The sequence below is a fragment of the Gossypium hirsutum genome, chromosome A09, assembly GCF_007990345.1.
Source record: "Gossypium hirsutum isolate 1008001.06 chromosome A09, Gossypium_hirsutum_v2.1, whole genome shotgun sequence".
NCBI lineage: Eukaryota > Viridiplantae > Streptophyta > Magnoliopsida > Malvales > Malvaceae > Gossypium > Gossypium hirsutum.
The window spans coordinates 80627354-80699442 of record NC_053432.1 but is presented as its reverse complement, the minus strand read 5'-3'; the positions used below and the strand labels follow the sequence as shown (position 1 = coordinate 80699442).

At 32.5% G+C, this 72089-nt stretch overlaps 4 protein-coding genes, 1 long non-coding RNA gene and 1 pseudogene across 9 annotated transcripts; 1 reads left to right on the top strand and 5 right to left on the bottom strand.

Moving 5' to 3' along the window:
- Positions 1–8707: 8707 nt before the first annotated feature.
- On the bottom strand, positions 8708–16359 carry LOC107944215 (probable serine incorporator; annotated as a pseudogene).
- A 1260-nt stretch (positions 16360–17619) lies between these two features.
- LOC107944216 (chaperonin CPN60-2, mitochondrial) lies at positions 17620–22706 on the bottom strand. 4 transcript variants are annotated; one of them, XM_041077092.1, is made up of 19 exons: positions 22430–22664; positions 22295–22319; positions 22057–22188; positions 21714–21873; positions 21431–21606; positions 21202–21297; positions 20933–21037; positions 20748–20834; positions 20490–20579; positions 20306–20386; positions 20123–20191; positions 19877–19954; positions 19680–19775; positions 19474–19573; positions 19269–19372; positions 19002–19107; positions 18828–18906; positions 18612–18745; positions 17620–17854 (listed from the first exon to the last, which is right to left on the bottom strand). In XM_041077092.1, the coding sequence occupies exons 1-18, from the start codon at positions 22465–22467 to the stop codon at positions 18640–18642; spliced, it is 1728 nt and encodes a 575-aa protein (XP_040933026.1). In that variant the 5' UTR covers positions 22468–22664; the 3' UTR covers positions 17620–17854; positions 18612–18639. The 4 variants fall into 4 exon arrangements, with proteins under 4 accessions (XP_040933026.1, XP_040933027.1, XP_040933028.1 ...); XM_041077093.1 differs by lacking the exon at positions 17620–17854 and adding an exon at positions 17885–18211; XM_041077094.1 differs by lacking the exon at positions 17620–17854 and adding an exon at positions 17885–18143.
- Positions 22707–25307: 2601 nt separating this feature from the next.
- LOC107890591 (chaperonin CPN60-2, mitochondrial) lies at positions 25308–30192 on the bottom strand. Its single transcript, XM_016815101.2, has 19 exons — positions 29961–30192; positions 29826–29850; positions 29588–29719; positions 29245–29404; positions 28962–29137; positions 28734–28829; positions 28465–28569; positions 28280–28366; positions 28022–28111; positions 27838–27918; positions 27655–27723; positions 27411–27488; positions 27213–27308; positions 26991–27090; positions 26807–26910; positions 26535–26640; positions 26361–26439; positions 26170–26276; positions 25308–25521 (listed from the first exon to the last, which is right to left on the bottom strand). The coding sequence occupies exons 1-18, from the start codon at positions 29996–29998 to the stop codon at positions 26171–26173; spliced, it is 1728 nt and encodes a 575-aa protein (XP_016670590.2). The 5' UTR covers positions 29999–30192; the 3' UTR covers positions 25308–25521; position 26170.
- Positions 30193–35468: 5276 nt separating this feature from the next.
- LOC107935193 (uncharacterized) lies at positions 35469–38118 on the bottom strand. The gene is made up of 2 exons (XR_001694160.2): positions 37829–38118; positions 35469–35734 (listed from the first exon to the last, which is right to left on the bottom strand). It is a non-coding gene; the product is annotated as an uncharacterized lncRNA (long non-coding RNA).
- A 1862-nt stretch (positions 38119–39980) lies between these two features.
- Positions 39981–44657, top strand: LOC107935210 (uncharacterized). Its single transcript, XM_041077091.1, has 10 exons — positions 39981–40142; positions 40189–40399; positions 40744–41106; positions 41203–41343; positions 41429–41532; positions 41619–41840; positions 41947–42441; positions 43084–43514; positions 43886–43979; positions 44078–44657. The coding sequence occupies exons 2-10, from the start codon at positions 40229–40231 to the stop codon at positions 44241–44243; spliced, it is 2187 nt and encodes a 728-aa protein (XP_040933025.1). The 5' UTR covers positions 39981–40142; positions 40189–40228; the 3' UTR covers positions 44244–44657.
- Positions 44658–45837: 1180 nt separating this feature from the next.
- LOC107935205 (protoheme IX farnesyltransferase, mitochondrial) lies at positions 45838–50784 on the bottom strand. 2 transcript variants are annotated; one of them, XM_041077090.1, is made up of 10 exons: positions 50248–50748; positions 50018–50147; positions 49009–49146; positions 48744–48877; positions 47970–48095; positions 47514–47617; positions 46964–47246; positions 46433–46576; positions 46131–46290; positions 45838–46045 (listed from the first exon to the last, which is right to left on the bottom strand). In XM_041077090.1, exons 1-8 carry the CDS (start codon positions 50580–50582, stop codon positions 46561–46563), a joined length of 1266 nt encoding a protein of 421 aa, XP_040933024.1. In that variant the 5' UTR covers positions 50583–50748; the 3' UTR covers positions 45838–46045; positions 46131–46290; positions 46433–46560. The 2 variants fall into 2 exon arrangements, with proteins under 2 accessions (XP_040933024.1, XP_016723258.1); XM_016867769.2 differs by lacking the exons at positions 45838–46045; positions 46131–46290; positions 46433–46576 and having other exon boundaries at positions 46604–47246; positions 50248–50784.
- Positions 50785–72089: the final 21305 nt, after the last annotated feature.

The window sequence follows — 72089 nt, the reverse complement described above, 5'->3', positions numbered from 1 at the left end:
TAGTTATGCAGGTAATTTACATTCAGATCAAATTTTAAAAATTATTTTTATACAAGTTATAAAAATTATATTATAACCATGAACATGTATCCAATTACACTTTTCAATTCTTAGAGGAAGAGTGAGAATTGGAGTAATTACACAAATAATTATACCAAAATTCAATTTTAAAAATTACTTTTATACAAGTTATAAAAATTATATTATAACCATGAACATACGTGAGTTTTTGAGATAATAATAGCAAAAAAAAATTATATTATAAAAATAATTGGTGTATTTTATAAAGTTATAACAAAAAATTATATTATTTAAATCTTAAAAAATACCAAAGTTATGGGCAAATTATTTATTATAAAAAAACAAGTTACATCTTATAAAAGTGTTATAATATATTTATTTATAAAATTTTATGATCAAGAAGTATGGACATGATTTATTTATGTGTTTATACTATATATTATAAAAAATAATCAATTTGTTTATAAAAAAAATGTTAATAGTTTTTTTATCATAACTTGGTTAAAAAAAATTACTTTGTAAAATTACGAAAAAAATTATATTATTTATAAATTTTATATATTATAAATTTTATATTATTTTTTACTTAAATATTATAAAAAATTGATATAACCTAACATAAGTGTTTCTCTAAATTAAGTTTATATAAGTTTTTATATAAAGTTACAGACTATTTGAATTGTAAACCCAACTATTACAAGGTTGATTCTAATTATATAAATATAAAAAGTTTTCTTGCATCATATCGTGGGGAATAGTGTCAGATACAAACACCGTAGATAGCTTGCAAACTCTTTAATTCAATATATTGAAAGCTTCAAAATATAATTTAAAAAAAATTGTTGTTTTAAAAAATATTTTCTATATTTTATAACTTCGATCATAAGTGAAATTGAGATAATCTATATTTCAAATAGTAGATGGAAGAAAGAGATCAATAACCAACAGTTGATGACAAGAAACATATGTTAAATATTAAAAAATAAATAACACGATAAATATGCATTAGAACAATTAAACAAAATTACATATGATGTTTATTTTTATTATTAACGTATTATCAACTATTTTTTTAAGTTAACATAATATATATATGATGATGATTTGATTTGATTTTAAATTATTTATTTAAAAATATTTTTATTATACTAATAATTTTTTATAAAAACCATTCTTAAAAAAATATAAATTATATAATAATGTAATTAAACCCAGAGAGAAATTTAAAGTGTTGCCTTTTTTTGGTTTAGAGATAAAATGATACTCATCGAGCAGATGACGGGGCTAGGAAGTAAGTGGAAAAGACGCAGACAAAAGGGACCTACCAATCTCAGGATTTGGACCCACAAAATGGGTGACATCAGCAGCTTTCAGCTGATTTATCATTATCTTTATTTTTGTTGGTTTTTTTTTTTTGATTTTCTTAAAATTAATCATGCAATTTGGAAAGGTGAATTTGTTAGGCTTAGACTAGACTTCAATTTTTCACTTGTGTATCTTAATTTTTCAATATTTTCATCACGGTAATCATATAAATATAATATTTCTAAGAAGAAGCAATTACAATAAAATATATATATAATAACAAAAAATAATTTTGATTGAAATTGTGAAGTTAAAAAATTAAAAATCATAAATTTTTCAGTCTGTATTTTTTAAAAATTTTATATGAAAAGATAAAATTATTCTCAAAATAACATCTATTACTTGTTAAAAATGATGAATTTTTTATAAATTTATTATTGAATTAATAACCTAATTAAAGATGACATCAACCTAAACACTTAAACATAATAATAGTTAATAGATAATAATTATATGAAATCTCGTGAATAGTTTGAGTCTCTAAGGAAGCAAATGAAAAGCTATATTTACGCAACTCCTTGTTGCACATGATGTGGGTATGTCCTATGTGTATGAATACTAACCAACTAGTTGTTTAAACTATATCAAAATAAACTTATATAAAATCACATGTTATTTAAATTAAATTTTTTAATTACGATTTATGGTTTATTTATATTTTTAATTACAGGGTCGGCTCATCCCCACTATAGAATTCTCTATCAAATCTTATCTTTAGTAGGTAATATTTGACCTTTATTTACATTTTGTGCTTATAAGGAGGAAAAAATCCTAATTCCCAAATGCAAATTTCAAGATTTGTTGGGCAGATTCGGCTTTCATTCTCGAGATTGATTTACAATGGTTTCCCCTAAAACTTTATAAAAGATTGCTTGCTTTCTTAAGAAACTTTATGTTGAGATTCACCACAAATTAAAAACTAGCAAACAATTCTCAAAACATCGGGCTGTTGACTAGGGTCATGACTCAGGTCTAAAATAAAGCAGTTTTAAAGTTCTTCCATATTATTTTATTTACCAAATTTCTATCATATTAAATTCGGATTTATGTAGACTAATCACTCGTCTAAAGGTAAATAACTTGTATTAATTTCAAATCAGACTATCTAGCTGATCGGATTAGTAACAAATTGGGGTATTAGTTCGGAGATAAATGTTAAAGAGGTTGTGCTGTAAAGCACTCAAAAATAGTTGAACTGATTTTTGTTATTTTTATTTTAATGTTTATGATTTTCTAATAATTTATTTGATTAAATCAGGCAAATCAATCGGATTGATTGAATAAAAAATCGATAAGTTAATCAGTTTAAATAACGATCTTATTTTTAAAAACTTTGATTGAGATCAACTCTAAAGTTTAATATCAGATAATCTCTCATCCTTAGTTTATAATTTATATGTAATATATATTTTACATATATCACTAAGATACTTTATACAAAATATCTCGAATATGAAAATTTTACGTTAATATAAATAAATTCATTCTAATATATAAAATTACAATTTTGAAAAACTTTAAGAATGAAAAATAAGTATGGCTATTCACTATATCTACTTTCAATTGTAAATACTTTTTATTATTAAGAAGATTATTCAATTCTAAGTAAAATTTTAATTTCGTTAAATAAATTTTTCATGCTAAATAATGTCATGAAAGTAGGTAAATTTATATTGAATTTTTAAGGTAAAAATATTATAAAAATTCTTGTATTAAGTATTAGATTGTAATTTGTTCTCTCTATTAAAAATAGACAAATTAGTCCATGTACATTAAATTAAATAACAAATTGATTATTATGTTAAAAATATATTATAGGTTGAGAACAACACTAACCTGTTGAGGGGGTTTGACAGCTTCAACTAGATTACACTCTCTAATTTAATCATTTTTAGCTTGTATACTTTTAAAATTTTAATTTTGGCTTTAACGATAGTAATTAGATTAATTAGTTACAATGATTTTTTTTTAGTATTAGTGAAAATAAAAAGTTAACATAACATTACACGCGTGATAATATATTTATCATATAAGATTTTAGAAACAGCTAAATTAAATATAACGAATTTAACAATTATCATCTGAATTGGGTTTAAATTTTCAAAATTTGAAAAGTAAAAAAATTAAAATTAATCAAAATAAAATATAAGAAGTAAATACACTGCTTATATACTGTAGAGTTACTAATAGCAAAATTCTGACCAAAACTGTTTTTTTTTTGGTGGGTCAAAAAAAACTTGTTATTTTAGTAGTAAAAGAAGAAAACTTGTTTAGAACTTGCTTGGATTGGATCTATGGAGTTTTGACCAATAGTCAACACGCTCAAATTTCTTTAATCTTAGCAACGTTTTTCTTTAATCACCGAATCTCTAAATTCGAGTTGGCACATAGACCTTTGTGTAACGTATCAAAATTCAACTTGAAATTTATTATACCAACAGTTGCAGTAAAGTATAATAGGTATACTAATTTACTTGTAAAAATTTAAATTTAAATTTGAATTATTAAAGTATATTTTTAATACAATTTTTATTTTTACTCATATTTTTTCTCAACTTCTAAATTAGAGAAAAATAAGTATTTAAGTGCAATTGAATATTGGTTCAACTTATAGATATATTAATTTTAATTCTTTTATTTTGAAACTATAAAAAAATATAAAAAGACTATCAAAATAATAATGCCATTTAATAACATGATATATTAATCATTTTCTAATTGAATTGGTATTTGTAACTGGTGAGATCAACTCAGTTAAGAATTTTATTAATAATATAGATTATAAAAAATATTATGTGAAGTGATATATCTCGTAATAAAATAAAAATAATTAAAAATATATGATGTGATGAGAAATAAAATGAGCATGAAGCAAATATACAAATATGTCAAAATTTATATAAAATAAATTATTAATATGTAAAATTTATAAAATTTTATATTACTTTTAATAAGTAGCGAATTAAATCATTGCGGTAAATAACGTGATATGAGATGAATTTAAATATTATGAACAAACACACGCCTGAATTCTATGTAAAATTTTTTAAGAGTATTTGATATTTGGTAATCACATTAAACTTCGATTAAATTTGATATAAAACTGAATAGAATGCTTAAATTAATCAAGCTCTTTTAGTTTATTTTTTTTATTTAAAAGACTCAAATTTTAAACTTATTTAAAAAAACCAACTTTTCATTGATGAATCAAATAATCCTAGACAAATTTCAAAAAAAAAAATTAAAGACTTGACTTGTAGGTAAGCCTTTTTTTTTCTTCTTTTTTCTTTTTTTTTTTCAATTTTGTCCTTAATCTCCGAATAATTCAATTTCAGTTCTTAATCTTTTAAACTAATCCGTGATGATTATTTAATTTATATTTATATTTACAATATAAAAAAGAATGACCCAAAATGTCAATTGTCAACCAAATCTTCATGTGCATGTCACGTAACCTTTAATGCTAACAAGTAAATCAATTTTGTAAAATAATAATTTGATCAGAGCATCAAAGGGGACTCTTTTTTAAAAACTTGGAGAATATAGCATGTGCCTACTTTGTGTAAATTAAAAATTCAACAGAAGTACTGATTATATTTATTTATTTTGTGATATAATGTTTAAAATTATTTATAGATTATTTTTAATTAATAAATAGGAGGATAATATGTTTCAGCACACTCGAATTCACATCCTCCTGCATTAATAATAATACTCGTGCTAATCGAGCTAAAACTCAATCCTTTTCTTCAAACCATCTTAAATATTTTACCACCTTGTATATCATCTTATCTATTTAACTTTTTGTTTTTTTCTTAACAAGAAAATAAATGAAGTAACTATGTATTAATGTTAATTTAATTAAATAAATTAATACAATAACTACAACCCTATTAAAAAAAACATCATAATCAATTTTAAGCTTTAATTAAAAAGACGTAAGATTGAAAACTAACCTCAATTTTCGGATAACAGGAAATAATGGCTAAAACTATAGTTTTAAAGGGTTTGGACTAATTAAATATTGTTTGGTACCATGGTATAATCTATTTGTGTAGGATACATTAATAATTTTTTAATATACATTTTGACATAGTACTCGGTGTTTAGGTTATGTACTATTTTTTTTATAAATTTCAAAATTATAAATTTTAATTTTATAAAATTTTATATATAATATTTTAATTTGATTCAACTTTTATAAATTATAACCATTATCGATATAATACAATTTTACATCTACATATTGCATAGATAAATAAATATTATACTTATTAAATATATAATAATTTAATGTATTTATTTATTTTTTATGTGTACAATTAAATTAAAATTAAATTTTTATGTATACATTTGAACTATAATTAAAGTTTCAAGTATATAATTACACAAAATAAAAATTCATGTATCAAATTATACATTGCATAAAAAATAATGTATAGTTTTGTTATTTCTCCCTATTTTTTATTATATTTAATTATGTTTCTTATTTTATGTTACACTTGTATTTTTATGCCATGTATTTGTTTCTATCTCATATTTTAAATTTTTTATGTGAAAAAACATTATACAAAATTACTTAAACATTTAACGAGGGTTTAGATAAATTGGTAAATATAGGATTTACGGATTTTATCCAATGTTGTAAGAAATAGATTGGTTAGTTCAATAATTAAAAAATAATTTTTTTAAAAAAGATTGATAATAATAATTAAAAAAAGAGAATAAAATGAATAAACACAAATAAATTATAATAATAATAACAATAATAAACATAAACATTCCTCCTATAAATTATAGCGATATTGTTATTTTCAATAAAAAATATAATTTAATTTTTTTAATAAGATAGGTTTATAATTTTATAATTTTTAATAATTTTTAAATATTAAAAGAGCTTAATTGATTTTTTTAATTTGTTATTAAAGTTTTTTTTGACCCTTTAGTCTTATTATTTAAAAAGATTATAATTTATTTCCAAAATTAGTAGTGGTCAAATTGAATAAATTTATAAAAATTGAGGGCTAAGTTTATTATTATACCTTATATATAAATACCAAAATAAATATTTAACTATGCAATTTTAATAGAAAAACTGTTTTACTCACTTATCTAACTTACAATGACTAATTTACCTATTTTTAAAATAGAAAAATTAAATTACAATTCAAAATATAATACAAGAGATTTTGTGATACTTTTACTCAAATTTATAATAAAGCTACACGTGTTACCCGTGCAAAAAGAAAACTTGACATTTATCTTGACGAAGTTAATAGATGAAGCTCGACGTGTCAAACATGCCAAAATGAAATTCATGGTACCAGCGAGATACCGGTCCAAGGCGAGCTAATAATGCTTGGTGCGGCGAAGCTTCACTAGGCAAAGCTAAGAGATATATGCACATATAACAAATCATACATGTAATTGTATGTGAGATTGAAGTTGTTTTTCTATCCACAAGCATGATATTGAAAACAAATAAATGAAGAATGGTAGGACGTCAATAATGAATAAAAATAAAAGACTGTGTTTGCTGCTTACAATTGAACACAATATTAAAAATAAATAAATGTAGAATGCTAGAACGTCAATACTGAAGAAAAATAAATAAAAGACGTATGTGCTTACTGCTGACCATTGAAAAAAAATTGTAGCTTCCTTCCACTAACATTCATGGTCCCATACCATCAACTTGATGGAAAAGTGCTTGTAAAAACACTTCCCTCACAATTCACAAGCAATCTGCCTTCGTCATATTCTATTTAATATTTTCTCTTTCAAAATTATTTTTTATAAATTTTAAACAAAATATAAATATTAACTCAACTCACATTTCCAAGTTGTATGGTTGGATGTTTATAATAACAAACAGGGAAAAGAAACCCAAAACAATGCATTACAGATTTGAAAATGGAAAGTAGGTTTTTTTGTTACATTTGCTATGTTTAGAAGATCATGTATTGGGCATTTATTGTTCTTTTGGTTTGTGGGTGGGACAGCACTGCTGGCTTTACAGACGCAAAGATGGAAAAAGTGAGTGCAAATGCAAAAGCAAAGCGTGCAAAATACCCCCACACTATCTATAACTGTAACCCCAAAAGCCATCTCACTTTTCATTCTTTATCTCTCTCTCCAACTTGGCATGCAAAAAGGAGAGCCTTATATTTAAAAAATAGAAAATGATTCGAACAATCTATAAAATAAGGAGGGGGTGGATTGATTAAAAAAATTGGGGTTGGGAAAAAAATGATATCCATAAATATCACCAAAAAAAAAAAAGGTTAGCTTGGGTGGCAATGCCTACTACTTATGATGAAATGGTAATCTGTAAAGGGGGATTGGAGGGGATTAAAGCCAAACCAATCTCTTTATTTATTTTTGTCTGCTTTTAAATCTCTTATAGCAATAGAAATAGATTTCTGAAAAAAAAGACATTGGGAAATGCAAGTTGTCAAATTGGGGGAGGAGGTGTTTGTGTTGTAGGGGAGAGATTTGTAACCATTAGTTTCATGAGATGTCTATGAATGAAGTTGAACCTGATTTTAGTTTGGTATGCAATAAGTTCGCTTTGGGTTTCAAACTTAGCTACCTAGCTTTCCACTTCTTTAATATCTTTAAAACAATAATAATACTAATAATCAAGACTGTTGAATAACCTATATTTTGTTGGAACAACAAGTTTAAAAGCAATTAAAGTATATCTTATTTTTGTTCGCAATTGCAATTATGACTTGTAGACGTATTGCCCATGTATTTATGTAGAAGAAAATTAGATTTAAAAGAGTTTTAATTATGGTCTAGTTGAAGGAATTAAATTAGATTACCTTATTGTTTTAAAGGATAAGTTACTAATCTGATTTAATTTAAGTATGAAATTTATTTATCGATCATATTTACTTTAAGTAGAATTGTTAATACGATTTAATTCAAGTAAGAGATCATATTTACTCTAAATAGAATTGGACTTATTTGAGTGCTTTTCTTGAGAATTTGAGATCTCATTATTATGTAGATTTATGTGTTTTATATTGTGAAGTTTTTGGGAAATGATTGTGACTATTTGAGTTAGATTTTGAGGTTACAATTATTCATTGTAAGGGATAAATTAGGCTTAAACCAATAAATGTACTTTTAAATTATTGAATAAAATCATTTTCTGAGCATAACTTTTGCGATATAACTTGGAGAATCTGAATTGCATTAATAAATTTATTGAGTTAATTTTTTTTTCTCTCTTTATAAACTCTCGTATGAACTACTTTGTTTTGCTTTCTTGTATTGTTCCTACAACTAATAGAATAATAACTTGAAACAAGTGTAAATCGTAATAATTTTAAATTTGATATAATTTTCTTTAATAGCAGAACAAAATCATGGCTGCATGGTCTGCTCATTGTTCACTACCCTATATTGCTTCACAACGGGGCTAACCAACTTCCACGCTGTATAAATTAGAGGATAAATATTAGTATCCATAGTTAATTATAGTTACGACCTAAAAATTGCAATAAAATAATGAATTCGAATATAGAATATTGTATTCATTTACAACGGCGAATTTAGAGGTTTGTAAAATTCGGTTCCCTTAAAATAATTTTTATTTTATTTTATTCTTTTAAAATTTTTTAAATTTAAATTAGTAAAAGTAAAAGTATAATTTGGCCCTTTAAAAATTATATTTTTACTATTATAAAATTTATAATTTAATTTTGACCCTAAAAAAATTTCCCGATTTCTCTCTGTGTTTTATATGTTTAATTGTAAAATTATCTTTAAAAGTTGATTTAACAGCAGTAAATAATGGATTTGAATTCACTTACTGTATATGGTGGCTGCCACCCACTCGTTGATGATTTTAACGCCTGCACTTGCCCAACCAACATCAATGCTTCATCTGAGATTAATCGTAAAGTAACTATAAATATATAGGATAATTATTTATTTATTTAGTATATTGGGAGTGAAATATTTTACTCGGTTGCTGAGTCTTTCAAATTCCAACTGATGAATAACATTGCAAAGTACATGGCCCCCAAAGAGAATATCATGTGGAAAAATCCATAGTTGTAACTTATATCATCCTCTAGTTTAACGTTGTTTTTGTTAAACTGAAAAAAAAAAAGGTATAAAACAATTACGTTAAAAGAGGTTTATCACCTGACAAACTTAAAAAATCTGATAGAATTTAGACTTTGATATCGTATTATCATTTTATCGATGTAATATAAAAAGAGTCATTTATTACCTGAAATGATTTGGAGTCAATCCCTGTTGAAAAGGTTGCCATGACAATAGCACCTATTGCAATCAGAAACCCCTGCAAATGAAGTGAAGAAAAATTACTACAAAACTCTGGGAAATGTATTTCTTAAAGCAGTGCTATATATATACACACACGCTACCCAAAGTTGTGGAGAAAGAATGGGAAACTCTTACAAGTATGTGTTGAATATTGGCAATATCCCACATTAGGAAAAGATAGAAATGGAGGGGGTTTGGTTTGTTATATATAGAACCCCTCCCCCTTTGGTTGTATCATCCCAAAATCTTCTCCTTTGTAATATTTCTAGAGGAAATATTAATTTGGTAGTGTCCGAGGACGTAAGCTAAATTGGCCGAACCTCGTTAAATCTCTGGTATTTTATTTCTTATTTGTTTGCTTTTATTTAATAGCTTTATGTTGGTTATATTTATTTAGTTATTATTGCTATAAATATCTAAGTGAGTTCTGTCTAGTTGTTGGGTTTTAAGCGGGACCATTGTGACCCCTCCAATTTAACTGGGAATTTTCTTAGTATAATTGTTGGCATAATAATTATCTAAATATTTCTGATAATATTGTTATTAATATTATCGTCGCTTCCGCAACAATTGGTATCCGAGCCAAGGTTTTGTAGTATGCTCTGTGTTTGCAGCTTAGTCTGATCTTACACATCAGAAACATTTCCGAAAGCTTGTGGGTATTCCGCATTTGGTGGCTATTAAATAGAAGCTATGGCAAAAATGACAGAAGAAAAACCATCCATATCAACAACTTCCACTTCGTACATTTTGTCGAGGGTTGGAACTGAAAATACGAGATTTGCAGTGGAAATTTTTGATGGAACAGGTCATTTCGGCATGTGGCAAAGCGAGCTTTTAGATGCCCTCTTTCAACAAGGTCTAGATATTGCCATTGAGGAAGAAAAACCAGAAGGGGTTGATGATAAAGAATGGAAGACCATCAACCGATTGGCATGTGGTACAATTCGATCATGTCTTTCCAGAGAGCAGAAGTATATATTCAGTAAAGAGACTTCTGCAAGTAAATTGTGGAAAGCATTGGAGGAGAAATTCCTGAAGAAGAACAGTCAAAATAAGTTGCATATAAAGAAAAGACTGTTTCGTTTCAGTTATGTTCCTGGTACCACAATGAACGAGCACATTACCAATTTTAATCAGCTGGTGGCTGATTTGTTGAATTTGGATGTGACTTTTGAAGACGAAGACTTGGCGTTAATGTTGTTGGGATCGCTTCCAGAGGAGTTTGAGTACCTTGAAACTACTTTACTTCATGGAAAGTCGGAAGTAACTTTCAATGAAGTAACTGCTGCATTGTATAGCTATGAACTACGCCGAAAGGATAAGTTGAAAGGTTCAAGTGAAGCAGCAGTGGAAGCATTGATAACAAGAGATCGTCAGGAAAGTCAGTCTAAGGGGAAGAGAAGAAAGTCCAAAGGTCGAGTTGTTGCCAAAGATGAATGTTCCTTTTGCAAAGAAAAAGGACATTGGAAGAAAGATTGTCCAAAATTGAAGAAAAAAGGGAAGACTCCGCAAGATGCAAATGTTGCAGAATGCAATAGTGAAGCAGAGTCAGACTTTTCTCTTAGTATGACATCTTCAACATTACATGCAGATGAGTGGATCATGGATTCTGGTTGTTCCTATCATATGTGTCCCATTTGGGAATGGTTCTTTGAATTTCAAAAACTAGATGGAGGGGTTGTTTACATGGGTAATGATAACACATGTAAAATAGCCGGGATAGGTTCAATTAAACTGAGGAGTCATGATGGATCTACTAGAATTTTGCGGGATGTACAATATGTCCCAAAGTTGAAGAAGAATCTCATCTCTTTGAGGTCGTTAGAATCTAAAGGCTTAGTTGTGACAATACGAGATGGAGTTCTTAAAGCAACTTCAGGAGCATTGGTGATGTTGAAAGGCATAAGAAAGAACAATCTATATTACTACCAAGGTAGTACAGTGGTCGGGACAACAGCATCAGCAATTTCGAGTACCAAGAAGGACGCTGAGGCAACACAGCTGTGGCATATGCGTTTGGGCCATGCTGGTGAAAAATCCTTGCAAACTCTAGCCAAGCAAGGATTATTGAAAGGTACAAAGACTTGCAAACTTGAATTTTGCGAGCATTGTGTTCTGGGAAAACAACGAAGGGTGAAATTTGGCACTGGGATTCACAATACTAAAGGTATTCTGAATTATGTGCATTCTGATGTATGGGGACCGTCCAAGACTCCATCACTTGGAGGAAGACGTTATTTTGTCACCTTTATTGATGATTTTTCCAGACGAGTTTGGGTGTTTCCTATGAAGAACAAAGATGAGGTGCTTGAAGTTTTCCTTAAGTGGAAAACTAAAGTTGAAAATCAGACAGGAAGGAAGATTAAGGTTCTCCGATCAGACAACGGTGGAGAATATAAAAGCGATCCATTCCTGAAGATATGCCAAGATTGTGGCATAGTAAGGCACTTCACTGTAGGTGGAACACCGCAACAGAATAGGGTGGCAGAGTGTATGAATCGAACGCTTGTGGAGAAAGTTCGATGTATGTTATCTAATGCTGGATTAGATAGAAAGTTTTGGGCTGAGGCTGTGACGTACGCTCAACATCTCATCAATCATTTGCCATCATCTGCTATAAATGGCAAGACTCCTTTGGAGAAATGGTATGGAAAACCTGCTACTGATTATGACACCTTGCGCATTTTTGGTTCTATTGCATATTATCATGTGAAAGAATCAAAGTTAGATCCAAGAGCAAAGAAGGCTCTATTCGTGGGCTTCAATGCTGGTGTTAAGGGATATCGTTTGTGGTGTCTAGAGGCAAAGAAGACGATAATCATAGGGATGTTACCTTTCATGAATCTGCCATGTTGAATAAGGTAAATCCAGAAGGAGTGAGTAGTACTTCGCAGCAGGTGGAGTGTACTCCGCAGCAGGTGGAGTTTGAGCAGAGTGTGGTAATTCCAGCAAAAGGTACCACTAGTGATTCTTTATTGGCAGATGCAGAGTCAGATGAGGAAGAGGTTTCTACCCAAGAACCTCAACAGCAATCAGAGCCAATTGCAGTCAGAAGGCAGAGACGAGAAATTCAGAAACCTGCTCGTTTCACTGACATGGTAGCTTATGCACTTCCAATTGTTGATAATATTCCATCCACTTACACCGAAGCCATTCAGAGTTTAGAGAATAATAGATGGTTAGGTGCAATGGAAGAGGAAATGCAATCTCTAGAGAAAAAACAAGACGTGGAAGCTGGCACAACTACCAAAAGGGAAGAAGGCGATTGGTTGCAAATTTGAAGACACTATTGAAGTTTGTGTTATGAGAAGATGTTCGAAGATGTGGAATATCGCCAAGGTGGAGATTTGTTGAATATTGGCAATATCCCACATTAGGAAAAGATAGAAATGGAGGGGGTTTGGTTTGTTATATATAGAACCCCTCCCCCTTTGGTTGTATCATCCCAAAATCTTCTCCTTTGTAATATTTCTAGAGGAAATATTAATTTGGTAGTGTCCGAGGACGTAAGCTAAATTGGCCGAACCTCGTTAAATCTCTGGTATTTTATTTCTTATTTGTTTGCTTTTATTTAATAGCTTTATGTTGGTTATATTTATTTAGTTATTATTGCTATAAATATCTAAGTGAGTTCTGTCTAGTTGTTGGGTTTTAAGCGGGACCATTGTGACCCCTCCAATTTAACTGGGAATTTTCTTAGTATAATTGTTGGCATAATAATTATCTAAATATTTCTGATAATATTGTTATTAATATTATCGTCGCTTCCGCAACAGTATGGTGGTCCAATCGAATTTCCCGTTATCTGGCTTTTGTACATTACATTTTTCATCAACTGGTTCACTGAAAAAGCCATGTGGTGGAACCAAAATTCACTTCTTTTGTTAATTTCTCAAGGCACGTCATATTAATGCATGAAGGAATGTATATATAAAGAAACCCGAAGCATATTATAGTATTTGAGACCTAAAATAAATAAAGAAAAAACAGTATTCACAAGTTACTTGCTAATTTAACCTTCAACAATTGGACACTGAAAAGGTGAAAAAAGGGGTCACAATGTAGGAGAAAATGACATCTTGCAAGGTGACGAGTTACAATTTATGTAACTCTGATTTTTTATTTTAAAAGTATTCGTGATATATGTATCTTATACGTTTTTGGACGTGCATATGAGGAAATTATCCTCTAAACTCTCTTCCAGTACAAGAAAAAATTAGAAAAAAAATAAAATTGAACCTAATTGTATTGGACACATATGTAGCACTCTAACTAGAGTCCATAGGATAATTATTCGAAATAAAAAATTTCTTAAGCAAATTTAAAAGGCTGTATTATATACTTAAAAAAATCAACAAAAAAGACACATAACATCTTATATCCCTTTGTGAAGTTTGTGAAATTTTTTATTATACTGACAGTGTATAAAATAATTATCTAGAATAGAAATATGGGATCAAATTCAAACCTTCTAATGGCAGACCAACAGAGGAAAACAACATAAGAAGCCATAATTCCTGAAGATAATAGACCTCTATTAACCTGCATTTCATGATGTTATGATTTAACTTCACAGTAATTAGAAAAAGTTACCACCTAAAGTTCCCTAGTAGTCATATTTGGTAGAATCAGTATGCTTCATTTTGTCACTTGCAGTGGATGATGGCCCAAAATTTACCCATAGTGATACAACAAAAATGCTATGTTACTATGATATTTCATTTTTTCTTTTCTAAAATACCCTTGTTTAGTACTCGTGCCCAACACATACTCTGACATTGGATATAGGAATATGATCCTCCATCAACCTTCCAGATACATGAAAATCTCAAGAAAGTGCTGAAAAAAAATTCTTATGTGGCAATGAATGATATTCCAAAGAAAATATATATATACACCTTTGAATGCAAGGATATAACCATCATAACTATGAGCAGAAGGGCAGTCCATGTGATGAAGAATATGTTGAGAGAACATGCTGGTCTTGGGGCGTAAAAATAGTACATAGACACAATTCCACATATGGAAACACCATAAAACACTGTTGAGGTAAATAATGCAATGGAGCAGCTCCTGAAGGAAATGAAGAAAATGATTCATCAGAAAGTATGTATGTATGTATGACTGTATATATGTATGTATGTCTACCTTTGGTTATTTTGCTCATCAGGTGACCAGTACTTATTCCACCATCTGATAAACTCAATTACACTTATAAGTTGCAGAAGCAGAAAAATCCTATATCAGATAAGCAGCAAAGCATACTTAATCTCATAGTTAAAAAGCTAAAGCGTACGTTAAAGCAAATTATACCAAGTATTGATAACTTTATATTACATTTAGCATCATATAGTTAATAAGATTAAAATTTGAGGTTGATGAAAATCATATAATGAAAAGCTGTGAAATTAAAGATTGAAAGTACAAAGAATACCCTGCACCGACACGCGCGACTTCTCCTGCAAGAAGGAGAAAACAAGGTCCTTAACTCTGTAGTTTTAGATAGCTACTCTCATGATCACGATGTTCAAGTCGAGCACCGGTGCGCATAGGCATATTAACATGCTTAAAGTTTCGAGTTCTTATATTCGGGTTTCAAAGCTAACTTACCATAGATGTGAATAAAACCTGGAGGGATGAAGAAGGGTACCACCATTGATGCAAGCAATAGGAAGAACTTCAGCTTCCACCATCCTGAGTGCCATTTACTGCAAGCTTCATATAATTTTCTTGCAATAAATGTGGTAAGAAACATGAGAAAGAAAAATATCTGAAATGAATGTCAAGGAACACAATTTCCAGAGTTTAGAATGTAAACAATGAATCTAAGTGTGTGTATAATACATATATTGGTTAAAAAAACTTAATATGTATCCATGTACGTTTCAGACACACAAGAACTTCAGATAAAATGAAAAGTCCACGATAACATACAATAACTATATATATGTACATATATACATATACATATATATATGCAGTGTTAATAGGAAGATACGAAACATCCTAAACTCACACGGAGAACTCCCAATGTGTGAAAACAATCATGTCCTGCGGTTCCACAAGCTTCTTTATCTGTCAAACAATATTTTCCATTCAATTTATATAGTAGAAATTCTAAGGGTTCAACAGGGAATATATATGTGCTCAAAATAAAAGGAACCATGTTTTTATTTTTGATAATACAGTCAAGGTATCCATATACTTTGTCTCAAAGGATCCATAGAAAGGGAAAACTTGACTCACAGTAGGGTGGAGGGAACACACTGTGTCCATAATCTCGAATGAACCAGGCAGTAAGGTTGATTATGAAGAAGATTATGGCATAAATGTATCTGGCTCGGAGTGACTTATTCCTTTCTTCACACCAATCTACATTCTTTGGATCCATTGATGATGCCTTTGCTCGCGGAGAGTTGGTTGAACTTATACCTATCACGCTTGATTCAACTGCTGCAATAGACCCACTTATTTCTGCCATTGTTCAAGCCATTAAATTGTTGTTAATAAGATATCAGCTGCTTCCAAAACTGCATTTAGTGATGTAAAATCATCTCAGTATGGTCATGAAAGAAGACCAAGAACCTTAAGAACCAGGGAAGATGCCCTCCTTGATGGTCGTAAGGACATGAAAATTATAAAAATAAATACAAGACAAATTAAAAAAAAAAGGTTGAAACTTAGAAACCTTTAGCTTCTGGGGAGTGTAATTCAAGGCTTGACAGTCGTGAAGAACACTAATGTAAATGTAGCCGTTCAGGACATTTACCCATAAATCTTTTAGGACCATAATCATCTTCAACTTGAAGCTTGTAATTTCTTTCATTTTCTAGCATTTATTATTCTCAACAACAAAACAGATATATAGTAGAAATAATCAGGACATTAACCATATAGTTTCAAAAATAAGAAATAGTAATAAACGTGGTTTCTTAACAAACAAACATCAAATTTTGAGTTGCAGTATCATATCCAAATGTCTCTGCATGAATATGTTCTAGGTTTTCTATACACTGAGCTGCACTAAGTTGTATTTATTAATAAAAATATATTCATACCTTTCATATCAAAATTTGTTCATTTTATAAATTATATAATAATACATAATAATTGAGGAATAAAATATTTAAAAACCACATCTGTTTAAAATTAAAGATAAAAATTTGTTGATAAATAATTACCTCTCAAATTTGTTTAAATTTATTAGTGTTAGTTGCATGTTTAAGTTGTACCATCAATTGTAACTTATCTTACAGTTGCACGGTTGCCGTATATGATGATATTCTTTTAATGAAAAATATTATTTTAGCTTTTAGCTTTTACATTATCTTGAGAATTTTAAACAACAATTTTATGATTTGGATCACGTTGTTTATGAGTTAGATCACTTGAATATTAATCAAGGACTTCACTTGAAGATGTATTCATGTTACGTATATGATAAGATCTTTTTTTAATTAAAATACAATCTTTGAATATCTTTTCTTATGTATCTCTTATAAAAGTTCTTCTGAAACATAATTGCAGAGATACCACTTCCATATTAACTAAAGATTTGCAAGCTTCCAATGTTAATTTAAAGATTTATTTAATTGATTTTGTACGAGTTAATCAAAGCACACATCTAATTCATTTTAGGCACTTGTTTTCTATGCAAATATATAGATAACTCATTCATTTTAGGAACTTATTTTCTGGGTGAATATATTGCAAACAAATTATTATATATTTAACTTGTAAATAAGCTATCAAGGAAAAAAATTTAGTGAGAGAGAATGATCTTAACGAGAATATAGGATTAAGATTACAAACTTGATGAATGAATGAAACTTAAATCTTAAGACCCGTAAACTCTTCCAAGATTGTTGCCCACAATTTTTTTTAAAAATGCACATGGATTCAAACTACTTAAGTTGGATTTGAAGATGATAGAACCAAATTTTGATTACTAATAAATTCAAATAGATTACTTGATTCTAATTTCGTTAATGAAAGTAATGCAAATACTTGTCCACATTTCCACTCAACATATCACTTCAAGCTGTAGGTTGTTTTTCTTTGGGAATGCCAACTCTCAGACCTTTAACCTTCAAGGACAAGGGAGAGATGGTAATTCAAGCTGTAGCTAAGAGAGCTTGAAGTAGACAATTAGTTCCTTCACCTGAATTTGAATTCAATTTAACTCGATTAATAAAGACTTTGATAAGTCTGTGTGTGTGTGCTTTTCCTGATTTTGAAGTTTACAAATACCATTACAAATCCAAACAATACAAGTCCTTGTACCAAAAAACATAAAAATCCAAAATAATTATAATCAAAATCAAGCATTACAAAGCACCCGGAATATATCTGAAATCGAACCAAAATAACTCTGAAAAAGACCCCACATGATGGGATTTAAGCAAAAATAAAATCTAGATGCAATACTCACATGATTTTAGCAAGATTTCCTGCAAAAAGGAAATCGAACTTAAGACATCAAAGTCCCCGTCACAGGACCTCAGCCTCATTGGCGCTACTTGAATAAGTTGAACTAAACACATGTTAAATATATAATAATCCAGGCACTGAGCCAAAAATAGAATCCAAGCTTGAACAATCCAGAATAAAACCAGAAAATCCGTCATAAGAACAATTAATAAGATTCTTTGCAAAAATTCATGTCAATCACGGTGGAAAGTGAGACAATTCTTTTTTCATTTTTCCATTTATTTCCAGAAAATGGTCCAATACAATGTAGTCCTTTCTTTCTAGCAAAAACAATGAGACAGTTTTGTTGACCCTTTATCACCAAAACCACCACATAGCTCTCAATTTATGATTACATGGAAGCCTTCCAACTTAAACATCAAGACTCGGATAATCTTTTTTCTCACAGATGTCGAGGAAATGAAAATAGATTAGATGAAAACACTTACAATCGGTGTACTGTTAGGTGGAATAACCTTAATAATCCATGCCACCCATACCGCCAGGCATTGCCGGAACATCCTTCTCATCCTTTGGAAGTTCGACTACAACAGCTTCAGTAGTTGTCATCAATGACGACACGCTGCATCAGAAAGGAAACATACTCAGCTTGTTACAAAATATTTTAAGTCAGGGCCCAAGCAAAACTACCGATTTACACTTACCTTGCAGCATCCACCAAAGCAGTTCTAATTACTTTCAATGGATCAATAATACCAGCCTTTACCATATCAACATATTCACCTGGTTATATACCAAACATAGGAATATAAGCTGTGTTCGTTTCTTTAGAACGGTAAAAATATACGATGAAAAAACCTTCCAAGAGATTCACAAACCTTTGGCTGCATCATAGCCAAGATCAGGGTTATCCTGCTCCAACAGCTTACCAACAATGACAGCTCCCTCAACTCCAGCATTTGAAGCAATTGTGTGTACAGGTGCCTGCAATAAATTCAATTATGAGGAAGAGTGAAACTTCACACATCAAATCACCAGCTTTTTGAAACTGTATAGTGGAAGAGCTGTCTAGACTTTCAACAGTACATTAAGAACAGAATTTTCAGAATTTGAACCTATCTGACATGCAGAAAAGAGTTACAAACCTTTAGAGCATTCTGGATGATTTGAACACCAATCTTCTGGTCAAAGTTGGCCGTAGGTAGCTTGTCCAACTCTTTCGATGCATATAAAAGAGCAACACCACCTCCTAGATGGTAGAACTCCACAAGTATGGTTACACATATTCCAAGTTCTACTGAAACTTTCATGAAAAACCAAAAAAATTGAAGAATAAAAAGTTTCTTTTACCTGGCACGATGCCTTCCTCTACAGCTGCCTTTGTAGCATTTAATGCATCTGTAACTCTATCCTTCTTCTCTCCAACTTCAGCTTCACTAGCTCCACCAATCTGAAATGTCCATTGAATTCTTTGTTAATTCCATAGAAAGGAACAGCTATTGCATCTCGAAAAAATGACAAGTTAAAAAATGCCAGTAACAGTAAGGTAACTATACCTTCAAGACAGCAATACCACCAGAAAGTTTTGCCAATCTCTCTTGCAACTTCTCCTTATCATAATCAGAGGTGCTCAATTCAATTGCTGATCTAATCTGTTATCATGAAAAACATGTTATAATCAGAATTATTAATAAAATCATGCAGAGTTCAAGAATCATAAATGGCTAAACAATTGTTTGTAAAAGAACAAGACCTGTTCACATCTTTCCTCAATGGCTTTTTTGTCACCATTCCCATCAAGAATAACAGTGTCATCCTTCGAGACAGTAACCTTTAACAGCCAAAAGGAGAAGAATCATGCATCAAAAAAGAAAACCACACATAAAAAGGGACTAAATAAAACTGTTTTACCAAACTTGAGAACTTCCTGCTTACATAAGAAAATGATGGAATATCACATTACGAAAAGACTTCCATGTCCAAACAATAGAAATCATACCTTTTTGCAAGTGCCGAGCATGTCCAGATCCACCTTTTCAAGGTTCATGCCAAGTTCTTCTGTTATAACCTACAGTAGAGAAGTAACAGATACCATCATCAAGAGGTCATGAAAATTCATGTCAAAGGAACCATATGCCATAACAAGGAAATATCATATAGCAGAAACACAAAATTGTCCTACCTCTCCTCCTGTGAGGACAGCAAGATCATGCAGACTAGACTTCCTGTTTTCTCCAAAACCGGGGGCTTTGATGGCACAGACCTGCACCATAAATAATCCATATAGATTAGCAAGCATTCCTACAAATGAGGACATTAACATAGGACAACAGTAAAAAGGATTCATATCAGACTGAATATCAAACCTTGATTCCAGCACGAAGCTTGTTAAGAATGAGCGTAGCAAGTGCTTCGCTCTCTACATCTTCAGCTACAATCAGCAAGGGCCTTTGTCTCTGAACAAACATAGCATAGAAGATGTTAATGTTACAAATCAAGTGTAGAAGTTATTTTAAGAAATGTCATACCGCTTAGTGAGATAAACAATTGTTATGAATGATGATTAATCAAAATTAATTCAGCCAGAATGTTCATAATGCATGATTCGTTCAAAATTTGCTTACCTTTAAAGCTAACTCTAATACTTTTACAACAGCATTCAAGCTTGATACTTTCTTCTCATGAATTAGGATAAGAGGATCATCTAATTCCTGCCATAACACAGTGAATTGAATCAGAACCATAACATGGTCAAGACTCAAGACTCAGAGATTTTCCAGTTTAACCAAAGGAGAAATCAGTTACTTACACATTTTTGGGTTTTAGTGTTGGTGATGAAATATGGGGATATGTAGCCCCTGTCTAGCTTCATGCCCTCGACAACTTCCAACTCATTATATAATGTTTTACCATCCTGCAAAGGTTTAAAGCGCAGGAATAACCCACAGTAAGACATCATATGAGGTATAAAATAGTTCAAAATTTTTAATATATGCCAAGCATGAGCAACAAAAACTAGTAAAATTACAAAAAAAACAGGAATATCCTCAAGCCGATATGATATGTCAGTACTGATACCTGAATTGTTATCACCCCTTCTTTGCCAACCTTCTCCATGGCCTTTGCAATCAACTCACCAATTTCCCTCTCTCCATTAGCCGATATTGTTCCAACCTATTACAAAATATTTAAGTTGAAGACTTAGTAGATTAAAGTTTACCACCATTTTGGTTTTCTATTCTAAAGTACTGTATGATTCTGACTGCAATAAGCTTTTGATAGAAAAAGCTCAGATAGTAAAAACAACCTGAGCAATCTCTTCAGATGTGCTAATCATCCTTGCCCGGCTTTTCAAGTTTGTAACAACGGCATCAACTGCCATTGTTATGCCACGCCTAAGGTCCATTGCATTCATTCCTGCAGCAACAGACTTGCATCCTTCGGTAAAAATTGCTCGTGTAAGCACCGTTGCACAGGTAGTTCCTGCAAAAATGTCAATGAATTTCACAAATCGGCTTTCTACTAGATTAGAAACATATCCAAAGGTTTCAAGTGAATCTAATAGATTAGAAAAAACGCTTGTGCCTTACCGTCACCAGCTACATCATTGGTGGCATTTGCAACTTGTTTCACAAGACTCGCACCAATGTTCTTCACTTTGTCTTTGAATTCAATACTCTTTGCAACAGTTACACCATCTTTAGTCACTTTAGGAGCACCGTAGCTTTGTTCAATAACCACATTCCGACCCTACAAGTAGGTAACATTATTTCTTCCATCTATCAATATCTCTACCTATAAATATTAAGTCCCTACTTCTTGTTCAATATAGAAGAGAAGGCATAAACAGTTCCAGTGAATGATTAACCTTGAAACAGAACGAGTACATAAAAGAAAATAGGTCAGAAATGAAATGGTGAATATTGGATTTACCTTAGGACCCATGGTTACTCTAACAGCATCAGAAAGCTCTTCAACACCTTTAAGCATCAAAGCGCGAGCTTCAACCCCAAATTTAATATCTTTTGCAGCATAGTTCCTATTCCAACTCAACCTACTACCAATCTAATACGCACCCAAAGAAAAACAGAAATCAATTAAAAAAAATCAAATCAAACATTAATAATAATAACAATAATAAAAAGAATGTAAGTACTGGTCACTAAACTACCTGATATGTAGTGTTCCTAGCAGCCCTGAAACCAAAGATTGAAAATGAAGAAAGGGGAATAAGTTAGCTAATTCCAAATCAACAAAAATAAAATAAAATGACAAGTAAATGAAATAATTGCAGTGAACGTAGTACCTAGCTTTAGAAGCAAGGCTTGAAGCAAAACGATACATGGTTATTTTGGGAGGAAAGAAATGGAGGAAAAATCTTGAGTAAAATGTTAACAGTAAAGCTGTTTGTGGGTTGACAAAAGACAATGGGTGGGTTTCAGGGGTGGGTTTTAAAGAGGGAAAAGGAGACCCAGAAAAAGATGGGAGAGAAGAAGGGTCTAGAAGCAGGAGCAGCAGTTTCTTAACCCTTCTTTAGGGTTTAGGGTTTTATCATTCCATCTTCATTTTTTAACCGTTTCTTTTTCTTTTTTAAAGTAATATTAAAATAAAAACTTCAGTTTTTTTTTTAGGAAAATTTATTTGGTGAAATTTAAGTTATAAACTAATTATTAAATTTATCCATTTGTAATATTTTAATCATTTGTCTGTTATTGGATGTCGTGTTAATCCTTTGATAAAATGATGACCTCACATTTTATAGGTTAATACTTAATTTAACCCCTAAATTATAATTAAAATATCAATTTCATCCTTGTATAATTTTTCTTAACAATAATTTTAAAATTTTAAAGTTATCATTAAAAAAATTAAATTCATTTTTCATAGAGATAATTCTAATGTAATGCATGTAATAAATTAATAATTAGTGAATAAAGAGAATTATTCAAATAAAAACTTATTATTTACTACCCAAATATTCAAACCAAGGTGAATTTTATGGGTAAATAGTTATTGACCACTAAACCAATTACGAGAGCTTAACTATAATAATTTTTTATCAAGTGAATTTGGTTTGTAGCAAAGCCACAATAGTATTAGAAATTTTTGTCGCAATGTTTAAAATTATTCATAATAACTTTTTTTTCAACCCATAAATAAAAAAATAATGCAATTTAACACACTCAAACTTACGTCCTCGTGCATTAATAATAATGTGCATATCAATTTAACTAAGACTCAAATCAACTCTTTTAAATAAATATTAAATGTTGTATTTTAGAAAGCTAGTTAGCTAAGTTTTGTACTATAATCATCTTCAACTTGAAGCTTCTAATTTCTTTCATTTTTTAACATATTCCAAATAACAAATAATTATATAGTAATAGTTGGGACATTAACCATAAAGTTTCAAAAATATTAATAATAAGAAAAGTAGTAAACGTCTTCTCAATCAAATGGCGTCTATGTTTTATACTGTAATGTTGTGTTACAGTTTTGAATGAAACTTTTAAAAATTGGATAAGTTATCAAATAGATTAAGAATTAATTTAATTATTGATCTAATAATAAGTAAAATTTATCAAAAAAATTAAATAAGTAATTAAAGATCATAAAAATATTTATAAAATCAGTTTTCTTATTAATTTTATCTTAATTTTTTATTTGATCAATTTCTATTTTTCAACAATTCACTCAGAAATTGATTCAATCATTTTATCTGGACTGGTATGTTAGTTGATTTAATATTATTCGAATAACACTATATCCAAGTATATATATGTATAGTTTTTTTTTATTTCCTGGGATATACTAATTGTTTGTCTATCAATAAAAAGTATATTATTACATTTCGTAGTAAAATTTATTATAGATTATGCGTATAATATTGTTAAAAATTTGAAATTAGTAACACATAAAGATAAAATTTAACTCAAAAAAATTTAATTGACTTCAAGGAACTACTAAACTTTTGATATTCAAAACATATAATTAATCAGTAAATACTATTTTTCAATCATAAAAAAACGTCACTTATTATCATTTTAAACCTTCTACATTAGAAAATTGTCAAATATATTTGTACAATTATAATATAGGTGTGTAATATGATATATTAATAATAATTTTCAAATATGTACCGCAAATAACTTTAAGGAAAATAATGTTCTTTTAACACTATAAAAATAATGTTAAATTATATAAACAGGTAAAGAAATACTTGTGACTTAATATATAATAATGTAACCAATTTTTTGAAATATATCCATTGAAATATTAAAAATATTAGAAATATAAATGACCATTTTCAATTTTTTTTCAAATTTATCTAAAATCCATTAAAAATAAAATATTGTGTTAATAAGAATAAAACTATGAAAAGATAAATATCAAATCTAAACATAAAATTTGTAAAAATATATAATTTGACATATGAACTTTATTTTGATGCAACTATTCACATAAAATTTGAATTATAGTTTGTATATACACATATGCGTAATATTTTAATTTAAGTATACACTTTAAAAAAAATACATATATTTATTTTCATACTAAATTAATGTAATTATTTTTGTATGTAATATATCAACGTAAGAATGATGTTAATTCAATAATGTTAAAAATTTACAAAACTCACAATTTCATGTATAAAAATCGTATAAAATTAAAATTTATATACGATTACATACTAAATCAAATTTCATATATGATTTTAAACAATTTATTTTTAAAATGTATTAGATTCATGAAACAATACTAAATTATAACAATCCCATAAAGTTAGTGAAATTTTTTATACAACAAATATGTAAAAAAAAAGATTTACAAAAATTTGATGGGACTTCAATTAAATGATGTAACTGAGACGGAATAAATTATAACTACTTGCATGTACTTTGTAATATTATTTAAAAATATAAAAAGATAAAAATACTTTTCGAAATAATTTTGTTGTTTTGTAAAATTATCTTTTTGATATTTCACAATAAAATTATTACCTATCAATAGGTGAATGATTTGGTTGAATATAACAAGTTTATAAAAAAAATTGATATAGAAATTAAATGAACCTTCAAGCGAAAATGGGAAAAAATGAAAAAGAATGCTCTATATTCAAATTTAATAATGTTCCATATTCAGATTTGTATTTTTCTCTGGATGTTATATATAGAAATATAAAATAAAACGAAAATAATATTTGTATTATAAAACTTTAAACAATGTTAAAAATTAAATTGGAACATTTAAACCCAAAAATGGGGAAATAAAAATTCAGTACATTTTACCATAATAACTTAATTGTGAAGACAGCATGCGGTAAGTGGTCCCGTCCCCTAAGTAAAATTTTCCCACGTTTCCATTAAACATGTTACCACTCAGGTTTTTCACTTCAGGCTGAAGAGAACAAAGCTTTAAATTACACGATGTAAATAACATTACAAACAATACATATCCGAATAAACAATAACCAATAATCGGAATATATTCGGAACCAAACCAAAATAACTATGAAAAAATCCAATATGACAGAATTTAAATAAAGTAAAATTTGGACACAATCCAGCACGACAGGAAAGACATCAAAATCCCATCCCAGGACCTCGGCCTAATTGATAGCACCACTTGAATAAGTTTATCTAAACTAATGTTAACTTCATATTTAAAATGATAAATGATAATAGCACTGAGCCAAAAAAAAAAAAAAACCTACAGCATAAGAATAATCAGAAGATTCTTTGCAAAAACTCATATCAATCACAGTCGAAAGTGAAAGAATTTTTTTTTCTTTTCATTTTTTCATTTATTTCAAGATAAAATGGTCTAATACAAACTACTTCGTTCTTTCTAGCAACAACAATAAGAGAGTCCTGTTGACCCTTTATCACCAAAACCATCACCAAGTAGCTCTCAATTTATGATTACATGGAAGCCTTCCAACTTAGACATCGAGACTCGGATATTCTTTTTTCTCACAGATGTTGAGGAAATGGAAATAGATTATATGAAAGCACTTAAAATCAGTGTATTGTTAGGGGGAATAACCTTAATAATCCATGCCACCCATACCGCCAGGCATTGCCGGAACATCCTTCTCATCCTTTGGAAGTTCGATTACAACAGCTTCGGTAGTTGTCATCAACGACGACACGCTGCATCAGAAAGGAAACATACTCAGCTTGTTACTTTTAAGATTTTAAGTCAGGGCCCACACAAAACTACCGATTGGCACTTACCTTGCAGCATCGACCAAAGCGGTTCTAATTACTTTCAATGGATCAATAATACCAGCCTTTACCATATCGACATATTCACCTGGTTATATACCAAACATAGGAATATAAGCTGTGTCAATTTCATTAGAACAGTAAAAATATACGATGAAAAAACCTTACAAGAGATTCACAAACCTTTGGCTGCATCATAGCCAAGATCAGGGTTATCCTGCTCCAACAGCTTACCAACAATAACAGCTCCCTCAACTCCTGCATTTGAAGCAATTGTGTGCACAGGTGTCTGCAATGAATTCATTTATGAGAAAGATTGTAACTTCACACGTCAAAATCACCAGCATTTTGAAACTGTATAGTGGAAGAGCTGTCTAGATAGACTTTCAACAGTATATCAAGAATAGAATTTTCAGAATTTGAACCTATCTGACATGCAGAAAAGAGTTGCAAACCTTTAGAGCATTCTGGATTATTTGAACACCAATCTTCTGGTCAAAGTTAGCTGTAGGTAGCTTGTCCAACTCTTTCAATGCATACAACAGAGCGACACCACCACCTAGATGTTTCCATACATTGAATTATATTCCAAGTTTAACTGAAACTTAATGAAAAACCATTAAGACTAAAAGTTTTTACCTGGCACAATACCCTCTTCTACAGCTGCTTTTGTTGCATTCAGTGCATCTGTAACTCTATCCTTCTTCTCACCAACTTCAGCTTCACTAGCTCCTCCGATCTGCAATTTCCAACGAATTCTTCATTAAATTGCATTCAAACAGCAGCAAATAGGAAAGGAACAGCTATTGCCTCTCGAAGTTGATAAGTTAAAAAATGCCAGTAACTGTAAGGTAACTATACCTTCAAAACAGCCACACCACCAGAAAGTTTTGCCAATCTCTCTTGCAACTTCTCTTTATCGTAATCAGAGGTGCTCAATTCAATTGCTGACCTAATCTGTTATTGTGAATGACAAGTTATAATCTGAATTATTAATAAAATCATGCAGAGTTCAAGAATCATAAGATGGCTAAACAATTGTTTGTAAAAGAACAAGACCTGTTCGCATCTTTCTTCAATGGCTTTCTTGTCACCATTCCCATCAAGAATAACAGTATCATCCTTTGAGACAGTAACCTTTAACAGCCAAAAGGAAAAGAATCATGCATCAAAAAGATATCTACATGTAAAAAGGGACTAAATAAAACTATTTTACCAAACTCATGAACTTCCTGCTTATATGACAAAGTGATGGAATATCACATTGACAAACAATTTCATGTCCGAACTATAGAAATCATACCTTTTTGCAAGTGCCAAGCATGTCCAGATCCACCTTTTCAAGGTTCATGCCAAGCTCTTCTGTTATAACCTACAGTAGAGAAGTAACAGATACCATCATCAAGAGGTCATGAAAATTCATGTCAAAGGAACCATATGCCATAACAAGGAAATATCATATAGCAGAAACACAAAATTGTCCTACCTCTCCTCCTGTGAGGACAGCAAGATCATGCAGACTAGACTTCCTGTTTTCTCCAAAACCGGGGGCTTTGATGGCACAGACCTGCACCATAAATAATCCATATAGATTAGCAAGCATTCCTACAAATGAGGACATTAACATAGGACAACAGTAAAAAGGATTCATATCAGACTGAATATCAAACCTTGATTCCAGCACGAAGCTTGTTAAGAATGAGCGTAGCAAGTGCTTCGCTCTCTACATCTTCAGCTACAATCAGCAAGGGCCTTTGTCTCTGAACAAACATAGCATAGAAGATGTTAATGTTACAAATCAAGTGTAGAAGTTATTTTAAGAAATGTCATACCGCTTAGTGAGATAAACAATTGTTATGAATGATGATTAATCAAAATTAATTCAGCCAGAATGTTCATAATGCATGATTCGTTCAAAATTTGCTTACCTTTAAAGCTAACTCTAATACTTTTACAACAGCATTCAAGCTTGATACTTTCTTCTCATGAATTAGGATAAGAGGATCATCTAATTCCTGCCATAACACAGTGAATTGAATCAGAACCATAACATGGTCAAGACTCAAGACTCAGAGATTTTCCAGTTTAACCAAAGGAGAAATCAGTTACTTACACATTTTTGGGTTTTAGTGTTGGTGATGAAATATGGGGATATGTAGCCCCTGTCTAGCTTCATGCCCTCGACAACTTCCAACTCATTATATAATGTTTTACCATCCTGCAAAGGTTTAAAGCGCAGGAATAACCCACAGTAAGACATCATATGAGGTATAAAATAGTTCAAAATTTTTAATATATGCCAAGCATGAGCAACAAAAACTAGTAAAATTACAAAAAAAACAGGAATATCCTCAAGCCGATATGATATGTCGGTACTGATACCTGAATTGTTATCACCCCTTCTTTGCCAACCTTCTCCATGGCCTTTGCAATCAACTCACCAATTTCCCTCTCTCCATTAGCTGATATTGTTCCAACCTATTACAAAATATTTAAGATGAAGACTTGGTAGATTAAAGTTTACCAACACTTTGGTTTTTTATTCTAAAGTACTGTATGATCCTGACTGCAATAAACTTTTGATAGAAAAAGCTCAGATAGGAAAACAACCTGAGCAATCTCTTCAGATGTGCTAATCATCCTTGCCCGGCTTTTCAAGTTTGTTACAACAGCATCAACTGCCATTGTTATGCCACGCCTTAGGTCCATTGCATTCATTCCTGCAGCAACAGACTTGCATCCTTCGGTAAAAATTGCTCGTGTCAGCACCGTTGCACAGGTAGTTCCTGCAAAAATGTCAATGAATTTCACAACTCGGCTTTCTACTAGATTAGAAACAGATCCAAAGGTTTCAAGTGAATCTAGTAGATTAGAAAAGGCGCTTGTGCCTTACCATCACCAGCTACATCATTGGTGGCATTTGCAACTTGTTTCACAAGACTCGCACCAACGTTCTTCACTTTGTCTTTGAATTCAATACTCTTTGCAACAGTTACACCATCTTTAGTCACTTTTGGAGCACCGTAGCTTTGTTCAATAACCACATTCCGCCCCTACAAGAGGTAATATTATTTCTTCCATTGATCAATATCTCTACCTATAAATATTAAATCCGTACTTCTTGTTCAATATAGAAGAAAAGGCATAAACAGTTCCAATGAATGATTAACCTTGAAACAGAACGAGTACATAAAAGAAAATAAGTCAGAAATGAAAATAGTGAATATTAGATTTACCTTAGGACCCATGGTTACTCTAACAGCATCAGCGAGCTCTTCAACACCTTTAAGCATCAATGCTCGAGCTTCCACCCCAAATTTAATATCTTTTGCAGCATAGTTCCTATTCCAACTCAGCCTACTACCAATCTAACACGCACCCGAAGAAAAAACAGAAAACAATTAAAAAGATCAAGTCAAACATTAATAATAACAATAACAATAAAAAGAATTTAAGTACTGGTCACTAAACTACCTGATATGTAGTGTTCCTAGCAGCCCTGAAACCAAAGATTGAAATTGAAGAAAAGTGAATAAGTTAGCTAATTCCTAATCAACAAAAATAAAATAAAATGACAGTTAAATGAAGTAATTGCAATGAACGTAGTACCTAGCTTTAGAAGCAAGGCTTGAAGCAAAACGATACATAGTTAGTTTGGGAGGAAAGAAAAAGAGGAAAATCTTGAGTAAAATGTTGACAGCAAAGCTATTTGTGGGGTGACAAAAGACACTGGGTGTGTTTCAGGGGTGGCTTTTAAAAGAGGGAAAAAAGAAACCCATAAAGTGATGGGAGAGAAGGGTCTAGAAGCAGGAGTAGCAGCTTCTTCTAGTTTCTTAACTCTTCTTTAGGGTTTTAGGGTTTTATCATTTCATTTTATTTTGGGTAAATTATAGATTTAGTCAGCCATCTATTAGTTTATTGTTTTGGTCATTTATCTATGAAAACTTTCAATTTAGTCACTAATATTTTATATTATTTCTCTTTTGATCACTCTATGTTAAATGGTTATGGGAGATGATGTTGTGAAATTTTTTTAACTGGTATAATAAGACATTCAGTCCTAAATAGTTACATATTCTTTTAATTTGATTCTAATTTTAAATAATTCAATAAATTTAACCTGCACATTTACAAATTCCATCATTTTAATCCTTAAACACATACAATTAAATATAAATATATTTATATTTAAACACATATAATCTTAATAAACTTACATGTAAATTGTGATTTTGATAATCCAAAAAACTCAAAACTCCAAAACTCATTAAATTTGTGATTTTTATAAACTTTATTCGTGATTGTGTTAATAGCATTCTCAAGAGAATAACTTAAAATTTCCTGTAAAACCTAACAAATACTTAACAAATAAAATGAAAAAACTTCTTATAAGCATTTTTCAAATCATCATCTTTTGCATTTTTAACAACTTGAAGAACCACATAATAATTTACACCCATCTCTAAGCATAAATTTTATTATAAAACTTATCTTCATCTATTTTGTTTGCAATTTATTTAGAAAATGATATAAACTATCTGAGTTTTCAACTTTTTTAACTTGAATTTTATATTTTCTTTTATTTTTGTAATATTTATATTTTAGATACATATATTTTTATAACTTAAAATTTCTTTTATATTTTAAAAAAAATCATATGATTTTTATATATTTTCTTTTAAAATTTTAAATATTTTTTTATAAAAATAGATTATAACATCATCAGTGTTACATGTCACAATCTATGAGTGCCATGTTTCCTATATTTAACATCGTTACAAAAAAAATGTCAAAATCCTTGATGGAATAAAAATTCGAGTACTAACTTGGAACAAAAAATAATAAGTATCAACTTAGGAGAATGTGTCAAGTTCAATGGGCTAAATGCATTTTTATATAAACATGTATAATTAATATTAGATTTTAGATTTTTTTGTAGTATATAATTTGTATTTAATTATATGTGTTTGAGGGTTAAATTGGTGGAACTTGTAAGTGTGAACGGTTGAATTTATTGAATTATTTAAAATTTGAATCATTTTGATAGAATTTGTAATTATTGAGGATTGAATATCTTATTACCCCAATTAGAAAAAAGCCACATCATCACTTCCAATACTCCAAGAGTGACTAAAATAGAAACAATCTAAAACATTAATGACCATAATAGAAATGATCTAAAATGTTAGTAGTTAAATTAAAAATTTTCATAGTTGAATAACAATAACAAAAATACACTAATAATTGGGTGACCTAATTTTATAGTTTACCTTTTTTCCTAAAATAGTCTATTTTCCTAAATTAATATCTATGCTATTTATTTATTATATTTATAATACATTTTATTAAATTGGTGTCATAGTGTCGTCAACTTAGTTGTGAAATTATAAAAATATCCTCTTTAAATTATAAATAATATTATTATAATATTATTCTTGTCTTTTATAATTTTATACAACCTTTTTTAAAGTTCCAAATCCAAAGAATCCAACACTTAACCGTAATATTAAGATATAAACTTATTAGCACTTCACCTATATTGGAGTGTAACAGAATCTAACTAAAATAACCATTCTTTTTCTTTTTTTTTTTTGGTTATATGTTTGAAGAAAAATTTATTCGGTGAAATTTAAGCTTTCAGTCTTGTTTCATATTAAGGGTCTGTTTGATTGGCTGTAAAATGTTTTCCGTAAAATGAATTCTGGAAAATATTTTACTTTTCTGCAAAATGACTTACTGGAAAATATTTTCTGGTGTTTGATTGAATCTGTGTAAAATATTTTCTGCTGTTTGACAGATTTCCTGAAAATATTTTCCGGAAAAGTTGTTTTTTACATATATTAATATATATTAATAAATTTTTATATTTTAAATTGTTTTTACATATATTGCAATGATTTATTTATAATAATACTCAATAATAAGCTACAATATTGATCGTTATAAATTGAAAAAATATTATCCATAATGAGTACTAGTAAGAATATTGAATAATTATAAATTGCTTCGAAACCATAATGAGTACTAGAAATAATATTATCCAAATACATAATTAGTAGTACACCACATAGTAACAACATTGTCGAAGTGCATAATATTACACCACATAAAAGTATCAATATCTTCAACGCTGAGAAAATTTTTGAAGCCAAATTTTTCTATGCTTCTTACTTTTAACTAAAAACATTTTGGCCTCTGATTCATGACTCCCTAGATAATCACACACAGAACACAAGAAGTCATCATCAAATCCTTCTTCCTCCATCGACATCACTTGTTCATAAAGCTGTGCTGTATTGTCGGCAGTAAATTGTTTCAAAGCATTAGCAATTTCGCCAAGTTGCTCACCCACAAATTTAATTTGTTCATCAACGAGACTATCTTGACCACTTTTTCTTTTACGTTTGGATGTGCCAGATGAAGATACATTTGTTCTTACCTCTTCAGCCTCTTCATTGTCGCAGTCTACAGGCATTGAATCTTCATTATCATCATCCAAATCTATGTCAGCAAATGTTCTGGCAAAACTCCCTGTTGCCATATCTTTGCCAACAACCACAGCCATTTCATCATACTGATCAATGCTTTTATTCAAAAATGGTTCATACTTCTTGTGTGCCTGTTGGATATTATACACAATTAGAATAACAAGTAAAAAACAATTGAAATATACTTAACATATATATACATATATTACCATCACTGTTGCATCGTATGTCGCTCTATCACATGTGATCATTTTCATGTTATCATCCCATCCAAAACCACTTTCACCTCGAATTTTGCATATAATCTGCCACTGGTTTTTTACTGTCCTCAAATGATTTTCCACGTGCTTTGTATCGCATTGGACTTGGAATCTAGAAGAAATGGCGTCGGCAACTCGATTAATAGAAACTGATTTGAAAGTATTAGAAGGCTTATTTCCTTTTCGAGCCTCCTCTGCTAGAATTTCAAGGAAAACATGTTCCATCGGTTTTGTCCACCTGAATTGCTTGGAGATCCCTTCTTTGTTGCCCTTACCCATTCTACATTAAATAATTGTCATTATCAATAATTTCAATATCCAACAAGCTTAAAACATAATAATCAATTCAATATCCAACAATGTTAAAACATAATCAATATCTAACCAATTCAAGACATATATCAAAATCCAACAATCTAAAATCTGACAATGTTATTATCCAACCAACATTTACAAAAAAAAAAACATCAGTCTAAAACATACATAACATAGAAATAATAACCCTAAGCCTAAATCTACCTAATATTTCTAGCCATGTAATCAGTCCACATAGTTTCTGCAATCTCATCTCTCTTAGCAGACCATTCTCTTGCTTCTTGTCTTTCTTCTCGCTCCGTGAGAGTTTGTATTATCGAATCAAACTCAGACTCCTCGTATAATCCTTGATTAAGTAAATCACTAGGATCAACTCCCATTATATGATTATGAATGATACAACAAGCCAAAACTATATCTACTTGAGTTTGAAAATTCCAAAATGGCTCAGCATCTAATACACGAAACCGTTTCTTTAAAATCCCAAAAACACGTTCAACAGTGATCCGTAATGATGAATGTCGAAGATTAAAGAGTTCATTTGCATTTTCAGGCCCTTCAGCACCAAACTCTTTTAAATGATATCGGACACCACGATATGGGGTAATACATCCAATTCGGATGCCATATCCAGCATCAGCAATATAATATTTACCTACAATTTTACAATACGTAATTAATACTGATAAACTATGAGCTTATTGGAACTATTTGTGATAAATATTACCTTCTGGAATTCTTAATCCTCTTGGGCGTGAAAGTGCATCACTTAAGATACGAGAATCATGTGCACTACCTTCCCAACCAGCTAGAACATAGGCAAATTTCAAATCAAACGTAATGGCAGCCAATACATTTTGTGTCGTCCCCCCTTTACGGCTACGAAATCTTCCTTCAATGCTAAGTGGAACGGATGCACGAATATGAGTTCCATCTAATGCTCCAATACAATCTTTAAAATAAGGATAAAACCTTGGATTGTTTCTAATTTCACTAGGAGTTGACTCATCAGGTAATCTAATAACTAGTCTATACAATTTCAAAATAGCTCTCAATACAACCCTAAAGTAATGGTGAACTGTCTGAATTGATCTATAATATCTAGATCCAATCACTCGAAACCTTACATTATGACCAATTATATGTAAAAATATAACTACTTGCTCCCTAATATCGACAGATTTAGACGATTGTAACAAATTATTCGTACTAAGAATATCACATAAATTAAAAAAGGTGATCGGTCTCATCCTTATTATATCAATGCAATGCTGGTCACCACTATATAAAATACTATTAATATAGTTTTCTCTTTCATAATCTCGATTCTCACGAGGGCGAGAAGCAATTTTCTTCCTAGTTTCTAATTTTTTAATCCAAAGAGCCCCAAAAGCTAAAACTGAAGCCACAACTCCGGCAATTGCCATTTGATTTTGATTACGATCCATCTACACAAAATAATGCCACACAAATATATGATCACTACTACAAAAGATGCAAGATTTTCATAAGATCACATAAAGTTACCATGAGTAAAAAAGTGCATACATACATATCAAGCTAATTGTAATTGCCCAATAATAATTTTTTAAAGTAGCACTTAAATATTGATCATAGTTAATACAATACTTCAATTGGTGCAAGAGTTTTAAATATATTGATCATGTATTAAAGTTACCATGACTTAAAATATCTTTCATGTATTTGTTATATATTGATCATAGTTAATAATATGTTTTTATAAAGTTATTAAAATATATTGATCATGATTTTATAAAGTTAAGATCACTTAAAATATATTGCTCAAAAGCTATAAATGTTGATGCCTCTTTTTTTAAAATATAAAAGAGTTTTAAATACTTCAATTGCTATCAAGTGTGTTTTCTTTTTTTATTTCAATATAAACAAAAAAAATTGACAATGTTATAAATTTTTTTTATTTCTATTTTTTTATAATTTTTTAAATTATAAATTGATTACTTTTTATAAAAAATAAATAATGTTTAAGTGCACTGCTACAATTACTATATATACAGTTAAAATTTCGGACATAATTAACAAAAATATCAGTCTTATCATAAATATAACAGCTCATCACTGCCATTTCCCAACAAATTACAGAAAAAATGTAAATCAATAATAAACCATACCCAAGCACATCCAACAACCATTTAATTCACTTGAACCGAATTATAACAACCACACATGCTTATTAGAAGGCTTATCATAAATCAAGCACACCACAAACCTCTTATGAAAATATCGACCAAGGCCACCAACACGAGTACGAATGCTGAGGTAGAGGCTAGGACAGCAAGAACTATACAGATGGAGGTCAAGCATACAAAGAAATTAGAACCGTTAGGAGCAATAAAAAATAGAAGCTAAGACAACATCAGTCTTGCCATCATCAATAAACATAATCAAAATCCAAATCAATAAACATACAAAAATTGGGTCATCTTCAACAGTTTATTTTAACACAATTACATCCAACTTGTATAAATTAAAGACAACATCACATGTTTTTATCTTTTCACTTCTATAATAATTAAATTTATATCGGTATTAATTAAAAACTCCAACATTTCATCCATAATTCCTGATATAATATTAACAATAATCATCCTCAACAACTCTCATTACCATATTAACAATAATCTGTAGAATTATGAGCTAAAAACATGTGAACTTCGCTCGTGTGAATGGAAGTAAAAAGAAAAATAATTATTCATAATTTATGATTAGTTTCTTTAAAAAGAATTAACTTATTTTTAAAGGCAATTATTATATAAAATATCCAAAAGCCGTAAGCAGTATCTACATATAATTCAAACTGATTTTTACTGTCAAAACATACTAACCCTAAATAATGAGTTCAAAGTTTAATTAACAAAACCCTTGCTAATTGATTCAGCCATTCCATGCCAATGTATTAGTGTTTGAAAGAGATAGAGACAGTTGCCACAAATAGATGTGAACTTCATTTATGCAATTTAGGATTGGGATGGAAATTAGTGGGCAAGGCCTTCTAGTGTAACCTACCAAACAAACGAATGTGCCCTAAATTTTCCCAAAATGAGAATCTATACAAATTTGATGTGGTTGTGGTTGTAGGGTTGGATTTTTTACTTGGCCAAACCAGAATGCAACCTATCAACTTGTTAAAGCAAACCAACAGTTGATTGAACCTTAGGACGGTAGCGAAAGGAACCTTCTAGCTAACCGGGTCAATTCAAACTCACAACATACTCCATGGAATTAAGAATTCAGCGTAATTGGTTTTCTCCAGCGGCTCTTTTTTCTATATTTTTTAAGATGGCCCTGCTACGTCTGCCCATTACAGAGCAGGCCTGACTCTCGTAAGCAGGTCCACTAGAATTGAAAACCCTTTCTTCCGCCCTCGCCACTTCTTTCGCTGACCCTATCCACCCCCTTTTCGGAATACCAGATCAAGAGATGAATTAGCGGATCACAGGGCTAAGTCGAAGCATGCCTGAACCTTCTTTAGTTTAGTAGTGAGCCGTACCGAACAGCTCCTAGCAAGGGCTTCAAGATCATAGTAATGCCTGCTAAAATTTTCCTTGGGTACGAATGTCATGTTCAAAGCTGGTTTCTCTAGACACCATGGAAAAGATCACTGACGAGCTCAAAAAGTTTAAATTGTCAGTTTCATCCTCTTTATGAGCCTGAGATCATAATCATATGGGTCAACAATTCTCATTTCTTAGTTACAGAAAGCCCTTCTCAAGGAAGTAAGCCAAAAGCCACTCATCTGAGCCAGCGGATTCTCATTCTGCTGTGCCGGTGCGCAAAGCAAGCACGCTTAGACTGCGATGTACCTTATTCTGGCTAACAGCTTAATTTGTGCTAACAGGACCAGGACATCCCTTTCTGGGCATATTCCTTCGACTTTTGATGAAAAAAAAACAACCTATTTTCCCACAACTTATTCTGGAATAACCTATTCTTAACAATTTATGGCATCGGATCGGCTAAGTATCTTGATTCATCTAGGTCCTGCCTTGGTCTCTAAGCTTAAGCCTTGCTAACGGTTTTCAACCTTTATACCTCACTCAGGGCATAGCTCGAATCTAAAAAAGTTTTCTAAAGTGTTCAGAGATCGTCTATGAACAAATCGGCTCTTGCAAGAGAAGACAGATCCATAGGCAGCAAAAGAAGACTTTCGCTAAACAACAGATAGCTTCACAAGAGAAAGGAAAAGGAGTCGATTCCTTATTCTATTATGGGTAACGAAAGTTGGAGTAGCAGGATTCGCATATATACCAGTGTATGTGAGAGTTTAACTACACATGCAGTTCAAAAAACCAAATAAAACCATTTTCGACAGAATATTTCCCACAGAAACAGAAACAGAAACAAAAACAGAAAATACAAACCCAGCATGTCTTACCTGAAATTTCCCACAGATCTGACGGAAATGGTGGTCGGAGAGAACGTATTGTGGGGGAAAATCAGTCGACAGATCTTGTGGGGGTTTGGAAATGGAAGGAAATGAAGGAATGAAGGTTTTAGAAGGCTGGAGAGAATATGGAAAATGTCTTACCGAAATGAAGGGTGTAAGACATTTTCCCCAATTTTGTAATAGCTTTTCCCGTGTCTTGGAATTGGTTTTACAAAAGGAAAATATTTTCCTGCTATCAAACACTGGAAAATGTGTAAAACCAATTCCGGAATTGGTTTTCCCCCTATCAAACACTGCCTAAGTTAATTACATAGTGGCATCAAAATCAATTAAATAATTCATAATTAATTATTAGTAAATTTTTACTTTAATCATCAATGAAATAATTATTAAATTTATCAATTTATAATATTTTAATAACTTATTTATTAATTGTTGTATTGTTGATCCCTTGATAAAATGATTATATACATCAATACTTAATTTAGCCCCTAAATTATATTTTAAAAATCAATTTCATTCATTTATAAAAAAATTAATAATAATTCCAAAATATTTTAAAATTACCATTAAATTGTTTTAAAAAATATTTTTTAAAATTATAATGAATATTTTTTAAAATATCATAATTAAAAAAAAAAAGAAAAAAAAATCACTTTTCTTGTAGCTGATTCTAATCCAATGTAATAGCTTAAATAAATATGTATTTCAATATTAGTTTTAGTCCAATGTAATAGCTTAAATAAATATGTATTTCAATATTAGTTTTAGGGTTTAAACAAAAGAATGGGTGGAATAACAATAATAACGCTTTTCATGAATACATATACTATGTTTAAAGAATGAGAATTGCTTAAATAAATATTTATTATTTACTCTCTAAAAATTTAAACTCAAAAGATTTTGTAAGTAAACAATTTTAATTAAGTGACAACCACGATAATTCAAGTTATAGTGCCCTTTGATAATGTCATTTTCCTTAAGTTAGCATATAATTGGGATTTATATTTTTATTGTCAAACTTGTCTTCCCTTAAAAAATTTCAATAATTAAAAATAAAATATCGTCAACAAAAGATTAGAATACACAGCATTAAATTTTCTCTCCAAACATTTAAATTAAATACGAATCTTAAAGTTATTATTATTGAAAATCTTTTATCAAGTTTGTTAATTTAGCACAAACAAAAAAGTTTAATCTATACTATTGTTGATATGTTTAACTAAATTGTTAATATTCATAAATTTCAAACTTAGATGAAAATTTATAAAAATATTATTATTATTATACAAAATCTAAAAGACTTATACTTGCATAATAAAAATTGAACCTTAGAGCTCGTAATATTCATTTTTCAATTTAACCATTTCCTTTGTTAATTTTAGTCATTTCCTTAACCTATTTATTTATTTTCCCTTTAATTAAAAAAAACAATCAATCGTAGTCTCTCGTCAATCCATAAATAAGAGAATTATATGCTTCAACACACTCGAATCCACGTCTTACCGCATTGATTACAATGCCTAAGAGTACTCAATCAGTTAATTGAATTGAACTAATATTAAACAAATTAATTGAATTGAAAAATTTTCAAAACAAATTGACCGAACCGAACTATTTTGGTTTTAACTAATATTTTTATATATTTTTTGTTAAAACAAGTATGAAACATATCAAAAAAGAAATCAATAATGTTCATCTAACCGAATTAATCAGATTAAAATTAACTGAATTAATTAAAATTAACTAAATTGGTAATAATATTGATTTGTTGAAAGTTTAGTTAATCCGGTTAATTACTTGATTTCGAATCGAATTAACCAATAATCAAACTTTCAAAAAATTATTAATTGATTTCCGATCGAATTAGATCGAGTAACTGATCGATTAACCGAATTAATTCGATTTGATCAATTAATCCAGTTTTAACCGAAATTTTATGACTCGATTAAAGTTAAAAGTTCACTTTTAAACTAAGATTGATATAACTTGAATTAAACAAATAGAATAATTGATTTTGATGATTATATTTTTTTGGCACTTTTTTTTATTTATCAAAAAAATATATTATTTCACCATCTTTTTATTTTTTTATTTTTGAAGTATCGAATTTATTTCTTTTTTTAATTTATATTAAAAAAAAAGAAGAAATAGGGTTTCAATCAAGCAGGAAAAAAAAGGAAAACTGAAGGAAAGGAACTGAAATGGATGGAATTAACAGTTTAATCTTTAAAGTGGTTATAAAATTTGTTGAAGGGTTTTAGAGTAAAAAAAGCATTGGAATTTCAGGAAAAAAATTCAGGTGAAAAATGAGGTGAAAAAAGGGAGAAAGCGATCGAAAAATTCAGGTGAAAAATGAGGTGAAAAAAGGGAGAAAGCGATCAAAAAATGAGAAGAAAGTGTCGGATTTGGTGGCCAAAGCAGCTATCTTCAACCCAACCATCTTGCTGTAAATTTCTGTTTGGTTGGTTCGTCACTTGTTCTTCAGATTCTCTTGACATTGTCGTCGCTTTCGCTTCCAATCGGGAGTCTTCTTCGAATCTGCAATCTTGTCTCCAGGTAATGCACTAATTCTGATTTTCATTTTCTATAACAGTTTTTATGAATTGAAACTGCTTAGGGAAAATGGCACTTAGACATTTTAAGAAACGAATATTAGTTGTTGTGTTTTTGAAGTTATTTCTCGCTGAGTTTGTAAAGCTTAGATAAAGTACTTTTTTCCCATTTTTTTAGAAGTTATTGTATGATTATAATTGCTTAGGATAACGGTACTTTGAAATTAAAGAAATTTATTATTGTGTTCTGGAACAGTAATCTTGCTGAGCTTGTTTGGCATTTGGGCATGGTTTTAATTATTGGGAGTTCATTTAAAAATGTTTGGATTTTTTTTTTCTTGTAAACAGGAGATCCTCCATTCTATCAATGGAAATATGCATGTATCTCTTCAAGATAAATCAAAATTTTCTTTGTTGGGTCAGTATGGAGCTTGTATTAACTATGGTCAAAATGGAGTAGAAGAGGATGATCTGAGAAAAACCTGCACTCACGGTGTAGATGGAGTTTGCGAATGCTATGGACAATGGAGATGTGGTTGCCTTAAAAATAATGGGTTTTTAGGCCAGTGTAGACAGGTATCTAAGGAAAGTAATTACTGGATCGAGCTGGCCTATGATTCTCTTCGTCTTCAAGCCAGGGGAATTCATTGGGTTCCTAAATTGCACCATCTTCATTGGAAGAAGGAAATAGTGTCTCAATGTGATGTCCATGTACGAAATTCAGATTGCTTCTACTGTTTGGTTTATTATTTGAGTTGTATTTGTCAACGGTGATTAATCCATGGCTCTTTGTCTGAACAAGTTTAGGTTATATTATACGAAACTCCAACATACGGTGCTCACCATTTATCATTGCGATACTGGAATTCTTCTGAGCATGGGAAAGCTTCACCTAAGAAGCCTCAGTGGGTTGATGAGCTTCAACAAAAGCAACCTTTAAATGACATGGTAAAAATAGTTCACGAGTACCTTCTTGTGGAGTTAGGACAGTTTCTCTATATATATATTCTTAATTTTAAAATTTTGAAAGCAGGATACAGTTGTTTTGGCGATCAACAGTGCTAGTGCATCTCAGAAATATTTTGAGAGACATGATAGCTTCAAACAATCCTCTGCAAATATTCCCATAATTTCCATGTAATCTCACTCTTAACATGATTTACCACATGCTTTTTCCATGTATATCTCTGCATTTTCTGATATACCACTATGTGGCTTTGCAGGTTTTGTACCTTCATGTGGCATATATTGGCCATGTCATTGGCATCATTATCTACTCTTTTTTACATTTTTATTCAGTTTTTCCATAGCTTTTTGAATTTTGAATCACAATCATGGGTATACTCTGCATCAGCAAAGGCGTTTAGCAATACCTGGATAAATTTCCGAATTCGTTCTTGTCAGATCTTATATTGGCCAATCTTCCTTCAGGACAATGACCTCAGGTGACAATTTTGTAGAATATAGTGAATTCATTTAGTGATATTTCAAATCTCAGTCCATTTTGAAGTCCCCTCATTATCCTCATATATAATATAATTTTTTTACTAGGTCTCAAACAAGTGTGGAATGTGCAGAAAGAGTTGCATTACATAAGCATTCCTTGTGGTCAAGTTTGGTTGTTGATATCCTTTTGGGAGATTTGATTGGTTTGGCACTCTTATTTCACGCAGAATCTGTCTGCTCATGGTTTTCAAATATTGCCAGTAATTTAACAAATGAGTTGTTGAGGTCAGGTTCTGTGTGGTTGATGGGTGTTCCAGCTGGTTTCAAGTTGAACATAGAATTGGCTGAAGTTCTTGGCATGGTTTCTCTGAATACAATTCAAATTTGGTCTACTCTTTGGATATTTGTGGGTTCTCTCTTCATTTATTTCATCAAAGGACTTTCTATATTAGCTATTCTTTTCGGGGTGACAATACCTGCTGCTTTGGTCATAGACATGATTGTGATAGTAACATTGCATGTGTCAACACTTCATTGGTTAATCTCAATTCTCTATTCACAGCAGTTACATGCGCTGGCCGCTTTGTGGCGTATTTTCAGGTACCACTTCAGCATATCTTATTTTGGATTTGATTAGCTCCTCTGATACAGTAAATGTAGTTATAAACTAAAATCGTGTTGATTGTGTTGTTATAATACAAATATAGTAGTAACATCTGTGTCATAATGGGTTATTGCTACCTTGTCGTAGAACAAAAAAACTCAAAGTAGATTGAACATATTTATTAATCATTCCAGGTCCAACAAAAAATGATCTCCACATCTGGTAGTGCTGAAATATGAATGAGATATTGATTCATGGATCCTATTTCAGAGATGGGAAAAAATGTGCTCGTGAGGATTTCTTTTTCATGTTCTGGGAGAATATACCGTACCATCTCATGAGCTCATGACATTCCATTGCAATTAAAGTGTTTCCTCATAGCATTAGGTCTAGAATTCTGTTTCAATGTAAATTACTTGGAGAAGGGATCCAATGTTCTTAAAGGCTATGTTTTATCTTTGTTATATACCCAGATAATATCAATGTTATTATTTTGTTATGCATCTGCTATTGCTGAGCAGCATTAGCTGATAGAATCTGAAAGGCGTACAAAAGTTATCCTTTTTATTAGAAGTAAACTATTAATAAATTTTTTTAGTTGTTTCTAACTATTCTAAGAGCTGCTGTATTATTGTCAGGGGACGGAAGTGGAATCCTCTTCGTCAAAGATTAGATAGTTTTGACTATACCGTGAAGCAACATGTTGTTGGATCTCTTCTATTTACACCTCTTTTGCTTCTATTGCCAACCACATCTGTTTTTTATATTTTCTTCAGCATTATGAACACGGCCATCAGCCTTAGCTGTATGTTCATTGAAGTCATCATATCCGTTATCCATGCTACTCCTTATATTAAGATCGCCCTTCGGTTGATAAAACCTAGAAGATTTCCATTGGGGATATGGTTTGAAATCATAGCCTGTCACAATAATAGCAGCCATTCTCCCTGGAGTGCTTATATTGATAGAAACAGTTTGCCAGTTGATGAGGCACCACGAAAAGAGGATATAGATAGAATGGTGTCTAGTGTATTGATTTCAATTCTCCACAGCAATTATTTGAGTATAGGTGAGGCCTTGATCAGTTGTTCTTTGAAACTCTTGATATTCTTGGGATGACATAGGTTTCTTAAAAAGTTTGTAGTATACAAAATTGTCTAGAAAGAATAAAGGAGCTAATGCATGAGAAGGGCTTATTTTTCCCTCCAGGGTTTCTCTCTGCTTTAGTGGAATGTGTAAAAAAGTTAAATTCTCACATGATGCATTAAGCTAAATCTTTTAATTTCTCCTTTCCATAATTTTTCATCTAGCAACTGAATATGAGACAGTTAATATTCTTTCTATTCTCATTAATGTTTATATTTTTTTATGTTAGTCCCTCGTTTGCTTGGGTTTCATTGGAATGCCTGAAAGCTAATCATAGTGGTAAAAACCTTGCAGGACAAATGGTCTTGCCTCATTACAGAAAAGCTTTTTCCGGAGTTTCCGGGTCATATATTGCCACATCAGTTTTTGGACTTCTTAGTGGTAACAAGTAAGTGTTTTTAATATCTTTTGGTGTTCTCATTCTTCTGGGCTTTCATGCTGTATTCTAAACTTATTTGTGTACCCCCTGCTCCTTCGTCTTTCCAGAGTTGCATCTACTTTGGGAGCCACACTGCCCTCAACGATGCCATGGTTATGTATCCCATACAATGAATATTGGTGCCTCTGTCGTAATTCGATTCTTGCATGTATGGTAGATTGCAACTATTATAGATGTCATGATTCAAGGCCACCTTCATTTGGCCTAACTTGAGTAAATTGGATATTTGTAGCTGTTTTTAAGCTGCTTTTTTTACTAGATAGAGAATTTTGGTTGGACATAAGCTGCTGCTTCTTTTTTGTTTGGTTCAAACTTAGGTATCGGAGTTAACGAACAGCTTTCTCAAAGAGATGGGGGGTAGAATCAGGGGCTTACCTCAGTTAATGCTTGCAATCCCAACATCTGCAATTCTTTTTTTTTATCTCCAGACTGCCGCTTCCTTTGCACCTAATAAAAAAGGAGCCAGGGAAGTGTCAAAAGGAGATCGGGAGAAAAAAAATGAAAAATTTTTTTTTAAGGAAAAGCTGGAAATTCATCTTGGTTATTCATTATTAGAAATCATTTGATTGTTGTTAGAGATTGTGTATAGTAATTATTTAATTCTATTTCTAGTTTTGTTTTTTTGTAGCCCCATATTTTGTGTTTACCATTTTTGTACCCCGTCTACTCTATATCCATTGCTTCTCATTTCATGGTTTGATGAAAATTTGGCTATATTTTGCCATCTCTAGGACCAGGACTAGGACTAGGACTATGTTGAACTTAAATGGTCGGTTATATTTGCACATTATTCTCCTATGATCTGATGGTTTAGATTTTACTATAGGCTGGAAACCGGGCAGATTGTATCAGTTTCAGGTTAAGTCATATTCGGTTTCGGTTCTATCTTTCTGATGAATCTGATCAGGTTAGATTTAAGTTCAATCAATTGTGTCATATTCAATTCAGATTCTTGCTCACAGGTCACTCAAGTTTTAGATCATTTTAATTGGATTAAGTCGAATTTGGGTCCATACATATATCTATCAAGTCATTCTAAAATGTTGTCAAGGTTGAAAGACGGAAAAGAAAAAGCTTAAATGAAATGAGAATTGTGTATTTTATATCAAAGAAATTTTATGTAATATATGTATTATACGATATTGGTTAATACAGTTCATTTAATGAATTCAAAAAATTGTATCTTAAAGGAAAACCTGACTACAATGCACAAATTAAATAGCCGAAATAGAAAGAAAAAAAGGAGAGAAAATTAATTGGATTATATATATTCAAGATTGAAATTTGTAAATAGTAATATTTTTAAGAATAAAATATATATGTTTTTCCGCTTAGTAAAATGTTAATTTTGATAAAAATTCGAGTTTGGTTTGTTCTAATTTCTACTCTGTTGTAAAAAAAAAATCAATTCAGTGAGTCATAAAAGAAAAGAAAACCTAGCTTGAGTCGTGTGATAAAGTTCAAGTTGGGTTAGTTCAAATTTTATTAACACAAGTGTAGAGTCATTTTTGTTTTCAAGATACGCTTTAATTGAGCTTGATATTGCGATTCCAAATTAAGCTTCATATTACTTTTGGTTCATTTTACTCTCTTTCTTTCTTTTTTTTTTAAGAAAATAGCTGCAATTTATTAATCAAATATGCGAACAGTGTTTGTTATATCAACATGAATTTGCATTAGTCAAAAGCTAAAGTACTACTACTATAATGATTTAATTGCGCTAAATGATGTGTTACTTGTTTTTTTAAATAATCAATAAAATTTAAAGTAATAAGCTAAAAACTTGATGTTAAATGTTCACGCTTCCTCCAATAATTAGCCCATTGTTACTTTTAATCTTGATAATCATCTCACATGAGTCACCCTCAACTATAATATTTGAGAAATTTCAATTACAACATTTGAAGGTAATGATAATCGCAATAACCTCATTCACCAAGCTCTATAATGTTCGTGCATTTCCCTCCGCCACAAACTCATTATGATCTCTGACAGTGACACCGATCTCCCTTGACCTATCCGAATCATTAAAAGCCCGTCATGTTAATTTTTAGAGAAATTTCAATTACAACATTTGAAGGTAATGATAATCGCAATAACCTCATTCACCAAGCTCTATAATGTTCGTGCATTTCCCTCCGCCACAAACTCATTATGATCTCTGACAGTGACACCGATCTCCCTTGACCTATCCGAATCATTAAAAGCCCGTCATGTTAATTTTTAGCACATCTCCCTCCGGTGCTTGCCCCTGCCCCACCTGCAACAATGAGGGTAGCATAGCTTAATGCCCCAAGTTATGGAGCCGAAACTCCTCATAACCTACTGTTGCATCCCTCTAAACTGGGGATCAATTCAAATTTGGGATATAAATTCGATGTAAGATGCTTTTACTATATTACCAAGTCATAGTTGAATCTTGACTTTGATAAATACCCACTTCTTGGTCAGCTTTTGTCACCTATAGGATTTGCGTATCCACCACCATTATGCATTGCTTTGTAGACTAGCGGCTAAAATTGTTGACAGATCAAAATAGGAAATGGCTAGTCCAATTCAAAACCAAACACAGATTAGTGAAAATTTTGCAATGGATCTATGCATTGCATAACAGTTTTATTCCAATGGCAGCTGCAAGATGAATGTCACTCATGGTGCTTAAACAGCTCAATCCCAATTATACATTGATTTCAAAATAAAGACAATCAAGAACCAAAACTGTGTTAAAATAGAAACTTCACAGAAATAGGCTTAATGCAAAGCCAAAGAGGTTTCGAGGTGTGCCTTTTCAATAACTTTGATTTGGTATACAAAAACTAGATGCCAGTTCGATATGTCATTGATCAACATAGGAAGGAACAGGGAGAAAGGGAAATGGAGCAATGGATGCATATGCCACAGGTGCGCGTCCTTGTGGACCAGCAGTGACATACCTCACTTTCTTCTTCTGATCATCTTCTTCACTTTCAGTTACAGCTTCGGGGAATGATGGAAGCTCAACAATACTGTTGGGATTTTCCGCAAGGCACTGCGGATTGTCTGAGAGACGATGAAATAGGAGGCCAGACATAAATACAGGAAGATACAAAAGGCTGGCATAAAACATCCTTCTTGCTTTTTGAGTAGTCCGGTCACGATAAAATGAAAATGCTGCAGCACTTATTGCAAGGGTGATAACTGATGATTCAACACAAAACCACCCAGAAGCCACACCCCCTACGCAAAGAATTTCACTAGTTTATATATTATGAAATGCAAAAGAGAAAGTAAGATATGTTCCATACGGACCATACCATATACTGTAGTACTAAGATAGTTCACACAGAGTTTTCAGAATATCTACCAGGAAATAGATATTTGGTGCATATCCAATGTTTTAAAATAGTGTGGATATATGGTAATCAAATTTTAATAAATATAAATGAGTACTAAAATATAGGTGATAGTGCGATAGTTTTCACGTTTGGAATTAGAACAACTTACAGTCATAGGCTATGAACCCCAAAGGGATAAGATAGAGGCAGTTCCTGAAAGCAACAGCAGCTGTTCTCCGACCTGAAGCATCTGCAAGCGAAAACATCCTGTACCTGAAAATATCACGGAGGGTAGAAAATGAAGGGTTGTAAGACAGTGAAATACATTAAGAACACACGATTCACATGCAATCTTATCCATGAAGAATCATCCCTAATGACTTCTGAAAATTTTAACTAAATATATAATTATATCAGAAAAGAGTCACACTTCCATTTTCCAAGTTATATTATCAACAGTTGCTTACAGCAATGGAGATCCTTGATATACTTTCTCAAAGCTAGAACATTATTTCAACACAAAACTATAAGAGAAGGGAAGAAACAGAAACATTCAGTTTCCTGTGCATAAAGAAAAATAAACAGTTGCTATGTAGAAGAGAAAGTAAGTTGCGAAAATGCTTACCCTCCTGCAGCATAGTCATCACGGCACAAGTATGCTAGGGCCATGAAATGGGGTATTTGCCAAAAGTAGAGAGCTGCTGGAAGAATTAATCCATTGAGAGAAATCTGACCAGATGCTGCAGCCCATCTAAGAAGTTGGAACAGAAAATAAGAAGTCTGTCAGTAAAACAGTTAAATTTAAACGAAAACTTAATGCAACACAAGGCAAAGCCTACTTCATGATCGTCTTTTTTTTTTTTAATAAATAAATGACCTCTATAATTTCAGTGAACTTTAATAGGGTCTTCTATAACCTCTCAACATGTGGCATACTTAAACCTACAATAGGGATTCCACATCTATCAACACAATGCGGGGATCTTCTGTTCTTATTGCCTTTGTTTCAAGGGAGGTTTAACTTTTCCAGTTTCAAAGGTCATAAGAGGACTTGCTCATAAGCAATTAACAAATATCTAGAATTCCATTGGAATCCAGAGACAATAGAAAGAAAACAGTTCTGCAGAATATTGGTCTGTATTTTCAACAACCTAAGTCAGCTAGGGGCAAATTTCATGTGAAAAAAGTCAAAAGAAAAGCAGAAGCACCAGTTGAAAATAATATGGTAAATTTCGTATGCCATTGATAAATTCCAAACTTTTAGCATGTGAAGCACAAAATTTAACATGCATGAAAACACTTGACATTGTTAAATATCATACCAAACATAGAACACCAAGCAACTAAAATTTCTTAGATAGTCATCACAATAGTTAATAGAATTTAAAGACAAAGTTACCCTAGAAGAGGAGGAATAGCACCAACAACTGCTCCAACCCATGTATTAACAGGGTGAATTTGCTTCAATGGTGTATACACAAATGCGTATAAAACAAGATTGGAAGCAGCAAGACCAGCTGCCAACATATTAGCCTGCAATAACCTTGTGGCAGCAGCAACATTAGTTGCTCATCTGACAAAGTTTTAAGCATTTGGCAAAGCTAAAAAAAAATCACATTCGAAATTAAAGAAATAATGAGAAGTGAGTGAATCAATCTGGCCACCTTCCATGCCAACAGAGCAGTGCCAGCAAATCCAACAGAAGATGCCCAAGTGACTGCATGTGGTATTGCAATGCGTCCTGAAGGTAGAGGTCTTAGCCTTGTTCTCTTCATTTTGGCATCATTATTTATCTCAAACACCTAGGGACATGAATTCCATGGTTAACTGAGATGTCACTCGGTCTAGTTACTTCATGAAAAGTAACTTAAAATACAACCACCATGCACAGACACATCCTTGCAAAATCAACAAAATCAAAGGTAACACAATCATAGCAGAAGGTAAAAGAAAATTACAATTTGCAATTCATGAAGTTGATTCTTAGAATTTCAAAGAATTTATATTGTTTCTTTCCCTATCCCCTTTTGTCACAGGGTACTTATCCATAGCTTCTATCAGGAAAGCAATGTTGACAGATTTAAATCATGCCCAATGAGCTAAAATTCCTATTTTCCTTGATTATAGTGCAATACAACTCATTGTACTTGATTTCAAGCTCACTGACTGAACATTGCTAAATAACCTAAAAGAGTAAGGTATACCCTTAAGTTAATCTTTCAAAACTCACAATGAGCGGCAAGGATGAGAGCACCGTAATAGTTTAATCCATAAAAACTCCAATATGCAAAGTCCTCAATGGCACTACGGGAACTAGGACCATTATAGTAGTACCAATGGCATAGGGCGCTACTTTTTGCAAATTCATTTGTGTGCTTGTAAATCCCTACGTACTAGTTGTTCCAGCCCTAGTTTCTACCAAGGTTATCATTTTACAAGAAATCTTACACTTCAAGAAATGAAAGAGGGAAACATCGTTAAATGTGACTTTATTATGAAAATAGAGCTATCAGTTAGCATCCTTGGCAAGTATAAATAATAATGAATGCATAATAATTTGATAATTCAATCAGATCGATCAAAACTCGAATTCAGATTTCTCAATACGAAAGTTGTGCTTAACATAGCGTTCAATGAAAGCAATCAACGACAGAAAAGAATGAGAAAGGCAACCTGATTCAACGAATTAGCAGATGCAGCAACCATCATGGTTCCAGCACAGGTATAACAAAGACCAGCCAAATCAACGGCGTTTCCACTCCCTAGCACATATCCAGTCCCCGAAGTCGCCACCACCAGCATACTACCAAAACGAACCCAAAAACAAAAAAGTCAAAATTCAAAAATAAAAAATAAAAAATCAAAACTTCAAAAATTGCCTAAATATCTTAATGACAATTGACCTGAGACGAGCCTTGGAGAGCTCCCAGTAACACCGACCGTAGTGACGAGCAAGCTGGACCGCATCTCTAGCTTTCAAACACAAAGGACGAAAGGCGTCAGATTTGCTAGCGAGAAAACCTAGCTTTATAACGGAACCGGATGAGGGAGACGGCGAAGGCACCGCCGATGAGCAGTAAAAGCGTTGATGAGAAGAAGAAAGCGTCTGATCTACAACGCCGTTTGGACTAAAGATGGAGAAAGCAGATGCGTAATGGAAGTAATTAGGATTGGCGGAGGAAGAAGAATAAGAGAGAAGCTTCGAAGAGAAGCTTACAGTGGCGGAGTTTCGCCACATGGTTTTTTGAGATTTTTCGAACGGAAACTTTTGCAGAAATTTTGGGTATTTACTTTAGGAGTTCCTCAATAAAAAACCAAAAGAGGATTTTTTTCTTCTTCAAAATATTTGTTCTTTTGGGGATGCTGACCGTCGAGAGAGACGTCCCCAGTGGAAGACTCAAGATGATGAGCTTTATTTCCCTTATCTCCAACAGGTAAATACACTATTTGGTACCTTAGTTTGACGTTAATTTTTAATTTAGTACATGAGGATTTTTTTTTAATTTGGTACTTGAATTTGATTTTAGCGCTCAATTTGGTATTTGTACAAAATCACATTGTGTCGCCTAGTGATATTTGACACGTGTGCTCTAAAAAATATATAAGTACCTAATTAGTAATAAAAAATGAAATTTATGTATCAAATTAAACATTGAATCAAACTCGACACTTTAATTAAGACAAAAAAATCAATTATTAAATTGAAAAAACTCATACAATAAATTGAATATTGAAATCAAACTCAAGTACCAAATTAGAACAAAACAAATCAGGTATCAAGTTGAATTTTGGAATCAAACTTAGGGTGGGTTTGGATGAGTGGTGTGTTTACTTGCAGTTAATGTAAAAACAGCGGTAGCGGTGAGATTAGATATTATAGTGATATTGTAGTATAAAACAAAAAGTAAGCTAAACGTATTGCACCACCCATCGAAACCCACACTTAAGACCTCTTTGGATGGAAGGTGCGTTTACCTACGATTAGTGTAAAAAAAAAGATGACAGTGAGATTAAATATTGTAGCGATATTGTAGGATGAGACAATATGAAAACTAAATACACCACACTAGAATTAAATTCTCATCTATAGAGGTTCTCCGATAGTAAGTAGTTTATTACCATTTTGTTTTGGAGAATTCTTGGATAGTTCCACTAAAAGGAGGTAAAATTACATTACTAAACATTAAACTATGGGTAAATTTTTGTTTTTGTTACTTAACCAATAAAAAAGTTATAATTTGATCATTGAATTATTCAAAAGTTTTTATTTAAGTCATTAGACTTGTCGTAACCATTTTTTTTGAAAAAACGGGAATCGACTTAGATTTTTGGAAATGAAAACGAATAGAGGAGTCGCCACCAATCTTTTTTGATGAGGTGTGATCGGATCACCTTAAATTAATCATTTTAATAAAAGTTAAGATTTACTAAAACGATAATTTTTGGTCTACGAAAATCAGAAAATGAGTTCGGGAGTCGGTTACGCACAAGGAAGAATTAGCACCCTCGATACGCCCAAAATTGGTACCTAGTTGATTAATTAGTGTCTTAGTGTCGAAAATTTAAAAACTTGAAAGAATTTAAAATACGATCCCTCTTTGTAAAGAAAATGCTCAAATGTTAAAGACCTTATCGTCTCACAATATAAAATGTCACATCCAGTAAGTTAGGACACGACATCTTGAATTTTCGAGAGCGAGCTTGCCTTTTATATAAAAATTCGTGTATTTCAAATGGTTATTCAGTTAGTTAAGGTGAACGAGGAAAATCAAAACCCAGTAAGTTAGGGCACGTTTCCTCGAATTCCCGAATACCGAATATTGCCTTTACTTGCAAAAATCTTATTTCGAGGTAACAAAATGCCATACCCGGTAAGTTAGGGCACAACACCTCGTATCTCCGAGAATAAGCATTTTTCAAAACTCATGTCGTTTAAAAGAGTATTCTGTTATTTAGGTTAAAGGAGAAAAATCGAAACCCAATAAGTTAGGGCACGATTGTATCGAATTACCAAATACGGAATATTACTTTTATGAAAGAATTATTATTGGGTTGGATATAATGATAATAAGAATAATATTAAAGTAAAGTAAATAATAATACTATATATAAATATATATATGTATATAATAGAAATACACACTACTATATAAAAATAATAATAATAAATATAGAAATACAAAAAGCAAATATAATAAAAATATTAAATTAAAGTAATAAAAAACAATACTATATATAAATATATATATACATAAAAATATACACTAATATATAATAATAATAGTAATAGTAAAAATAATGAAAATATGGGTAATATTAATAATATATTAGAATACAAAAGTAAAGTAATAACAATAAGGGTGATAATAATAATAATAATAATACAAACAATAATACATATATATATAATAATAGTAGTCAGAAATAAAAAATAATAGAAGTAACAATAATGATAGTAATAATATAAATAAATATGGAGAGGGCATATATAATATAATAATAATATAAATAATAATATATACATGAGAAATAATAATAATATAAATAATAGTAAAAATAATAAATAAAAAAATAAAACAAAGCTCTCAACTCTCTTTCTCCCTCTTTTCTAAATCCGGCCATTGGTCCGGCTTTGCTTCGGTCACGGACCCCCACGGGCCGCCGTCGGCGCCACCGTACACGGCGGCCGGACCTAAAAAAAAAACCTTTTTCGGTAATGAAAATATGAGTAAGCTTCTTACTTTTATTCTTACTTTCGTATAAAAAAAAACAAAATAAAATTGAAAGGAAAACAATAAACAAACAAAGAACTTAAGATGAGAATAGACAAAAGAAACCTCTTTTGCTTTGATCTTTGATTAATCTCTAAAAACTAGCCTTTCCAAAAAATAAAAACAACCCTCTCTAACATTGTCTTGAATGGCTTTTATAGCCAAATTTTACAAATAAATTTTTTGAAGGCAAGTGGAGTGGTTTAGTAGGGTGGTTGGGGTGGTTTAGTCGAGTGGTTTAGTGTAGTGGTTTAGTGGAGTGGTTTAGTGAAGTGGTTGGAGTGGTTGGAGTGGTTTAGTGGAGTAAAGATATTTTATTTCTTTTATTTTTTTTATTTTGGGTATTGGGCTTAGGTTTGGGTAGGTGCATTTAGGTTTGGGCTTTGGAGGTTGTTGGGTTTTGGGCTAGGTTTAATTTGGGTTTGGTTTTATTGGGCCTCGGGCAAAATTTGGGCCATACAGCTGCCCCTCTTTGCTTGTTGTTGTATAACAAGAACAGAGCAAAGACTATAAAAGGACCAATTTTGCCCGGGCTCGCCGAGTCTTGAGTTCTTGATCTGCTTCTTCGATCTGTTCCCCATAAACACAGGGATGCCAAATCTGCTGTCTTCAACTTGTTCCCTATAAACACAGGGATGCCAAATCTGCTATCTTCAACTTGTTCCCTATAAGCACAGGGATTCCATGCTGAAATCTTCGATCTGCTTCACCGTAAGCACAGGAATGTCAGATCTGCTATCTTCGATCTGTTCCCTATAAGCACAGGGATGCCAAATCTGCTGTTTTCAACTTGTTCCCTATAAGCACAGGGATGCCATGCTGAAATCTTCGATCTGCTTCACTGTAAGCACAGAAATGTCAGATCTGCTATCTTCGATCTGTTCCCTATAAGCACAGGGATGCCAAATCTGCTGTTTTCAACTTGTTCCCTATAAGCACAGGGATGCCATGCTGAAATCTTCGATCTGCTTCACAATAAGCACAGGAATGTCAGATCTGCTATCTTCGATCTGTTCCCTATAAGCACAGGGATGCCAAATCTGCTATCTTCAACTTGTTCCCTATAAGCACAGGGATGCCATGCTGAAATCTTCGATCTGCTTCACTGTAAGCACAAGAATGTCAGATCTGCTATCTTTGATCTGTTCCCTATAAGCACAGGGATGCCAAATCTGCTATTTTTAACTTGTTCCCTATAAGCACAGGGATGCCATGCTGAAATCTTCGATCTGTTTCACTGTAAGCACAGGAATGTCAGATCTGCTATCTTCGATCTGTTCCCTATAAGTGCAGGGATGCCAAATCTGCTATCTTCAACTTGTTCCCTATAAGCACAGGGATGCCATGCTGAAATCTTCGATCTGCTTCACCGTAAGCACAAGAATGTCAGATCTGCTATCTTCGATCTGTTCCCTATAAGCACAGGGATGCCAAATCTGCTGTTTTCAACTTGTTCCCTATAAGCACAGGGATGCCATACTGAAATCTTCGATCTGCTTCACTGTAAGCACAGGAATGTCAGATCTGCTATCTTCGATTTGTTCTCCGCCGCATAGAGACGCCAAATTATCTTGGATTTGCTTCAACATAAACACGTGAAAGCGAAATCAACTATGTCTTCGATTTGCTCATTGTAAGCACAAGGATGGCAAACCATATTGGATCTGCTTCAGTATAAACATTTGAAGGTTGGATCTGCTATGTGTCTACCCTCCATCGAAGTGGAGATGCCAGACTTCAATTTGTTCTCTAACAATACAGAGATGCCAAATCATATTAGATTTGCTTTAACGTAAGCACGTGAAAGCCAAATTAGCTATGTCTTCGATTTGCTCATTGTAAGCACAAGGATGCCAAGCCATCTTGGATCTACTTCAGTATAAACATCTGAAGGTTGGATCTGCTATGTGTCTGCCTTCCATTGAAGTGGAGATACTAGACTTCGATTTGTTCTCTGACAATACAGAAATGCCAAATCATCTTAGATTTGCTTCAACGTAAACACGTGAAAGCCAAATCAGCTATGTCTTTGATCTGCTCTCCGCCTGATACAGAGATGCCAAATCATCTTAGATATCTTCAGCTTGTTGCCCCACTGCTTAGGGGGTTAAGACTTGTGAATTCACCGATTCTACTGCACTGTCCTCTGAGGAACATGATCTGTAAAATCAATTTCATGTATCCATGCTTATGCCAAATAATTAGGATGCTATGATTGAAATGAATCAAATGCTCCTAACTAGATGTGTTATTGTATAAATGTCATGAGCCTTTTTTAAAAAGGCTTAAGGTATCATCGTTCGTTGTTCATTAGGACATTATCGTTAACGTATTACGCTGACATCTTGTTCGGCTGGTATTCTTGACAGAAAAGTCAAAGAAACAATCACATTTTGCTCAGCAAGCTTGCCCCGCTGTAATTTCAAAGTCCCTTTCACTGTACCTTTTGGGACATAAAGTTTGTGCCTCCTACTGCAATTTCAGAGGAATAACATTTGGTTTCTTCCATCCATTTCGCTGCAACTCAAAAGCATAGGATTTGTATCATCTTCAATCAGTTCGATCTGTTACACTATTCCCTGGGTGTAATGACTAGATGTATATGAATGCAGAGTATCATTTTCTTTTCTCGAGAATAACCCCCTTTTACACTTAGGTCGACATTACTCGTCATTTGTCGAGGTTGTATCACTGGCGAAATGTCTTGTCTTTTGGTTCAACCAATAAAGAGTCCAAAGAGATAATATTTCCAACCCTTAGGCTTGGTGAGTTCTAAACAATAGTCCTATTTCAGGTTCTTGTATTATTTAGAAACTTCCAGAGTAATATGTAAAACTTCTTTTGTGAAAGTGTTATTAGTCCACTAATTGTTATTTCAATGCAAAATGCTTGAAAAAGATCAAAACAATGAACAATAAGGAAATTGATTAGGAGCATAACTCAAAATGGATAAATTAATCAAAGATTGCAAATGCAATAAGAAGGAAATCAACTCAAAACGAATGATTTAATCAAAGATAGCAATGTAATAAGAAGAAAATTTATTTGGACATATCTAGATAACAAATTCAAAATGGGCAAAATGGAAGCTAGATGCCCCAGATATCGCAGCCTGAGCTTCTCTGTACCAACTTCTTGAGGACCTTTCTGAGCTCAATATGTGTTTGGGGGATCTGGAGTACTTTGTAGATGCCCCAAGACGTAGCATACTTCTTCATTATTAATTCAGGCATAGCAACACTAATGTATGCCCCACTTTGATCCAAATTTGAGCTGCCCTTTTTGGGTTTTCAACTCGAAATCCTTTTAGTCTCAAGGCTCCATTTGCGGGGTTTCACCCTGGCTTCTCTTTTTTTTCCGCTTTTTTTTAGAATTTTTTGTTTTTTGTTTTGTTTTTTTGTGTGTGTTTTTTGTAGGGCTCTCTTTGCGAGTTTTCACATTGGCTTCTCCCTTTTTAGGTAGAATACACTCCTTGAATGGATTTGAATTCACTGACTTGGGCAAATATTTGCCATCCATTTCGGTTAATATCAATGCCCTTCCAGAACAGGCCTTCTTTACTACATAAGGTCTTTTTCAGTTTGGCATCCACTTTTCTCTGAAGTCCTTTTGTATAGGAAGGATATTCTTCACTATCAAGTTCCCCTCGTGGAATTCTCTAGGATAAACCTCTTTATAGTAAGTTCGCATCAATCATTTTCGGCGTATTAGACCTCGATAGATAGCTTTGGACCCTCTTTCTTCAAATTCAATTGATCTTATCAGAATTGGATCCATTTTACCTTATCTAACTTCAGCTCTGACGAGCTTCGGAGGAAAAGAATCTCATCTTCAAAACCGATTCTATCCCATAAACCAACGAGTAATGTGTTGCCCCAGCTAAGGTTCTGGCTGACGTTTGATGAGCATAGAGGGTACATGATGACTTATTATGCCGATATTTACAAGTTTCAGTCATCTTTCCATGATCTTTTTTTTTATTATTTAACGATTGACATATGAAGCGACTTTCACCCTCTTTGCGAAGTAATTGATGCCTGCTAGAAGCCTTCAACGAGATTGGCCCAATAATCTCCATGCCCCACATAGAGAAAATCGAAAGAATGAAGGGGCATATGAATTTTCTCTCCATCAATTTGGCATTTATGGCATACTGATGCAATCCCTTTCTATGGTAAACCAGCAGAATCCAAATCTCATGATTAGCCTGGCCATTGTAAAACCATTAGCATATGTCATTCAAAACCCTGCAACATCCTCCTGTCTTAATAGCCAGACGTATCTTGATATGATCGTGCAAAAAATCTTTAAATTCTCAGAAGTGGCTCAATGACGTCTCGCTTTGCCTTTGTGGTAATGCAGACTCCGATGTTTGCGTCTTTCTCTTGTCCTAGGCCTACTGTCTACTGCCTTTTTGTAAGAGAGGACCTGTTTTCATCATACTCTACCATCCTTAACAAATCAGAGAGTAGTCTACATCTCTATCATCTTCAGAGTGTTGAGATCCCTTTAGGCCTATATTTCGCTCAAAAAGAAACTCGAAGTCAATGACAGTGTTACTCACATCATTGATAACTGGGGTCCCGCTGAAGGCAGATTCCAAAGAATAAATGATTCTAAGGATGATTATTTGTATGGTATGATCATGAATGAAGAATAAATGAATATTTGAAATAAATTCCAAAGAAAAAAAGAATCTAAGAACAATTATTTGTACCGTATAAGATGAAATCAAAGAATATTTGCTCAAAAAGATGCATTTTATTGAAATAAAGACTTAGGACACAAGCCTATTTCACAAAAGGGGTTTAATTGCTTCTAGGCTTAAAGCAACAAGCGTATTTTGAATATTACTCTAGATTAACTCTAAAAACTACAAGAGGTTCCTCTACAGACTAATCGTTCAAAACATTTCCAGGTTTGTAAGGACGAATGCCTCACAAGTTTCTCTACTCAAGATCCAATGCTACTAATCCTCTTCTTATTTTTCCATATTTGACAGAGTCCTTTAATCATTTGCTCTTATCATCGTGATTTGGTAACGGACTCTTTGTACCAAGGGTATCATCAAACTTCACAATCCCCATCTCGAGGAGTCTTTCAACCGTCTTCTTGAAGGCAGTACAGTTTTCTATTGAATTCCCCGATACTCCCACATGATAATCACATTGAGCGTTTGAATCATACCATTTGGGGTACGGGGGTTGCAACAGCTTTATATAATATGGGGACACCACATGTGAATCAAATAAACTTTGATATAACTCCTTATACGACATTGGGATTGGCGTAAATTGGAGCTTTTCAAAATTTTACCTTACACTTGATTCCTGCTTTGTCGAACCTTGTTGCCCCCTCGTAGTTACCTTTGGTTGATTGACAGTTATTGACCTTGAGTGATCTCTATTGTATGAGCTCGTACTATTCACTTCATTCTCCCTTTTCTTTGGAACTGACCTCTTGGTAGTTTCTCCAACTTCAATCTTGCCACCTCTTATGACATTCTCAATCATCTCGCTTGCCATTACCATATCGGAAAAACTTTTGGTAGTATTCCCAATCATATGGGTGATGAATGGGGCCTTCAAAGTATTAATGAAGAGCATGGTCGTTTCCTTCTCCAAGAGAGGTGGCTAGATTTGCATCGCTATTTTCCTCCACCGTTGTGCATACTGCCTGAAGCTTTCACCCGGCTTCTTTTTCATGTTTTGTAGAGTAATTCTGTCGGATGCTATGTCTGTCACGTGACCGTATTGTTTCATGAAAGCTTGAGCCAAGTCCTTCCATGAACCAATTTGGGCACGGCTGAGCTGGTTATACCACTTGGCCGCAAATCCGATCAGACTATCTTGGAAACAGTGGATCAAAAGCTGGTCATTGTTAACACACCCTGTCATCCTTCGGCAGAACATCGTAATATGAGCTTCAGGGCAGCTCATCCCATTATACTTTTTGAACTCCGGAGTTTTAAATTTTGGTGGGAGCATATAACACCCCAAACCCGGCCCAGACGTTAAGGCCGAATCCGACGTGCCACTTTGAAGTCAAAAACCCGTGTTCCCTTTTTAGTGTTTTAAAAAGCCGACTTTTGTCAAACTAACCAAGTGAATGAAAGCTGGGCACCAGGTAGGTATCCATAACAGAGGAGGTGAGCCATGAAGGCTGCTTAAGTACCAAGCTCTCCGATTGGATCCAATCCTAGACATGCCCACATCCATTGCCACACTTGGTTATAACAAGTTGAAATTTCTTTGAGTGATTATCTTTGGTAAATCGAATATTCGTTACGTCGTGTTATTTTAAAAAAAAAACAAGTATCGTTTTGAAATCACGCCCTAAGTCTAGCCCATTTGAATTAGTATCCATCAATTTAAAGTTGCTTTTAATAATATAATCCCAGAAAAATCAAAGAAGAAAATAAAGTTAAAATGGCCTTATTACAACCCAAAAATTAAATAGTAATTAAAAATAACTTAAGAAAACTAGTCTCTTTTTCAAACCTAAAAGTATTCACCATGGTCACTCTGAATCCTCTCCGACTCCAAGTCACCCACATCAAGGCTCACCTGCAAGGTTAAAGAAGGGGTGAGTTTGGGGAAACTCAGTGTGTAAGGAAAACCCGTTAAAAGCCCAAGTCAGCTCAAGCCCATTGGGCCTAAGCCCATTCAGGTAACAGTGGTACTGGGCCAGAGCCCTTTTTCAGATTACAATAAACTAGGCCTTAGCCCCTTATTCAAATAACAGTATGGCCCATAGGCCCATTTCAAAATACATGCAACATCAGTAAACATATGCAAGCCCATTTAGGGAGACTACTCAACCCACCAACCACTACACTCCACCCATACCATCCATACACTCCATGTGGGGAATAGCTCAACCCACCCAGCCCAACACTCCACAGTTGCAGCATTGCTGCTCAGTTAACAATAAATTGAGGCAAAGCCTCTAGTACGTGGACAAGCCACTTTCAGTACTTCCTCCGTCAATATCCCAATCCCATGCATCAGATAATAACAACATGACATGTAATAAATAACAATAGTCAAACATGCATTTAGGTTAATTTAACCCTAAGGTATTTCTGTAATTTATCTCCTAGGGGTAAAACTATAAATTTTCCACTTTTAAAGGTATTTCAGTAATTTATCTATTTTAAGGTTTTTCATGCATATTCCTACCTTTCACATACTAACAGAATCACTACTGAGGGTTCTTACCGAATTGGGCCTGTTGGCCCATCATTCCAATTTTGGCCCATTAAGCCCAAAATTATCGAGGGCACAGAAATTATGCACTTTGCCGTCCAAACATTGCAGCTTACCAAAAACATTAATCGATTTACCTCACGAGCATTCGCACACTCATAAATCTACAAAATACCGGTTTTCGGCATTTCGTTGACTTTTGCCGATCTAGACTAAGAAAGAGGGTGTTAGTTACACACCTGTTTGCGACGATATGCTGACGAGATCCACACACGAACCGCCTACAATTGGATTACTAACACGTTAATCTAACTATTCAAATACAAACTACGTATTAACCCCTTACAATATTCGACCAACCACACCTATAGATCATAGTAAGCTTATAAGAAATCAATAAGCAACTCATTAACAAATTTTTGTCAATGTTTACCACATAATCATAATTTCACTGCAAGCTGTCTTCCTGAGCAACAGTCACTAAATCATTTATAATTGGAGCTACGAAACTCCAAATCAAGTGCCGTTAATTTTCCCTGAAAATAGACTCATATATATTCTATCCATAAAATTTTCAGAATTTTTGGTATGACCAATCAATACCAGATTTTTCTTAAAGTTTCCCATGTTTCACTGTTTGACTAATCTGACCACTCTTCATTACGAATCAAATTTCTCATTGTACAGAATTCAAAATATGTTCTCGTTTATTACATTTGAAACTAGACTCATTAAGCTTTAATTACATAATTTATGCAGCTTCTAACTCATCTCCCACAATTTATGGTGATTTTCCAAAGTCACGTTACTGCTGCTGTCCCAAGCAGATTTATTACCAAATCACTCTTTCACACCTAACTTGCATGCTTGTTATTTAAACATGTATATCACCAATCAATCATCACATATCTATGATTTTACTTAAGTATAATCTCCATTTCATCATTTTAAAGCACAACATGTTAGTCGATTTTTCCCCTTAGCATCTAAGGCACATGCATGCTCATTTGTTTGGCTCAACTTCACTTATCTACCATTTTTCATCAAAAGAACATGAAACAACAACCAAAAACCAAAATATGCTTCATGAGTTAGGGTAGAATCAAGAATAACTCATGGACATCAAGATAGAAGTAAAGTACCAAGAACTTACCTTCAATTTTTCCCCCTCCTAGTGATCGAATATTCAAGGGTTTCCTCCCCTATTTGCTCTCTCTCAAATTCGGCTATGAAGAACAAAGAATGAACAAAAAGCTTTCTTTACTTCCTTTTGTTATTCTTATCACTCAACATTTTATGACACATAAATGATATACTAATATTTGTGCCATACTCATGCCATAATTCCAATAAAAATATGCCCATAATGCTTACCATGCCCATCATCCATTAACTATTAAAATGCTAATGCCCATCATCCATTAACTATTAAAATGCTAAAATGCATACATTATCAACTATCCATCACCTTGGCCGGCCACTACATTAAAAGTGGGGAATTTGACATACAAATCCTCCTATTTTGCACTACTATTTATTTGGCCACTACAAATTAGCCTATAGCATTTTCAAACATTTTCACATAGGTCCTATTTCATAATTTCACTCCCTTTTTCTTATGGAACAAAAATTAACTAAAATTACCGGGTTCTATCTTAAGCTTGGGCCTTCTAGAGGCCCACTAACATAATTAAACATATGCCAACATTCACAGAATTCGCGAAAATTGGGGCGTTACAGAGCACTAGATCTGGGACCAAACTTAAGTCCTTAGCGTCGATCCTGCCATGGTAATCAGCAGTCTCCACTGTTTTAAACTTTTCTTAAAGCCATTTACACCTATCATCGAGTTGTTTTTCCATGTCTACTTTTCCTTTCTCCATTTCTGCCATGTCATCAAGGTTCGGGACCAATAGATTAGCTGGATTATCCCCGGGATTAGAGCCCGATCCTATAAGAATATTCATTGGTGTTGAGGCATTGGCCTGGTATTGCTGGGGCCTGATAGTGACGGGTACCGTTCGTGGATGCACCTCCGGTTGTGTTTGAGTGTTTACCAGAGCAAAGCCTGGAGGATAGATAGGGTCTTCATTATTGTTCCCCATAGTACTCTTCCCTTTCTCGCGTTCTCTAGCCAGCAACTGCGCCAACTGGCCTATCAGATTATTTTGGGATTCTTCCATTTTTTCCTTCATATCTTGTTGTATCTTAGCCAGTTGCTCTTGCATCTGCGCTTGTAATTGTTCTTGCATCTCCCTTTGCATTTGTTCTATCCTTTCTAATCTCTGGTCCATTACTTTGGTTTTACGGTGGGTATAGTAGCTGTGTTCGGTTGCTTGATTCTCGTTGGTTTCCAGATTAACTGAAATAATTTTGTTTAATCAGGATTCTTTAGTGAAAGTTTAATGCAGATGTTGTAATGTAATGCAAATGTATGGAATGAATGCAAAAGAAAGGAAGATGTTGATCTTGAATTCAATTCCATTAGAATAACTTTTCTAGAAAACATATTTCTTCATATGAAAATAGATTACATATGCGGTATTGCCCTTCATAGTCCAAGTAAACGCTGATATTTTCTTCATGGTCGAATCCTGTAAATTCTCCAAAAGATGCCTTCGCTAGTTCCTTGCTGCTTAATCTGAGCCTCGATCTCTTGCTCGTTTATCTCCATGATACTCATCAAAAAGTGCTGGCTCTTGGATAATCTTCGTTGGCAATTAAATCAAGTCATGTATTCCTTCGTGGACTTCTGGCTTTCTCTCGTCATGCCTTTGTTGGCTTGAATCTCTGGCAATTACATCATGTATTCCTCCGTGAACTACCAGCTTTCTCTCATCGTGTTTACTTTGACTATATTCAGACGACCGCACTATAATCTACTTTATCAAGAAATTCGTTTCCTTATGACAAACTATTCTATTTAGGAATCGAATTTCAAATCAACACATTCTTTTCTTTGATGTAATGTAATGCAAATGCATGAATGCAAAAAAAAGGAAGACATTGATTCTAAATTTAATTTTGTTAGAACAACTTTTCTAAAAAGCAAATTCCTTTACATAAAACGGACTACATATACGGCTTTTCTCTCATATTCCAAGTGAAGACACTGATCTTCCTCTTCATATCCGGATCTTATGGTCGAGTCTGACAAATTCTCCAAGAGATGTCTATACTAACTCCTTTTTTGCTCGATCTCGGCTGCGACTCGTTGCTCACTTATTACTGTGATAATTGTCAGCTCCTTTAAGAAGGTCAAGACGTGACGGCTCTCGAATAGTCTTTGTCAGTTTCTGTCTTCAGGCAATGAAGCAAAGTCTTGTATTTCTTCACGGGCTATCAGTCTTCTTTCATGTGTTCACTTGGACCATATTTAGACAACCGTATTATAATCCACTTTATCAAGAAATTCGTTTTCTTATGACAAACTGTTCTATTTAGCAATCAAATATGAATCAACACCTCCTTCCTAAGATGATGTAATGTAATGCAATTATAAACAAAACAAAAATAAAACACGTTAGTGCAGGATAAATAAATAACAAATAAAGCAATTCGGGTGACCACTAGGGGTTCGAAGTGGCTCTACCTAGTGTGGGCTCCTAGGTCTTTCTATATGTGGTTTGGTTCTAGAGTAAGGGTACCTGAACCAGCAGATTCCTCGATCCTCACCCATTATAGGCTCATTTGAATCGAGTTCAATTCAGGAGAATACATTTCCCTATGGCTACACGGAGATGAAAATCTCACGAAACCATAGGTACGGATGTATTCCGAAAATGATCCACTATCCTGCACGGAGGTGAAAACCTCACGAAGGTGTAGTTTCTCACTCTCACTTAAGGGTGTGACCACAATGGTCATGCAATGCAATGCGAGAAGATATATGCATAAAAACTTGAAACGATTAAAGAAAATAGGAATAAAATGATGAAAACAGTACAAAAAACGGATGAAACGCAATGAAGAGATCGTATATCAAAACCAAATTCTCAATTTTTGAAAAAAGACAAAAGTTAATCAACTTGTGGCTTGACTTTCTTATAAAACTCCCCAGTGGAGTTGCCAAGCTGTCGTAACCATTTTTTTTGAAAAAACGGGAATCGACTTAGATTTTTGGAAATGAAAACGAATATTGGAGTCGCCACCAATCTTTTTTGATGAGGTGTGATCGGATCACCTTAAATTGATCATTTTAATAAAAGTTAAGATTTACTAAAACGATAATTTTTTATCTACGAAAATCAGAAAATGAGTCCGGGCGTCGGTTACGCACAAGGAAGGATTAGCACCCTCGATACGCCCAAAATTGGTACCTAGTTGATTAATTAGTGTCTTAGTGTCGAAAATTTGAAAACTTGAAAGAATTTAAAATACGATCCCTCTTTGTAAAGAAAATGCTCAAATGTTAAAGACCTTATCGTCTCACAATATAAAATGTCACATCCAGTAAGTTAGGACATGACATCTTTGTTATAGGCCAATTTTAGCCTATTTACATCAAAACCCAATTTAGCCTTACCTAACCCACCAAAATTAAACCCAAAACTCAAAATATTAACTACCCAAAGCCCAATTTACATCAAAACTCCAATGGCCCAAGCCCTAAGCCCAAATAAAAAAAAACCCTAGCCCACAACTTAAACTTTTCTCAACTAAATCTTTGTAACGCCCCTAACCTGAATCCGTCACCGGAATAAAGTTACGGAGCATTATCGGAGTTACCGATTCATTTATCAGATATTTCATTAATCCGATATCTTTTCTTTTCCACGTTCAAGTCTCGTATTCAAGTCATCCGGATCTTTATAAAGAAATTTGATCATCGTTTTCATTTATTTCATGTTATAATACATTCAACTAATGCTCTAAACAAAATTATCATTTTACCCCTAAACTTTTAATTAATGACGATTTCATCCTTAGGTTAAAATAAAATAAAATTATTGCAATTTAATCCTTATTTCCAGCCGTTATTCTCACATAAATTGATAACAACCTATGAATTCTATAAAATGTCAGAATTTTCCATAAATTCAACACTTTTCAATTTAATCCTTAAAATATGTTTTTCCCTGATCTTGAGCTAAATTAATAATTTCATTCAATTTTTTAATTTAAATAATAAAATAATCCATTTCATGCAAATTGGTCATTTCTAACTTTTTTTTTACAAAATTGCCCATAAAATTTTACTTTTATTCAATTTAGTCCATGAGTCTAAAACATACAAATTAGCCATGCTAGCTGAATATTCATACATATTTTCATCCTCCTCCTCTCCATTCCACATCCTTAATTTATATAACATGCAACAAGTAACATTATCAATAATTTCACTATTTACTTATGTATATTCAAAACTGTCCATTTGTGTCATAGTCACTAAATTATTTATATCTTAAGCTACAGAACTCAAAATTAAGATCCGCAAATTTTCCCTAAAACTAGACTTACTTATCTTATTACCATAAAATTTTCATAATTTTTGGTTTAGCCAATATGTACAGTTTATTCTTTAAAGTTTCCACTATTCTGCTGTCTAACAGTTCCGACCCTTCTTCACTAAAAATTAATTATCTCATCGTACGAGATTCGGATGATGTTCATGCTTATTTCTATTGAAAATAGACTCTTTAAGGATTTTAAACATATAAATTTAATCCCTTAATTATTTTTCTCCAATTTTTGATGATTTTCCAAAGTCAGAACAGGGGAACCCGAAATAATTCTGACATTGTCTCACAAAACTTATTATATCTCATGATTTACAATTCCATTGCTTACACCGTTTCTTCTATAAGAAACTAGACTCAATAAGCTTTAATTTCATATTTTATTCATCCTCTAATAGATTTTTAAAATTTTTGGAGATTTTTCAAAGTTAGACTATTGCTACTGTCCAAAACTGTTTTAGTGCAAAATGTTGATTTTCATTTTGCCCCAAATTTCACAGTTCATACAATTCAGTCCTTACTTAATTAACCCCTCAATTAAACTAATTTTCTCAATTAATACTTTTCCTAGACATTATAAGTTATTTCATTACTATTGAAATTTAGAATTTCCACATAAAACTCTAACCTCAAACTCTTTTACAATTTAGGTCCCAAACATTCACTATCTATTCAATTCTAATAAAATTAGCATATAAACAATTTAAAGCTCTAATTCTATGTAAAATCATCATATACTTCCAGCACATATACATATAAACTTTCAATTTCTTTCATAGAATCAAGAACTAATGAATTCAACAAATGGACCTAGTTGTAAAAGTCACAAAAACACAAAAATTTCAAGGAATAATCAAGAATTGAACTTACTTGCAGTAAAAATATGAAAAACCAGCTTAAGGGAACTCTTCCATGGTGTTTTTTCTGATGAGAATGCAGAAAAATAAAGAGAAATCTAGATAATTCCACTTTAGTCCTAGCTTTATTAAGTAAATTTTGCAATTTTCTAATTTTGCCGTTAATTCCCCTTATTTTCTTGGTGATTTAATGCTCTTGCCGTCCAGTCCAAATAGACCTTGGGTCTATTTTCCTTTTAAACCCTCTTTCTTTTATCATTTAAGCTATTTAATCATTTTCCACAATTTTACATTTTATACAATTTAGTCCTTTTTGTTCAATTAGCTATCAGTACTTTAAAATTTCTTGATGAAACTTTAATACTAACTTATTAACACTCCTTAAATATTTATAAAAATATTTATCACTCGATTTAAAATTCTCGAGGTCTCGATACCTCGTTTTCAATTTTAATTATTTTAATATATATATTTTAGTACATTTCACTATTTCAAAATTTTTCCTAACTTCACATTTAACTTATACTCACTAAATTAATAATATTTCCTACTCATTTGTCGGATTTAGTGATCTCGAATCACTGTTCCGACACCACTGAAAATTAGGCTGTTACAATCTTAGCCTTTTCCACCACCAACTCCACTAGCCACACCTTTTCCACCACCAACTCCACTAGCCACACCTTTTCTACCACCAAATCCACTAGCCACACTTGCTCCATTACCTACTCCACTAACCACACTTGCTCCACCACCACTTGTACCTACAAATGAAGACATAAACAATAAAAAAATATTTTGTAAATAGCTATATAAGCCTTCTCATATTTTGTATATGGGGGGATTTTTTTTGGAAAGTTTTTGGGAGAGAAAGTTACTGTAAAGGATTTTTGGAGAGGTTTCTTTTTAAAGTAATCAAGGAGAAGAGTTATTGTAAAGGCTAGTTTTTGGAGAAGCTAGTTTTTTTTTTGGAGATTAATCAAAGATCAAAGCAAAAGAGGTTTCTTTGTCTATTCTCATTTTAAGTTCTTTGTTTACTTATTGTTTTCCTTTCAATCTTATTTTGTTTCTTTTATACGAAAGTAAAAAAAATAAAAGGAGGAAGCTTACCCATTTTTACCGAAAAAGTTTTTTTGAGGTCCGGCTGCCATGTACGGTGGTGTCGGCGGCGGTCCGGCGACCGGACGATGGCCGGCCTTGTGGCCGAAAATCACCCACCCTCTCCCTCTCTCTCATTTTTTTTTGTTATTATTATATTTCTTAATATTATATTATATATATTCTTTTAATATATTAGGTATATTTTAAATTCTATATTACGTATATATATATTATACTATTTTATGTATATATCTTTAATATTATATTATTTATATATATATTTTTTCTACATGTTATCTTATGTATATATCTTAACTATATTATGTATGTTTTTTTAACACTATATTATGTACATATTTTTAATATTATCACGTATTTATTTTTTTATATATGTACATATTGATGTAGTATTATTAATAATATTGTTTTTTTAAACATCATTATTATTTCTAATATATATATTATGTATATTTTTTTATTTCTATTTTATTTTTTATTTGTCAATATTTATTATTATTATTCTAATATTTTGATATTTTGATATTTTAATATTTTATATTTTATATATTTTATTATTCACATCATTATTCGCATTTTTTTGACAATAATATTCTTGGATTTTTTTTTACTATCATTTTAAAAACTTTTTACATTTTAATTTTAAGAATAAGGCAATGTACCGATTTTAACATTAAGTCATCGATTTCATCGCTATGTTGGGTGAAATTAATCGGCTCGTGTTAAAAACGGGACGTCCTTCTAAAAAAACAAAAAAACTTGCAACTTCTCATTTCATTCAATCGGATCACACTTAAATGTCAAATTGAATTCGTATTTTTGAAAATCAAGACAACATGTGTTTAATAAGATACCAATTTTGGGCGTCGCGAGGGTGCTAATACCTTTCTCGCGCGTAACCGACTCCCGAACCCTAAATTTTCTCTGGATTTTAACGTAGACCTAAACCCAGCCTTTTATTCATTTTAATAAGAGATCTAATAGGTGTCCGATCACACCTAGGAAAAAGGATCGGTGCCGACTTCCTGTTTATTTCAAAAATCAAACGTCAAATTTCAAACTTTTTTTCAATAAATCGCCACAATTAGTGACCAAGCTAAGCTAAAATTTTTACGTCGCTACAGCTGGCGACTCCGCTGGGGACCCTTTTTGAGAGTCGAGTCGAGTTAAGCATGTGTTGTTAAAATTTGCAAAAATTCCTTGTTCAAAAACATATTTAGTCGTGATCCTTAAAATTTTAAATTTCGAAGAATCATTTGTATCGTGTTGTAAATATTTTCCTAACTTGTTTATCATCCTTTTTTCAGCTCTAAGTTTTTACGATTCTAGTTTTTAGTTTTAAATAAAGAGAAAAGGTTTGCAAGTTTCTCCCCACACACCGTGCACTTGCATTTTCGCATAACATGAGCTTTCAACCCGGGCCCCGTCCGTTTAAGTGAAAGTAAACGCTACGCCTTCGTGAGTTAACTCGTCCCTCCGCACAGGCTAGTGAATACTTCCGGGATACATATGACTTATGCTTTCGTGAGTTAACTTGTCCCTCCGCATAGGCATAAGTAAATGTAATCCCTCGAATTGAACTCGTGAGTCTGTGATGGGCTATGACCGAGGCTTCGTACTAATCTTAGCAGATGACAGTATGGACAATTCGAGTACCTATTTAGAACCAAAACCGCATATAATGAACCATACGGGCCACCTAACTAGAGCCATGACGAACCTCCGTCCGTTTAGTAGTCACCAAAATAAGTGCATGGGAGGAACGCCTCTTGCCTTTTGCATTTTCACTTTCTATACAAGGGGATTGGGTCTATTTAATAAACTAGATTTGGGTAGTTTGATTCGTTAAATTTTCCATAATTTTTTTTCTGTCTGTATTTAATTACTAATCAAGGTTGTTTGTCTTTGCCGTATTGTTTTTCATCATGCATTATAGGCATCATATTAGAAAGGTGTTGACTAAAGATCGGTTGCCAAAAAATGGGTTTCTAATGGAAGAGTCAATTATACAAACAACCGAGAAAAATGCCGTAGTTCGAGATTGGTCTCTAAAAACTCAGAAAAAAAAAGGGATAGTCTAGTGGAGGGATGTATTGCCAATCTGCCCGAGCACGTAACTGTGAATGTTTGCCAGAATAACCTTGAATATTTGGTTCTGGTTTGGAATCAGTGGGACTCAGACACTAGGGGTATCTTCACTGAGAGATATGGGGACACAGCCAACTTGATTGCTGTCAACATAGACGAACGATTGATCCAAGCCACGGTCAGATTTTGGGATCCGGCTTACCAATGTTTTACTTTCAACCAGGAAGACATGACCCCGACTATAGAAGAGTACGCGGTTCTGCTTCGTATCGATAATGTACAATCCTATAAGATATACGTGAAAGAACCTAAGCCGATGACCTTCAAGAAAAAGTTGGTGAGATTGACAGACATGACTGACACATGGGCCGAAAAATAGATAAAGAAGAAGAATGAAACCATTTGTATTCCATGGTCTGCCCTATGAGATTTGGTTCTGAACCATCCCGACATGTTGAAATGGGTAAATCTGTTCGCTCTGGCCATTTATGGTTTGATCATCTTCCCGAAGGTCTTTGGACACATAGAAGTTGCGGTGGTAGATTTCTTCGAATGATTAAAACAAGGAATCAACCCCGTCCCAACTATCCTGGCCGAAACCTTCAGATCACTAAGTAGCTGTAGGAAGAAAGGGGAAGGTCGTTTTATCGGATGCGCGCAGTTACTCAATGTCTAGATTCTGAGCCACTTTTAGAAAATAGAACGCACACCGTTCCATATGTTTTCTAAAACATTCTCCCCGTTAGAAGCTTATCTCAAGAAAGAATGGCCGAAGGAGGTCACCGAACAACACTAGGTCTCAGTCTTTCAGAATCTTCGCGCCGATGACGTAACTTGGAGAGCCCCGTGGATACGCCCGTCAGTTCTGCTATACAAGGTCAGAGATCAAGATTGGGTACCACTACTTGGATTATGGGGAAGAGTCGGATATGCCCCACTATTAGTCTAAAGGCAATTTTTTTCGCGACAATTTATACCCGCCACTGGAGGATTGGCACAATCTGAATTCGCTTTCGCAGGTGAATGGTATATGAAGAGGGTCCGAGACACTGCAAAGTCTTGGAAGAAAGTTCATCTCATGGAATTGGCTCTATACGCTGATACCCTCACCCAAGATTACGACATATGGAGGAAGCAACGGATAAATAGTCTGCAAATCTCGTCAACAAACTACACCCTCCAGAATCCTTTCTCAGAGGAAATGCCGTCTGAGCTAGAAATAGCAAGACAAGAATTTGAACGAGAAAAGGCCAAGATGTCTCGGGACCTTAGTGCCCTTTAAGAAGAAAACTACCAATTGAAGATCGACATTCAGATTGAAAGATCCAGAACCGAGAAAGCACAAAAAGAAGTTGAAGTCGTGAGAAATGACTTAAGAGACCTCCATCTGGAAAATAAAAAGTTATGAGGCACAATAAAAAATAGTGGGCTGGGCAAGTCGTCGGCAGAATGGAAAGAGGAGATAAGCAATATAAAAGGAGGGATGGAGTTTTGGAAAGGAAAAGCAAAGAAAGAAGAAGAAAAGGCTGCACGAGCTATGATAGAATTGAGGAAGAAGAACGCCGAATACGAAGTCGTGTCTACCGAAGTGATGACTAGTCGATCTAAACGTCAAGAACTAAAAGAAAGGATACGAGAGTTAGAAGATATGCTGCAAGATCGCCAACAACAGTTAGATACTCTCTTGAAGGCTTTGGAAGAAAAAGATAGTCAGTATGATAGAGATGTTCGTGCTTACGAAGAAGGCCTCCAGGAAAAAGAAAGGCAACTTAGCTATTTGATCAATGAAGTTCGCGGGGTAGCCATGCACGTGGTACAATTATCGGAAGAAGCTAAAAATCTCAGTTGCTAATTCCCACCAAGCCAACGATCAAGCATATCAGAATTCTTAGAGCGAGTAAAGAAATATGGCGATATAGCTAGAAAGTTTGTGTAATAGCTGAATCAAAAATGGCAAAATGTTTTGTAATGAACTCTTTTGATGAATGAAATGCCTAAATAGGGGCTATCTTGAAATCAACACCAATTCCTTACATGTCATTCATGACTAACATTCATTTGGCATTCAAGCATTCATGCATTTATTCATTCATTTATGGCATATCCCATACTCATTTGCTGAGGTTAAAACGTACAATTCGCAGTTGCAATACTTCAAATCTGAAACCACGCCACTCGTATCGAACGCGTCGACAAACTAGAACAATGGAGGCTGAATTCAATGAAAGGATTGAAAGAATGGA

Bases quoted from the DNA above. Each gene is read 5' to 3' on its own strand.
- LOC107944216 (XM_041077095.1), bottom strand. From the start codon at position 22,467: ATGTATCGTTTTGCTTCAAGCCTTGCTTCTAAAGCTAG. The intron at 22,320-22,429 runs GTACTACGTTCA...CTTTGGTTTCAG, and splicing joins AGCCTTGCTTCTAAAGCTAG to GGCTGCTAGGAACACTACAT. The intron at 19,108-19,268 runs GTTTGTAACTCT...AATTTATTGCAG, and splicing joins TCATCCAGAATGCTCTAAAG to GCACCTGTACACACAATTGC.
- LOC107890591 (XM_016815101.2), bottom strand. From the start codon at position 29,998: ATGTATCGTTTTGCTTCAAGCCTTGCTTCTAAAGCTAG. The intron at 28,367-28,464 runs GTAAGTAACTGA...GTGTTATGGCAG, and splicing joins ACACTAAAACCCAAAAATGT to GAATTAGATGATCCTCTTAT. The intron at 27,309-27,410 runs GTCTTGTTCTTT...TCACAATAACAG, and splicing joins TTGAAGAAAGATGCGAACAG to ATTAGGTCAGCAATTGAATT.
- LOC107935210 (XM_041077091.1), top strand. From the start codon at position 40,229: ATGAGAAGAAAGTGTCGGATTTGGTGGCCAAAGCAGCTATCTTCAACC. The intron at 40,400-40,743 runs GTAATGCACTAA...TCTTGTAAACAG, and splicing joins ATCTGCAATCTTGTCTCCAG to GAGATCCTCCATTCTATCAA. The intron at 42,442-43,083 runs GTACCACTTCAG...TATTATTGTCAG, and splicing joins GCTTTGTGGCGTATTTTCAG to GGGACGGAAGTGGAATCCTC.
- LOC107935205 (XM_016867769.2), bottom strand. From the start codon at position 50,582: ATGTGGCGAAACTCCGCCACTGTAAGCTTCTCTTCGAAGCTTCTCTCT. The intron at 49,147-50,017 runs GTTGCCTTTCTC...TCATGTCCCTAG, and splicing joins CTGCTAATTCGTTGAATCAG to GTGTTTGAGATAAATAATGA. The intron at 47,247-47,513 runs GTAAGTTGTTCT...TTCTTTGCGTAG, and splicing joins GGGGTTCATAGCCTATGACT to GGGGTGTGGCTTCTGGGTGG.